This window comes from Lepus europaeus, chromosome 12 (genome assembly GCF_033115175.1).
Source record: "Lepus europaeus isolate LE1 chromosome 12, mLepTim1.pri, whole genome shotgun sequence".
Lineage (NCBI taxonomy): Eukaryota > Metazoa > Chordata > Mammalia > Lagomorpha > Leporidae > Lepus > Lepus europaeus.
The window spans coordinates 73,694,382-73,764,890 of NC_084838.1; the positions used below are offsets into that span (position 1 = coordinate 73,694,382).

At 56.0% G+C, this 70,509-nt stretch overlaps 1 protein-coding gene and 1 pseudogene across 1 annotated transcript; both read left to right on the forward strand.

The window, feature by feature from the left end:
• The first annotated feature begins 10,518 nt into the window (after nucleotides 1-10,518).
• Nucleotides 10,519-17,291, forward strand: LOC133771029 (lysophosphatidylcholine acyltransferase 1-like). Its single transcript, XM_062206771.1, is given in 8 exon segments — nucleotides 10,519-10,523; nucleotides 11,062-11,128; nucleotides 12,973-13,055; nucleotides 14,722-14,847; nucleotides 15,075-15,103; nucleotides 15,106-15,231; nucleotides 15,677-15,774; nucleotides 16,674-17,291. Coding segments are annotated over 8 exon segments (1,152 nt in total).
• A 17,082-nt stretch (nucleotides 17,292-34,373) lies between these two features.
• Nucleotides 34,374-45,501, forward strand: LOC133771314 (sodium-dependent dopamine transporter-like; annotated as a pseudogene).
• Nucleotides 45,502-70,509: the final 25,008 nt, after the last annotated feature.

Sequence of the window (70,509 nt, forward strand, 5' to 3'; positions counted from 1 at the left end):
CATGCCCAATGGCTCCCTGGAGACGGGCAGAATCCCAGGCGGTCCTAGCTGCAGACTCTGTCCCAAACACGCTGAGCGTCCTCTGAAGGGTCCGCGGCGGCCCGGGCCCCCTCCCAGCGCCAGCGCCCCACCTAGCAGCCCCAGGGTGGCCAGCAGCCGAGCTGCGAGAGGCCCGGAGAGGCCCCACAGGTCCTGGGAACAACGCCCCAGCACAGGCACCTCCCTCCTCAGGGGCTGCCTGGGGGGTCTCAGGACCTCAGCCTGTGCCCCTCCAGCCACACCCACGGGCTGGGGGGGAGGGGAGTGGGCAAGTGAGCAGGTTCGCCAGCTCCTGGGATCAGGGACCCTGTGTAGCTGCAGCGTTCACCAGTGGAATCCATTGCTGATATTTTTTAAAGGTTTATTTGTTTACTTGAAAGGCAGAGTTATGGAGAGGGAGAGGAAGGGAGGGAGAGAGCCGGCGCTTGCATTTGATGGTTCACTCCCCAAATGGCCACAACAGCCATGATGGTCCAGGCCCAGGCCAGGAACCTGGAGCTCCACCAGGGCCTCCCAGGCGGCTGCAGGGGCCCCAGTCCCTGGGCCATCAGCACTGCAGCACCAGCCCCACTTCGGATCTATCTCCCTGCTCCCAACAGCAATGCACGGAGGCTATGGACTACAGAAGTAAGGATGCACTCACCTCCTGACTCCTGGTTCCTTCCCCAGATCTGGGATTTTTTTTTTCCAAGATGTATTTTATTTGTTTGAAAGATAGAGTTACATTTAGAGCAAGTAGAGACAGAGGCAGAGAGAGAGAGACTTCATCCGCTGGTTCACTCCCCAGATGGCCACAATGGCTGGAGGTGCGCCGATCCAAAGCCAGGAGCCAGGAGCTTCTTCCAGGTCTCCCACATGGGTGCAGGGGCCCAAGGACTTGGGCCATCCTCCACTGCTTTCCCAGCTTACAGCAGAGAGCTGGATCGGAAGAGGAGGAGCAGCTGGGTCTAGAACCAGTGCCCATATGGGATGCCGGCACTGCAGGACAGGGCATTAACCCACCACACCACAGCGCCGGCCCAAGATCTGGGATTTTCTTAAACATATTTATTTATTTATTTGAAAGACAGAGTTACACAGAGAAAGAAACAGAGACACAGAGGGAGAGCACAGTCTTCCATCCGCTGGTTCACTCTGCAGATGGCCACAATGGCTGGAGCTGTGCCAATCTGAAGCCAGGAGCCAGGAGTTCCTCCGGGTCTCCCACATGGGTCCAGGGGTCCAAGGACTTGAGGCATCTTCTACTGCTTTTCGAGGCCATAGCAGAGAGCTGGATTGGAAGCAGAGCAGCCGAGACTTGAACTGGTGCCCATATGGGATGCCGGCACTGCAGGTGGCAGCTTAACCCGCTGTGCCCCAACACTGGCCCCTATTTTTCTTTTCTTTAAAACAATTGTTTATTTAAGGCAAGGGAGAGAGATTTTTCCACCCGCTGCTTCACTCTCCAAATCCATATAACAGCCAGGGCTGGGCCAGCCGAAAGCCAGGAACCCAAGGCTGCTGGGGTCTCCCATGTGCACAGCAGGGACCCAAGTACTTGAACCATCAGTTAGTCCCTCCCCCCGCCCCGCCCCGCCCCGGGGTGTGCACCAGCAGGAAGCACCAGCAGTGGAGCTGAGACTAGAGCCAGACTTTCTGGCACTGGTCACAGGTGTCCCCGGTGCCGGCTTAACCACGGCACCAAACTCCCACCCCCTGTGGGTGGTGTTTTGAGGAGCAGGAGTTGTGAATTTTGATCAAGTCTGATGTATCAATGTTTCTTTCTATAGCCCCTACTTTTAGTGTTGCATTGAAGAAATCATTCCTGGGGACGGCGCTGTGACGCAGCAGGTAAAGCCACTGCCTATGATGCCAGCATCCCATATGGGCGCAGGTTCAAGTCCTGGCTGCTCCACTTCCCATCCAGCTCTCTGCTAATGGCCTGGGACAACAGTGGAGGATGGCCCAAGTACTTGGGCCCCCACACCTGCATGGGAGACCTGGAAGAAGCTCCTGGCTCCTGGCTCCTGGCTTCAGCCTGGCCCAGCACCAGCTGTTGTGGCCATTTTGGGGAGTGAACCAGCACAAAGAAGACCTCTCTCTCCTCACTCTCTGTAACTCTGCCTTCAAACAAACAAATCTTTAAAAAAAAAAAGAAAAACAAAAACACTTTACCAACGTGAATATCACAATTTTTCTCTAAAATTTCCAGGAGTGTAGATTACACATTAGCGTGTGCTGTCCGTTTTAAAGCCACAAGGTGAGATGTGTGGCCAAGTTCGTTTTCCCACCTGCGGGCCCAGGTGTCCCAGCGCTGCCTACTGAGGGTCCCCTCCCCCATTCGCTCAGTACTTTCTGGAAAAGCCGGCTGGGCTGCAAGCACAGTGGACTTCTGGCCTCATTGATTCTGTTGCTGATACCCTGGATGGAACTGTGCCCCCTCCCCCATCACAGCCTGAGCCCTCATCCCAGGGGCCGCCGGGGCCAACTGGGGCTGCCTGGGGCCCTCAGGGGAGCCCCAATATGATAGGACTGTGGCCTTGTGGGACGGGGAGGCGGCTGGCGGAGAGCAGGAGGAGGCCCTCGGCAGCCCCCAGCCCTGTGAGCCCTGGCACCCGTCAGTCACACAGCTTTGTTCCCTCCCAGCTGTCCTGGCCATCTGGGCCCTCTGCCTTTTCATCAGAGTCTGCACCAAAGCGCCTGCAGGGTTTGTCTGGGGTGGGGCTGCCGCCGCCCTGCACTCAGAGTTCTGCCTTAGCTGCATCTCACGAAGTTGGATATATCAAGTTTTTATTTAAAGATCCTTTTTTTTTAAAAAAAAAAAAGTTTATTTGAAAGTCAGAGAGACAGAGACAGAGATGGCTCTCCCATCTGCAGGTCACTCCCCAGACGGCTGCAACAGTCAGAGCTGTGCCAGGCCGAGGCCAGGAGCCGGGAACCCCGTCCAGGTCTCCCGCAGGGGTGACGGGGGCCCAAGCAGGGAGCCGCCACCTGCTGCTTCCCAGGTGCATTAGCAGGGAGCTGCCCTGGAAGTGGAGTGGCCGGAGCCGGAGTTGGCACTCACCGCAGCACGTGCTCCTCATATTTTCATTTTCATTGCGTGCAAAACACTTTTCAATTTCCCTTTTGATATTTTCTTTGACCTACTGTTATTTAGATATGCAATTAGCTTCCAAATATTTGAGGATTTTCTGAACATATGAATGCTTCTTTATTTTTTCAGATACCTATCTTACATTGATATCAAATTTGTTTGCCTTTATTAGCGAGCCGAGTTTATAGTGAATTGTTTAAAATTCACTGCGTCTCGTGATCTGTGCAGAGGGTCCACCGCCCCGGCAAACCTCATGTGCTCGGCTATTATTGGCAGCGCCGCTGTGCAAACACCCAGCAGCCACACCTGCAGACGGCTTTGCCCGTTGGCTGGGTCCCTGGAGGCCCCTGCGTATTTGCCCTGCTGCTGGGGAAGAGTGCTAAGTCTCATGGTGCGATTGCGCGGCCTGCTCTGTTTGCCCTTGCAGTCCTACCTCTTTTTGCTGAATGTGTTTGGAAGCTCCATTTTCGACACATGAATATTTGGCCTGCTTTGTCCCCTCGGTGGTGAGCAGGCTCCCTCGGCAGGAGATGACCTCGTGCAACGGGCTCGCAGTCTGCTCAGACAAGGAGCAGTCACTGGGCCTCCTCTGCCCCGTGAGCCTCCCCACCTGCCCCAGCTGGGTCTGCACAGGCACCGGTATGGCTGGGCTCCGCCTTGTGGCCACCCTGATGTTCTCTGCTTCATGGCCGGGGTGCCGGGACCGTCCCCGGTCCTGCTGCGTGCCGCCCGCTTGTCCACTGCTTGCTCTGTCCCCGTGCCCTGACATCTCCCGGTTGAGGGGTCTCCATTTTATGCCACTGCCCCCTGCTTTGCTGGGTTGCAGGCTGTCTCACAGCTGCCTTAGCGTTTAACTTGCGTGCCCAGCTTTTCCGTCTTGCCTTGACGGGACATTGGACATCACGCAGCCTGGGAACTTGACCGTGTAGCTGTCTGTCCGGGCTTTTGCAGCCCCAGGAGGCGCCATTGCTTTCCTTCAGGTCCGCAGTCACCTCCAGAGACGCCGCCGTGACGTGAGCCATGCTTCTGCCGGGTCTGGGATCCAGGTGTGTGCAGGTGTCGCCAACCTCCGCGGGAGCGGGGCCAGCACTGCCTGCACTGCAGAATCATTCTGTCAGCTTCCGACTCTGAAAACGCCTGCATTTCGCCATCTGAAACACATTCCTGGGTGGGTGCTGTGGCGGAGTGGGTAAAGCCACAGCCTGTAGCTTCGCATCCCCTGTGGGTGCCGGTTTGAGTCCCGCCTGCTCCTCTTCCGGTCCGCCTCTCTGCTGTGGCCTGGGAAAGCAGTAGAAGATGGCCCAAGTCCTTGGGCCCCTGCACCCACGTGGGAGTCCTGGAAGAAGCTCCTGGCTCCGGCCCGGCCGAGCCCTGGTCATTGCGGCCATCTTTCGGGAGTGAACCAGCAGATGGAAGATCTCTCTCTCTCTCTGTAACTCTGAAAGTCAATCAATCAATCTTTAAAAAGCTGTTCTTGCTGGGCAGGGGCGTCTGGGCTGGCAGCCTGCACTGTTGCCGCAAGCAGCCGCTGCTTCCCGCCTGTGTTCCTATGCCGGTGGTGTCCAGTTCCTCTCCAGGGTGGTTCTCAGCACCGGGGTGGGGGCTGTCGCGGTGTCGCCTCCTCCCTGCTGCTTCTGCCCAGAGTCCCTCCACAGTGGCTCTGTAGAGCAGGCTGTGCGGCTCCTCCTTCAGACGCCGGCCCTGCCCTGCCCCGTGTGAGGAGCACAGTGGCCTGCACAGCGGGTCTGTGCCTTGGTCCACCTGCGCCTGCTGCAGCTCCTGCCTCAGGACCCTTCGTGTTCAGGGCTGCCCGCTGGCTCTGAGTGGTGCTGGTCAGCACAGCAGGCTTTCTGTGGACGGATGGAGATGCCGCTGTGCTGTGTACCCTTCTGCAGCCTAGGAGCCACCGGATCCAGACGTCGCGGATTTCCCGTGGAGTGGCAGACGCGAGCCAGGACTTGAACCACGGCCCAGGCGCCGGCCCCCAGCGGACATGGGATGCATGGCGACCGTGGTCAGAGTTTGCCACTTTGCTCGCCCTTTGCTTTCTTCTCGCTGTTTTCCTGTATGTTAATAATTCTGCCTCTTTGGTTTTGTTTTTTTTTCTGGGGGCTCCCGATGCCCAGGGGAGGCCTTGAAATCACACTGGGCCTTCATGCAGAGCCCATGGCCGCCCTCCCTTTTCTGGAAAGTTCCTCCAAGCAGAGTGCTCACGTAAGTTCTACCTTCGGCCTCTAACGAGGTCCCGCGATTCAAGCTCTCGCCCCTTTGTCTCCGTCCCCATCCGTCTCCCGGCATCCACTCTCATGAGCCTTGCCGTGTTTTTGTCGTGTTTACTCTGCTAGGAGTTTCCTGGGCTTTTTGGATGCCTGAGTTAGAGATTTAGAAAAATCCTGGGCACTACGCTGTTGCTTTTATGCCACCCTCCCTGCCGAGTCACAGGTAACAGATAATTGAGCATTGTCCCAAAGGTTGCCTAAGTGTGGTCTCTTCCTCCCCACATTTCACTGGGGTTACATGTACCGGGGGCCCCATGCTGCCTGGGGCACCCCGTGCACGCTGGCCACTCCTTGCCCCAGCCGGCTGCACTTCCGTTGTGAAACAATTCCCAGAGTTGCACGGGAGGGCGGGTGGGCCCAGGGGTCAGCCACGCAGAGCTGGCCAACACCAGTGACCTGGGCCGATGTGGTGGACACAGGGCTTAGCCCCCAGTATGGTGCTCGTTACGGGAGGGGGACACAAGCCCCCAAAGGCAGGTTGGTCCCACTGGGCCCCACTGCTAGGAGGCTCTCCCCGTGTTAATACACTTATTCCAGATGCGACCTGTCTTTTTGCCAAGACCATCTGTGACTGGTGAACAGCTTGCTCCCTACTGCCCAGCCCTGACCACAGGGCCAAGGGACCAACCTACAGCAAAGGAAGGATCAACAGGTGCACATGCCCGCTGCCCTGCCGACCCCTCCTCCTGTCCCCCAGGCTGCTGGGAATACAGGTGCACAGGCCACTGCCCTCCCCATCCCTCCCCTCATCACCCAGGTGCTGGGACTACATGTGCACAGGGCCCCTGCCCTCCCCACCCCTCCCCATCACCCAGGCCGCTGGGACTACAGGTGCACAAGGCCCCTGCCCTCCCCACCCCTCCCCATCACCCAGGCTGCTGGGACTACAGGTGCACAGCCCCTGCCCTCCCCACCCCTCCCCATCATCCAGGCTGCTGGGACTACAGGTGCACAGCCCCTGCCCTCCCCACCCCTGCCATCACCCAGGCTGCTGTGAGTTGAGGACAGCTTGCATGCTGCCTCGCAGGTGGATCCAGGAGAGGCTCCTCTGTCAGGGGCAGAGGTTCCTGTTGGGCTGCCTGGGTCACGGCTCCCCTCCACCTACCTGGCCCATCATGGCTCCGGGTCCCACTGGCTAGGGTAGCAGGAGGGGGCCGATAAGAAGACACAGCACCCCTGCCTGGCTTGTCCCCTCTTCCCTGAGCCACGTGACTGCATGGGCATCGTGGCAGGGACACCGACCTGCCCCAGGGCGGGGAGCACGCCTACGTGGCCACGCAGTGTGCATGGGGACCCTTTCCTCTGCCACGCCAGGCTCCTGCAGCTGGCTGTGGGGCTGGAGTCCAGGCCCCAACTGTCCAGCAGCCGGGATGACCCCCGCCCTGTCCTCTCGGGGCCCGGGCACGTCTCGACCACGAGTCTCCCTTGCTCTGGCCCTGCCTCCTCGAGTGGGCAGTGTCCATGGCGGCGAGGGTCGCGAGGCACGGGGCTGCTCCGAGGGGGGCGGCGCAGGAGTGGGGGTGACCGCTCTGAGTGGGGCGGAGGAAGGGTGGGGGTGGAGGGGAATGCTGGTGTCCGCAGCAAGATGAGCCACAGGGAAGCAGAGGCGTGGGCGGCACTGGCCTCTCCCAGTCCCTCCTCCCAGGGACTTCTGGTCGGGCCCAGCGTCCGGGAGGACGTCGGGGACTCCCTGAGGGTTTCTGGGGGCGGCTCCGGAGCGCTGTGCTCTCCCCAACCGGGCTGCGCTCTGTCCAGGCCCAACAGGGAGTGGTGGAGCCGCGGACTCAGGGGTGGGGGTCCCCAGCCACACCAGCCGCCCCGCAGCACGAGTCCCAGGACATGTTTAAAACAGAACTCAGAGCAACCAACGGCCACACACATCTGCCTTGTGCACGCGCCCGCCAACGGTTGCGGGATCAGAATGTTCCAGAACCTCTTGGCCAGCGGCAGGAGCCACTCGGCCTCTCCCATGCGGGCTCCCAGCCACCTGGCTTGTCCGGTGCCGCCCAGCGAACAGGGCGAAGAAAACATGCCCTCCAGTACCAAGTCCCCCGTTTCATTGACCCCCGGCCGCGGTGGGGCGGCCCTCAGGAGGAGCAAACGTCCGCCCTCAGGGACGCGGCGACGCCGGCCCCGTCATCGGCCACGCGCGAGGATGCTCTCGGCTCGCTGGCCTCCGTCACTGGCCGCCCCGGGCCCCCCGCGGGAACCCCGACTCCGCGTCCCGGGCCGAGGCGGGCCAAGCAGCAAAGCGGTTGCCTCTGTCCGCAGCCCGCCGCGCGGCCCCGCGGGCCTCCCCGCATTAGTCCGGCTGCCGCGCGGCAGCCTCCGCCTGCGGCCCGCGCCGTCCGCGCCGAAGTCCGCGCAGAAGCCGCTGGCCGGCGTCTGCTCGCGCCGCAGGACCTCCTCCGCGAAGCCAGGCGCGCCTGAGCGAACCTGCGGAAGCCGTCTGCGCACAAGGCGGCCGCGTGGGTGTGGGGCCCGGGCCTGGACCCTCGGGCGCCCCCCCGCTGGTCCTGCTCTGGGGAACCCTAAAACGCAGAGGGCACGCGGCCCACATGCTCGCACAGCAGTGGCGGGGCCGCGCGGAGTCCCCACTCACCAAACGTGATCCTCCCGTTGTCGTCCGCGTCGATGGCTTGGAACAGCTTGGTCACGCCGAGCTCCGCCACGCCCAGCGCGGTCTTGAGGACGCGGGACAGGGCGTCCTCGTCGATGCTGCCGTCCTCCTGGGCGCCGAACACCTGCAAGGCCAGGCGGCTCAGGCGGGCCCGCTCCGGCTCCCCGCACACGCTGCTGGGCCGGGGCGGGGGAGGGAAAGGGGGCGCATGCAGTCCCCGGCCCCAGGCGCCCGCCGGGTTCTCAGTGCGCAGAGAGAGCGCGGACCCGAGGGCGGCCGCGCAGGACGCAGCGGCGCGCGCCCCCTGGTGGCCGCGGGGAGGACCGCGGGCTAGCCAGCACCTGCTCAGCTTTTGGCGACTTTGCCAAACACAAGGGGGACAGGCAGGTGCGTCAGACGTGGCCCCCAGCCTGGCTGCTTCCCACACAGACTGCGAGATGCTGTCTGAGGCAGGGCCAGCGGCCGAGGGCGGCCCTGCTGCGGTGTCCCCGCCCTCCCCAGGCAGTCGCGCCTGGCCAGCGGGAGGACGGCCAGGCTCCATGCTGCTGTTTGTGCAAGCGGCAGCTGAGCCCTGGGGGCGCCTGCCAGATCCCAGGCCATGACTGGGGGCAGGGTCCCCGGGGCCCAGCTGGGCAGCCATCAGGCTCTGCAGGTGGGGGCAGGGCAGCGAGAGAGAGGCGGCTTCTGGACTTGGTGTCAGGGTCTCGAGACCGGCCCCCCCGAGAGGCACCCGTTCTGCAGCGCGGGCGGCCCTGGGGTCGCTGTGAAGAGAGCTGCGACCCCAGTGGGTGGGTGGCACACACGTGTGCGTCCTGCGATTCAGACGTGCTGCAGCTGGGGGCAGCTACGTGTCCCTGCCCAGGCCTCAGCCGCCGCTCCGTGCCTTTCCTGCGAGCGTGGTCGGACCTGGAGCACGCGGGGCGAGTCTTCCAGCCCACGGACCAGCAGCCGCCGGGCAGGTGACACTCGAGGGGCCGTGGAGCGGGGCCGCGGTCCCCACAGATCAATGCACGTGGAGCCGCACTTGCCTTGAACGCCAGCTGGATGGTGTCCAGGGTCCGGGGCGGCCTGCAGACCACCAACAGGGCGACCAGGAACTCGCGCAGGCCCACCTCGCCGGCCCCGCCCTGCGTGGGAGACGCCAGCTCAGCAGAGGCTCAGCCCTCCCGCCGAGGGAGCCCATGGTGCCCACCCAACCGCCTGGAACCACTGGCGCCAGGTACCTATGGGGCACCCACGGCCCTGCTGTCACTCACTGGGAAGGCGGGACTCGGGCGAAGGGGCTCAGCACGTGGCCTGCGTGCGGCCACGCCAGCACCTGGGCAGGAGCAGGCCTGAGGGATTTCCGGTGGAGGACGGCACCGGCCCAGATCCCAGGGGGCTGCCCACACATGCAGAACCGGGACGTGGGGACGGTGGAACCTGAGTGAAAAGCCCCAGAGCCCAGGCGTGCTTGGCTGCCAGGAATGATGGGGAAGTTGAGTTTCCTCATCACGGGCGGGGGTGGGGGTGGGGGGACAGGTTCCCCATCCATGGTTTCAAACGCCCCCACTGGAAAGCCAGGGGCCTCAGGGGCCTCAGGGGCCCACCTCGTCAAACAGTGCAAACAGGTCCTCCAGCATGGGTGACATGGCCACCTCCAGGCACTTGGCGAACTGCGCCAGGCTGACCTTGCCACGCAGCCGCGTCTCGGCACACTCCCAGTACCTGCCAGATCTTGCTCCAGCCTCTCTGGCTTCAGCCTAAACCAAGGAGACCACAGCATGCACAGGTCAGAGTCTCGGGATGGCTCCTGCAGGTGAGGGCGAGGGTGAGGGCGGAGCATATCTGTGGTGGGGAGTTGGGATGTGGACGTCAGGGGGACGGCTTCTGAATTCCTGACCTCAGCAGAGGTTACTCCGTTTGCAGGAGTTGGAGACAGAAGTCATCTGGAGACCCCAACCCCAGCCTCACCGGGCTCATGTGTATTCCTCCCTGCCAGCCTGTCCCCGCTCTGCACTGTCGGCCCCAGCCAGGCCACATGTGCCCCCAGCCTTGTCCCAGCCTCTGGGAAGCACCCCTCCTGCCCCCCCCCCCCCCCCGAGTCCTGCTCCTGACACCTTGGCAAGCAGGAGGCTGCCTGGCGACCACACCCACTTCCAGCTTCTTCGAGAGCAGCAGCAGGGCCACCCTCCCCAGCATGGTCTGCGCTGGGTGCCTGTCACTGGGGCTGCCTGGGACTCGGGTTCCACACGGGGACCACCAGGCAACAAAGGGAACTGCTGAGTGGACACAAGGCAGGAGGAGGAGGTGTCCCACAGGGGACACAGGGCCCCGTGGGGGCTGTCAGCACTCACAGGGGTCTCACAGGGGACCCAGGGCCCCACAGAGGCTGTCAGCCCTCACAGGGGTCCACAGGGGCCCTGGGGCCCTGCGGGGGCCGTCAGCCCTCACAGGTGTCCACAGGGGACCCAGGGCTCCGCGGGGGTCGTCAGACCTCATAAAGGACTGAACCTAGCTGCTGTGAAATGCAGTGAGTCCACCCACAGCAGCCACTGGGACGGCAGCACAGAGACACTGTGGTGTCCAACTTACACTCCAGGTCCTTGCCACGTCCATGTGATGGTGTCCTGCGGACAAGAGAGGAACAGAAGCGATAGTGACTGCAGTCGGCATGCTCGTCCTGCCCTCCCCTGGCGCTGCATAGGTGCTGGGTCTCTGTCTTCCCCCAGGTCGTTCCCCCCGTGTCCCCAGAGCCCCAGAGGACCCAGGCTGACTCCCCAAGGACTCTCATCTGTTGCCTCAGAGCCCTGAGTTCACAACTCCACGTCTGCCCAGAACCCACTGAGGGCCTGAGAATCCCTGGATGCAGCCATGACAGGGCAGGTGTCCTGAGCTGGGGGGAGCCGGTGTGGAAGGGGACAGGTGAGAAGGCAGCAGCCGCGCACTCGCACCCTGCAGTGAGGGCGGTGCTGGGTGGGAGTGGCTCAGCAGCAGGAAGCCAGGAAGCCTAGAGGAAGTCAGGATCCTGCTCGTAACCAATGTCAGGCTGTTCAATGTGTCGTCTGTAGGTTGAAAATCCTATGGCTCACCCTGCGCCAGTTTCACAGTCAAATGGAAATCGAGCTTTGTATGGATGCATATTGTGCAACATTTACGTCTCGTATTTCCCAGTGTCATGGTGTCACACAGCACACGTGCAGTCATGCAAGTGCCGTGTTGAGGATGGGGACTCTGTGGCTTATAAGTGCCGTGTTACATTGAGATGTTTGCAGACGGCTGGTTGTGAGACTTGTATCCATGCAGTGTTGTAGTCACACTGAGAGCTATGTGAACACGGTGATCTCACACATAGAGCCGTGTGGACGCGGTGTTGCAGTGCTGTGCCGAGCGCTGTAAGGACACAGTATGTGGTGTCATGCTGAGACCTGTACCTGTATAAGGCTCTTTGTCCTGTCTCGCTCCTTGTGTTTCCACTCCTCAGGGTTCCTCAGAAGAGGCTTCTGGATTCTATGACTTTGTGTCTTGTGTGATTTTTTTTTAAGGATTTACTTTATTTATTTGAAAGACAGAGTTATGAGAGAGGTAGAGAGAGAGAGAGAGAGAGAGAAAGATCTTCCATCCACTGGTTTACTCCCCAGATGGCCACAACGGCCAGAGCTGCACCGATCCGATGCCAGGAGCCAGCAGCTTCTTCCGGGTCTCCCACGTGGGTGCAGGGGCCCTAGGACTTGGGCCATCTTCTACTGCTTCCCCAGGCCACAGCAGAGAGCTTGATCAGAAGTGGAGCAGCCAGGACTTGAACCAGCACCCACATGGGATGCTGGCACTACAGACCAGGGCATTAACTCACTGTGCCACAGCACCGGCCCCTCTTGCATGATTTTTGAGCCATTCAGATAGGGTCTTGAAATGCACAGGAAGCAAAGAACATTATTCTTTTACTGTAGCTGGTGTACCTTAAGGGCATGAGAACGGGGCACAGACGGGGAGCCCTTGGTCAAGTGACGTGACCCACCCTCCTGCTGTTGGCCTGCCGCACGCAGGTCTCCAGGGCCTGACACCCACCCTCTTGGCTAAACTGAACAGCTCCAAGTCTGCAGCCGAGTGCACAAGGAATAGTTTTCTCTTAAAACTGGGGTGCTGTGCCTGTACCTGAAAATTAAAGATGAGTCTATAAGCAGCTATGTATTCAGTGGGAGAATTCTCCCAGTAGGCATTGAGTGATGCTAACATACAAGCAGGCTTCCAGCAGGGCACCCGATTCCATGGGAGATGAGCCACTCATGGTTGGTGCCAGAGCTGCCGCCCTGCTTCTCAGCATGGCCTGTGGGCTCCCCGTGGTGGGTGTGGGGGCTGTCGCCCGGCTGGGGAGCACAGAGCCGGGGCATGCGTGGGCTCCACGCAGGGCCTGCCTAGTCCTCAGTGGCTCTGCCAGCTCTGGTTCCTAACTGTAAGAACTGAAGAGAAACCCGAGGGCTTTGCAGAATTCCTCCGAGACTCACTTGAGACGCTGATGTCGACGTGAGGGCCCCTGCATGTTGAGTCATTTGGCAGATGTGGCCATGGGTGACAGAGTAGGATTATGCGGGAAGAACTGATGGGACCTTGGGATGTTCCCGTGTTCGTAAACATCAGCATTGCAGGAAAGGGAGCTAGTGATGGTCGTCTGCCTCTCATGTTTGCATGGTGCACATGTGTGTGCATCACACACATTCTGGGTTGAGTGTGCACTCGCATGTGTGGTACATGTGTGCATACAGCACCAGCATCATTGTGGGTGCGTGTGTGCATTGTGTTGTGTGGGTGTGAGTGTGTATGTGCGCGTTGTGAGTTTATGTGTGTGAGTGTATGACAGTGTTGAGCATGGTTGTCACAACAGAGCCCTGACAGAGCTATTTGCCAGCAGTCGCCAGTGGTGGCACTGGGGGGGCTGGTGTGTGTGACGCCCGTGGAAGGACGTGGCTTCTCCGTGTCCTCAGTTCCTCCCCATGTACAGCCCTTCCAAGGAGGAGAAGAGAGACCCCACCCTGTTCTCCAGCAACGTGCGGCACGTCATGGCCCAGTGAGTGAGCGTGTCCTCCCTGTGCGGGGCCGGCGTCCCCCGCTGCGGTGCTGCCAAGGCCACGGTGAATGAGCTGTGTGGGCGCCACCAACAGGCAGTGCTCAGTTCCTCCGAGGACCTTGGCTGATAGCTGTGGGTTTCACAGGCTCTGGTCCCGCCCATAGCCACCGACACCAGGGCTGCGAGGGTCTGGCACAGCACCGGCCTGGACAGGATTCAGGGCCTGGTGGTCCTCAGCCCACATGGTCAACAGGGCTCCTAACCCTTCTCACTGGCTCTGGTGCATGGGCCAGAATGGGGCCGGCTCTGGTAGCATTGCTGCAGCCCCCATCTGTGTGGCCAGCAGCGCTGGCGGCTCTTGCTCCCACCAGCCCCTCCCCAGCGAAGGCCTGGGCAGTGTACATGCCTCGCTGTCCCAGCCAGCGTGCCCATGCCATGCCGGCCCTTGTGGAACCGGCTTCGGGGGCTCCAGGTGACCCGGTGACTCAGGCTCGGCCGACGGCACCGCCTGTCCGCCTGGCCTCTTCCCTGGCACACGCTGGGGCGGGCGGTCTCCCCGAGTTCTGAGCAAAAGGAGGATGCGCTCCAGTGCAGCTGAAAGTCTGAGTTCTGCCCTCCTCGCAAGTTTTCATCATGCTCACTCTCCACGTCCAGGCCCCCAGGCGGGCGCCGGGCCCTGGGGAGGAGACGAGATTTCACAAAAGTCCACCAGAGGTCACCAGTGGAGGGTCTAAAGCCACCTGTTTACAGATTTCGAGGAACTCGATGTGGGGGTAGCAGAGTGCGCCAGTGGCACAGCTCCACTAAGTCAGACTGCCAAGTCCCTCCCCAGCTCCTGCCACACACGCCCCCAGGCGCTGTGTGTGAGCCACTGGCAGGATCCAGACCCCGGGGCCCTGGCCCTGTGCCTGGCTGGTGCAGCCAGGGAGGGTCTTCTCTTGTTAGTGGGACCCTCGCCCCTCCCTGCCAGACTGTGTGTTCCCTGTGCTGAGTGCAGCCGCCAAGTTCCCGTCAGCATCCTGGGAGGGGCGTGTCACAGCCCTGGGCACAGCCAGGGAGCCATGTGCAAGCTCAGGCCGCCCCGCCTCCCCCCAAAACATGGGCCTGGCTGGTTCCTGGGGCAGTCACCAAGCTGTCCCGTGCCTTCCTCCAGGCTGTGAGCTGTGTCCCGGTGACTCGGCCGCAGGGATTCCTGGGGAGTTCTGCTCACTAGATTTCCTGCACAAGCAAACTTTGCTTTCATGCAGGCCAGGCCCGGGTCGCGGGAAGCCCAAGAGCTTGGGGCTCAGTGTGAACCTGGCCTCGCGCTCCTCTGTGGCTCATGGTGCCCCCCGGGGGCGCTGCACACAGAGAGTGATGTTCCGGGGGCTGGTGAAAGGCCTGCTCCTCGGGACTCAGAGCCCTGGGTGGAGCAGATGGGGTTTGGTGCCGCATCTCAGGCAGGGGCCCCCACGTCCCCCCTCTTCCTCCAGGTTCCCATTGCTGGTCAGCAGCAGGTACGCCGGCTGCGTGCTGCAGGTGGGCAGCCAGGCGGGCGCCCCTGTGTCTTACAGGGCCCTGGGTGTTTCAGTGATGGACAGGTGGGGGCCTCTCTGCCCTGTCACCCCAGGGGCACGGTGAGGTCTGGCCGAGCAAGTGAGCAAGCACGGGCGCCCGTGTCTTCCAGGACCCTGGGAGTCTCGGTGACCGACTACACGTTTGAGGATTGTCAGCTGGCCCTGGTGGAGGGACAGCTCCGGCTGCCCGTGGACACCTGCCTCCTGGAGTTTGCCAGGCTCGTGCGGGGCCTGGGGTGAGCACCATGTTCTCGTGCAGGAGGAAGCCAGCAGCGGGGTGGGGAACAGTGGCCCTACTGCCCCTCGCTTGTTTGTTTTGTTCAAAATACCAACCTCAGTGCACCCTGTGCCCCAGAGCTGGGCACTGAGGGCCGTTCGGGGACAGAGCCCACCCTCGCCCTCGCCCTCGCCCTCACCTGCAGGAGCCATCCCACCTGTGCATGCTGTGGTCTCCTTGGTTTAGGCTGAAGCCAGAGAGGCTGGAGCAAGATCTGGCAGGTACTGGGAGTGTGCCGAGACGCGGCTGCGTAGCAAGGTCAGCCTGGCGCAGTTCGCCGAGTGCCTGGAGGTGGCCATGTCACTCACGCTGGAGGACCTGTTTGCACTGTTTGACGAGGTGGGCCCCTGAGACCCTGGCTTTCCAGTGGGGGCGTTTGAAACCATGGATGGGGAACCTGTCCCCCCCCCCACCACCCCAGTGATGAGGAAACTCGACTTCCCCATCATTCCTGGCGGCCAAGCACGCCTGGGCTCTGGGGCTTTTCACTCAGGTTCCACCGTCCCCACGTCCCGGCTCTGCATGTGTGGGCAGCCCCCTGGGATCTGGGCCGGTGCCGTCCTCCACCGGAAATCCCTCAGGCCTGCTCCTGCCCAGGTGCTGGCGTGGCCGCACGCAGGCCACGTGCTGAGCCCCTTCGCCCGAGTCCCGCCTTCCCAGTGAGTGACAGCAGGGCCGTGGGTGCCCCATAGGTACCTGGCGCCAGTGGTTCCAGGCGGCTGGGTGGGCACCATGGGCTCCCTCGGCGGGAGGGCTGAGCCTCTGCTGAGCTGGCGTCTCCCACGCAGGGCGGGCCGGCGAGGTGGGCCTGCGCGAGTTCCTGGTCGCCCTGTCGGTGGTCTGCAGGCCGCCCCGGACCCTGGACACCATCCAGCTGGCGTTCAAGGCAAGTGCGGCTCCACGTGCATTGATCTGTGGGGTCCGCGGCCCCGCTCCACGGCCCCTCGAGTGTCACCTGCCCGGCGGCTGCTGGTCCGTGGGCTGGAAGACTCGCCCCGTGTGCTCCAGGTCCGACCACGCTCGCAGGAAAGGCACGGAGCGGCGGCTGAGGCCTGGGCAGGGACACGTAGCTGCCCCCAGCTGCAGCACGTCTGAATCGCAGGACGCACACCTGTGTGCCACCCACCCACTGGGGTCGCAGCTCTCTTCACAGTGACTCCAGGGCCGCCCGCGCTGCAGAACGGGTGCCTGTCGGGGGGGCCGGTCTCGAGACCCTGACACCAAGTCCAGAAGCCGCCTCTCTCTCGCTGCCCTGCCCCCACCTGCAGAGCCTGATGCTTGCCCAGCTGGGCCCCGGGGACCCTGCCCCCAGTCATGGCCTGGGATCTGGCAGGCGCCCCCAGGGCTCAGCTGCCGCTTGCACAAACAGCAGCATGGAGCCTGGCCGTCCTCCCGCTGGCCAGGCGCGACTGCCTGGGGAGGGCGGGGACACCGCAGCAGGGCCGCCCTCGGCCGCTGGCCCTGCCTCAGACAGCACCTCGCAGTCTGTGTGGGAAGCAGCCAGGCTGGGGGCCACGTCTGACGCACCTGCCTGTCCCCCTTGTGTTTGGCAAAGTCGCCAAAAGCTGAGCAGGTGCTGGCTAGCCCGCGGTCCTCCCCGCGGCCACCAGGGGGCGCGCGCCGCTGCGTCCTGCGCGGCCGCCCTCGGGTCCGCGCTCTCTCTGCGCACTGAGAACCCGGCAGGCGCCCGAGGCCGGGGGCTGCATGCGCCCCCATTCCCCCGCTCGGCCCAGCCGAGTATGCGGGGAGCCGGAGCGGGCCCGCCTGAGCCGCCTGGCCTTGCAGGTGTTCGGCGCCCAGGAGGACGGCAGCATCGATGAGGACGCCCTGTCCCGCGTCCTCAAGACCGCGCTGGGCGTGGCGGAGCTCGGCGTGACCGAGCTGTTCCGAGCCATCGACGCGGACGACAACGGGAGGATCACGTTTGGTGAGTGGGGACCCCGCGCGGCCCTGCCGGAGCCCCGCCACTGCTGTGCGAGCATGCGGGCCGCGTGCCCTCTGTTTTTAGGGTTCCCCAGAGCAGGACCAGCGGGGGGGCGCCCGAGGGTCCAGGCCCGGGCCCCACACCCACGCGGCCGCCTTGTGCGCAGACGGCTTCCGCAGGTTCGCTCAGGCGCGCCTGGCTTCGCGGAGGAGGTCCTGCGGCGCGAGCAGACGCCGGCCAGCGGCTTCTGCGCGGACTTCGGCGCGGACGGCGCGGGCCGCAGGCGGAGGCTGCTGCGCGGCAGCCGGACTAATGCGGGGAGGCCCGCGGGGCCGCGGGGCGGGCTGCGGACAGCGGCAACCGCTTTGCTGCTTGGCCCGCCTCGGCCCGGGACGCGGAGTCGGGGTTCCCGTGGGGGGCCCGGGGCGGCCAGTGACGGAGGCCAGCGAGCCGAGAGGATCCTCGCGCGTGGCCGATGACGGGGCCGGCGTCGCCGCGTCCCTGAGGGGGGACGTTTGCTCCTCCTGAGGGCCGCCCCACCGCGGCCGGGGGTCAATGAAACGGGGGACTTGGTACTGGAGGGCATGTTTTCTTCGCCGTGTTCGCTGGGCGGCACCGGACAAGCCAGGTGGCTGGGAGCCCGCATGGGAGAGGCCGAGTGGCTCCTGCCGCTGGCCAAGAGGTTCTGGAACATTCTGATCCCGCAACCGTTGGCGGGCGCGTGCAGAAGGCAGACGTGTGTGGCCGTTGGTTGCTCTGAGTTCTGTTTTGAACATGTCCTGGGACTGGTGTTGCGGGGCGGCTGGTGTGGCTGGGGACCCCCACCCCTGAGTCCCCGGCTCCACCACTCCCTGTTGGGCCCGGACAGAGCGCGGGCCGCTTGGGGAGAGCACAGCGCCCCGGATCTGCCCCCAGAAACCCTCAGGGAGTCCCCGACGTCCTCCCGGACGCTGGACCCGACCAGAAGTCCCTGGGAGGAGGGACTGGGAGAGGCCAGCGCCGCCCACTCCTCTGCTTCCCTGTGGCCCATCTTGCTGCAGGCACCAGCATTCCCCTCCACCCCACCCCTGCCACGCCCCCCTCCGAGCAGTCACCCCCACGCCTCGCCAGACCCCTCAGAGCAGTCACCCCCACCCCAGCCCCGCCCCCCTCGGAGCAGCCCTGTGCCTCACGAACCTCGCCACCATGGTCACTGCGCACTGGAGGCGGCAGGGCCAGAGCAAGGGAGACTCGTGGTCTTCACGTGCCCGGGCCCTGCGAGGACATGGAGAGGGTCACCCCGGCTGCTGGATAGTTGGGGCCTGGACTCCAGTCCCACAGCCAGCTGCTCCGTCCTCAGGAGCAGGAGGAGCCTGGCGTGGCAGAGGAAAGGGTCCCCATGCACACTGCGTGGCCACGTAGGCGTGCTCCCCGCCCTGGGGCAGGTCGGTGTCCCTGCCACGATGCCCGTGCAGTCACGTGGCTCAGGGAAGAGGGGACAAGCCAGGCAGGGGTGCTGTGTCTTCTTGGAAAAAAAAAAATCCCAGATCTGGGGAAGGAACCAGGAGTCAGGAGGTGAGTGCATCCTTACTTCTGTTGTCCATAGCCTCCACGCATTGCTGCTGGGAGCAGGGAGATAGATCCGAAGTGGGGCTGGTGCTGCAGTGCCGATGGCCCAGGAGGTAGTGGGACACAGGGAGCCCGGCGTGCCGTTCAGCTGTCCCCAAGCCGGCAGATGCCAACGGAGTCCTTGGGTGAACCAGGGGCACCACGACACTGCCTGGCCTGCAGGCAGTGGGCAGCCGTCAGGGGCCTCGGCTCCAGTCCGAGACGGGTCTGTGTGCGGGTGCCGGCGTGGGGCTCCCAGGACAGAATCTGCTCATAGCTGCCCAGGCTGCTCCATGCCGGTCAGTGAGCGGCCAGTAGAGGCAAGCGAAGCTGCCAGGAGGCCGGGCTCGCTCTGTGTCTCTGTGTGGACGAGACCACGATGATTCTGGATGACGGTTTCCTGCCTGGGCTCTGCTGCCCAGGCTCTGTGTCGTCTGCGGGATGCTGATTTCCTGGGAGATTGTGAGTGAGGTGGGCGGGCCCTCGGCCTGGCAGCTGCGTCCCACACTGGGGTGCCTGCGTCCAATCCCAGCTCAGCTGCAGATGCCAGCTCCTTGTGGTGATGGCTGAGCATTTGGGCCCCTGCCACCCACGGGAAGACCTGATGGAGTTCCTGGCCCAGCATCTGGGGAGTGAGCCAGCAGGCGGGAGTGCTGTGTCTGTCCACAGCTCTTCCTTTCTCTGTCTCTGGTTTGAGTGCACACACATGTGCATACACACACACACCCATGCATGCACACACACCCATGCACACACACCCACGCACACACACATTCACACACATGCACAACTACGAATGCACAGTCCAGGCAGGCTCCAAGGACGCCCAGCAGGGGAGGAATTCTCTCCTGCCCTTCACGGGGACCAGAAGGGCTGCTCCACCGGGGCCGCCCTGGATGCTGCTGTGTGGATGGCAGAGGGGGCCGCCAAGCACACGACTTAGCAGGACTTCTTTCCTAGGCGGTTTCATGGCCAAAGACAAGCTGCGTGTTCCCTGTGCACCGTGGGTGCGCCACTGCCTGTCCCATTGCATGAAAAGCAGTTAGGGTGTTTTGTAGTAGACGTTTGGAGTGGTCAGGGATGCTCTCCTTCCTACAAAGGTGACTGAAACGCACACAGGACCAGCACAAAAAAACAGGTCCGCGTGCCGCTCTGAGCTTCCTGGGAAGCAGACAAGGAGAAACATTTCATTTTTCACTAATGTTTTCTTTAAATTTTCTTTAAATTTCGCGTAGTTGAGAGGCAGATCTTCCATCTGCTCGTTCACTCCCCAAATGCCTCCAACATCTAGAGCTGGGTCAGGCCAAAGCTGGAACCCAGAGTTCACTCCATCCAGGTCTCCCACGTGGGTAGCCCTCACCTGCTGCCTCCCAGGGAGCGGGAAGCTGAGGTCGTGCATAGATGGGACCTGCACCTAGGCACGCTCGTAGGGGACACCGGGATCCCAAGTGGCATCTTCTCCCCTGCTCCCAGTGCCACGCCCATGACTGGTATCACAGGAAACAGAGGGGAGTTGGCTTCCTTCACCCCATGTTACAGCAGGTGTCGGATAGCTCTATGGGGCGCGCCCGTGCTGTGATGAGCAGAGACCATGTGTGGACAGGAAGCTGCACTGTGGGGCTGGGTCTCTGCTGGTGGTCCCAGGAGCTCCCATGGACAGTGCGTGTCGGGTTCCAGAGCAGGTGTTGGCGGCCGGGGCCAGCTGTGGCAGGCGAGTTCCACCCTGAGCAGGGGTGTGGCAGGTGCCACACCTTCGCCGACCTTGGCTGGGCTGGTACTTGGGTGACTGCGTCCTGCATGGCCCCTACCTGGATGGGCTCACCCCTGGTTCAGACGTCAGGCCTGAGAGTGGCCCTGGGCAGGCTGATGAATGGTGGCTTCCCGTGAGTGAGACCCCACTCACGTCACCGGGGTTTGCGGCCATGCCAGGGGACGCTGGCAGGGCTCCTGAGGGGCCAGGCCAGCAGCTTCTAAGGCCCTGGCTTCGAGCTCAGAGCCCAGGAGCCCACAACTGAGACGCTCGCAGCCACCCTGCCGGGGAGCCCTCTCCTCACCAGGCACAGGGGCAGCATCACAGGGAGGGGCCTCAGCCCCACCTCAGAGCCACGGCGGCTCCTCTGGGGAGGAGGCAAAGCCTGACTCAGCTGTGGACACAGCGCTGGGTTCAGGGGAACCAGGGCATAGCCCGCCCCTCCTCCCGGAGCCAGGTCCATGCCAGCGTCCCATCAGAACTCCCCTGAGCCCCCAAGAGGCTGAGCACGTGCACACAAAGCTTTCCCACGGGCGCCCGTGTTCAGCCTGAGGCTTCCCTGGAAACCCAGGGACCCCAGAAACAGAGTCACCATGCTTGGTTGTTCCTGGCTGGCTGCTGGCAGGTCCCCCACTGCGCCGTGTCTGCCCTGGCGTCTTCTCCAAGGCAGTGAACTGCACTCCTGGTCCACGTCTGACACAGACACCGTGCAGCACCCCCTCGCTCTCACGGTGGAAAATGGCTTCTCCAAAGCTCGAAGAGCAAGAAGACACATGACCCTTCCCACCCCCACTCTCCCACCTGCCCCTGCTCGCCCCCACCCTCCCCACCTGACCCTGCTGGCCCCTACCCTCCCCCACCCTACTCCACCTGACCCTGCCACCCCTGCCCACCCCACCCTCCCCCACATGACCCTGCCTACCCCCCACCCTCCTCACCTGACCCTGTCCACCCCCACCCATGCCCACCCTTCCCCACCTGACCCTGTACACCCCCTCCCATGCCCACCTGACCCTACCCGCCCCCACCATCCCCAACCTGACCCTGCCCATTACCACCCTCCCCACCTGACCCTGTCCACCCCTCCCCTCCCCTACCTGACCCTGCTCAACCTCACATACTTCCACCTGACCCCACCTGACCCTGGTCACCCCCACCTATACCCACCTGAACTTGCCTGCCCCTGCCCTCCCCCACCTAACTTTACCCGCCCCCACCCTTCTTCATCAGATCCTGCCCATCCCCACTCTCCCCAACTGACCTTCCCCACCCCCACCCTCCTCCACCCTCTCCTCCCCTCTCCCACCAGACCCTGCTCACCCCAGCCTCCCCCACCTGACACTGCCCACCTCCACCTTCCCTCACCCACCTCTACCTGACGCTGCACAGCCCCAGCTGTTCCTCACCTGACCCTGCTCAATCTCACCCACCCCCACCTGACCTCACCTGACCCTGCTCACCCCCATCCATTCCTACCCACCCCCAACTGACCCTTCCCACCCCCACCAGACCCACTCGACCCCACCCGCACCCACCTGACCCTGCCCACCCCCACCCTCTCCCACCTGACCTCACCTGACCCTGCCAGCCCCCACCCACCCCTACCCACCCCCACCTGACCCTACCCACCCCCACCTGACCCCACTCAACACCACCCACCCCCACCTGACCCTGCTCACCCCAGCCTCTCCAACTCTTCCCCACATGACCCTACCTACCCCTCCCTTGACTCCACCTGACATTGCTTGACCCACCCACCCCCACCTGACCCTGCCCACTTCCAGCCTCTCCCACCCTCCCCCATCTGACCCTGCTTGCCCCACCCAAGCCCAGCACTCCCTATAGAATATGTGCCTCACAGCCTTGTCATAACCAAACTCCTGCCCAAACTCTCACCTCCCCTGTGGTAGTCTTGTGTGGCCCTGGGATGTCCTAGACACTTGGGTGTGGTTGGGGTGGCCCTGAGTGCCATGAGTGGCCCCTGATGGTGCTGTTGCCTATGTGGCCTTGGGGAATGTGGCAGCAGATGGTGCTGTTGCCTGTGGTCCTGGGTCATGGGTCCAGATGATGCTGTTGCTGTGGCCTTGGGGGCGTGTCTTCAGATGGTGCTGTTACTGTGGCCTTGGGGCCTGGCTCCAGATGGTGCTGTTGCTGTGGCCTTGGGGGCCTGGCTCCAGATGGTGCTGAGGCTGTGGTCTTGGGGGCGTGGCTCCAGATGTTGCTGTTGCTGTGGCCTTGGGGGCATGGGCAGCTACAGAGGGCCACGAAAGCCCCAGCATCTCTGGGTGGCACAGGTGGCATGGGCAGTCTGGGGTGTCCCTGGGCAGTCACAGTGGCTTTATCCGAGTCTTGTGGTTTTGCCTGGGCCTACTCATCCCTGACCGCCTGGGTGAGGTCATCCTGGGGGGCCCACAACACCCCCAAGTGTCCCTGAGTCAGTTGACCTGACCTAGCGGAGCCTCCATGGCTGTGTTGGCAGTGGTGACCTTGGCGTAGCTGGGTGACCCCGGTGCACAGGCGGTCCCTCAGAGGTGCCCCGCAGCCTCTGGGAAGGTGCAGGGGGCCCTTCACCACCCCTCTCTGAGCCACCCATCTTGCCCTAGGTGTGGGCTTCACGGTGATCCTGATCTCGCTGTACATGGGCTTCTTCTACAACATCATCATCGCCTGGGCGCTGCACTACCTCTTCTCCTCCTTCGAGGCCGAGCTGCTCTGGACCCACTGCAGCAACTGGAACAGCCCCAGCTGCTCCGACGCCCGCCATGACAGCGCTGGCCAGGACACCAGCATCAACCACACCTTTGGGACTATGCCTGTGGCCCAGTACTTTCAGTAAGTTGGCCTGGGGGCTGGGTGGGGCCTGTGGTCAACAACCTCCCCTTACCCCGCTGCCCCAGGCCCAGTCTCTTCCTTGTTTCTCTCCTCTCATTCCTGCTTGAGAGCTAAGCTGAAGCATCCTGCTGTCTAAATTATCAGTGACTGCTCATGACACGGGTCCTTAGCTTGTCCTTGTCAGGGGTGGCTTGTGAGTGCCGCCAGAGCTCCAGGCTGAGTGCTGATGGCGCGTGGCCTCTTCTGTGCTGTTGTGGAGATTGTCTCCCCACAGCACAAGCCCCGAGCTGTTGCCGCTGTTACCACAGCAGAAACGGGGTCCTCAACAGTGGTGGTGCTGGGCTGGCCGGGGTCACTGTCTCAGGCACTCCCCGAGTCTCTGCCGCCTGCTGTCACGTCTCTTCCAACCCAAGACTTTCCTTGTGGTGTAGAGCTGCCTGTTTCCTCCCTATTGTGTCTTTGGGGACATTTTTACTGTGGTAAGCCTCAGGGGACGTGGGGTTGGCCGTCTGAGCCATTTATAAGTGCGTGAGTCAGGGCATCAGTGCGGCCACGTTGGGGAGCAGCCCTTACCACCCCCACCAGAGTGCTCGAATGGTGCTGCCCAAGCCAACCTTAGTCCTGCAGCAGTGCGCGTCCACACCCTGGCTCTCATCCCTGCCCCGGAGCCCGTCCCCCGCCCACAGTACCTGTGCTCTTGACTGCTCACAGCTCCTGCTCATTGCCCCCTGTCACCATGTCACCTGTGTCTGGTTCCTCTTGGGCGCCCCCCTCTGTGGATTGCGCACCCTGAGCTCATCCCCTCACCATTTGCTGTGCGCTTGCTCTGCACCTGTGGGACATACGGCCAGGGCTCCGGCTCCCAGGCAGCCCTTAGGTCTCCACTGGGGGCTTTCTGGTACACAGCAGCCCCTCTGACGCCACACTGCCTGTCCTGCATCCCCCTGGCCATGGCCTGGCATCCAGCAGGCTGCGTGTTCTCACCCAGGGGACAGGGTCCTCACAGTCCTGCCCCTGCTCACCACGACTCGGGCCTGGGGACAGCTGGGCTCAGGACTTGTCCCTAGCCCTGCCCTTTGTTCTGCCTTGGAAGGGAACACCAGGCAGAGAGCTCAGTGACCCCTCCTCACAAACCTCAGTCATGGTCACCTGGTGTGCTTGCGGGCAGGACAGGCATCAGTCACACAGAGCAGTCTGGGCTGAGGGGTCCTGGGAGGGTCGGGCTCAGCAGGTGTTGGCCCAGGGAGACCTTTCTGTCATTGGTGGAAAGAAGCCCCAGGTGGCTGGGACTGACCAGGAGAACAGAGCATGGGCCAGGTGCGAGGCGAGGAGAAGGAGAGACCCAGGTGGCGGGACAGGTTGGGTACGCAGGGGACGCCCTGCCTGCCACCCCACACCTTGCCTCTGTGAGAGCAGCTTGTGCTCAAGAGGACGAGGGTGGTGGTGCCGGCTTCACCTGGCCAGGCTGTGGCTGGCGCCTGGGTCCCTGACCGACCCCTTGCCAGGCAGCCGGTGGTCGGCAGGGCCTCTGATGCTGGAGTCTGGAGAGACCCAGACCCCCTCCGGGCCCCTCGCTGCCTGGGGCTGTTGTGGAAGGAGGTGGCGGTTGTCTCCAGGGTCCTCGGCTGACCCACGATCAGCAAACTTGGGTGCAAGCGGCCCCTTTCTTGTTCCGTTTTTTAAGGTTTACTTATTTTGAAAGAGTTAGAGAGCAAGAGAGCATGCTTCCATCTGCCTGTTCAATCCCCAGTGGCTGCAACGGCTGAGGCTCACCAGGCCAAAGCCAGGAGCTTCTCCCAGGTCTCCCACGTGGGTGCAGGGATCGAAGCTGCCATCTTCTGCTGCTTTCCCAGGCCATAGCAGGGAGCTGGATCAAAAGAGGAGCAGACGGGACTAGAACCAGTGCCCATATGGGATGCCGGTGCTGCAGGCAGTGGCTTTACCCGCTATGCCACAGCACCACCCCATCACTTACTCTCCAGGGCAGAGCATGGCCTTCACGGTCAGCCTGGGCTCCAGGTCCAGCCTGCGATGTGACAGCCATCTGTCAGTCACCCCACTTCCTCCAGGCCACCAGAGCTCGGGTGTTGCTGTCAGCTCCATGCCCTTCTTACTTTGCGTCCTGTTCTGCCCTGGAGGGTGGACCTCTCAGACCGAGAGCAGGGGCTGCCCGTGGCTCCCCATGGGAGCCAGGACAGAGCCTGGGCCCACAGTGTAGCCCTCCGTGTGGCTGAGCTGGGCCTCGGTGTTCAGGAGCGCAGGCACCTGTGTGCCTGCATTGTTACTCAGAGCCAGCACCATGTGCCTGCCAGGGCTCCTGGCACTGCCCCTGTGTCCTGACGTGTTGCTCAGAGATAGCCCCACGCACATCTGCCAGGGTTCCCATGCTCTGCCCATGGGTGGCAGGTGCCCAGAGCTGGGCAGCTTCCACCAGACTTCTCCATGCAAGACCCAGGGCACCCGTCCCTGCTGCGTGCAAGGGCAGGGTCCAGGGCCTGACTTTCTGTGGGGCCCAGCAGGCCACAGCTGGCTTCTCTGCCCATCCCCTGGCAGCCCTAAGTCTCCACCAGAGGCTTTCTGGAGCAGCCAGGCGGGAGCTCCCTCTCCAGAGTCCCCCTGCCCTCTCGGCAGGTACGGGGTGCTGTACCTGCACCAGAGCCTTGGCATCGACGACCTGGGCCCTCCCTGCTGGGAGCTCACAGCCTGCCTGGTGCTGGTCATCGAGCTGCTCTACTTCAGCCTGTGGAAGGGCGTGAAGACCTTGGGGAAGGTGAGCTCAGGCTGCCCGGTGGACACCTGCTCTGTCAGGGCTGGGGTGAGCATGCGGGTCATGGTGGGGTTGGGCAGTGGACCCATGGCCATGGCTGGGGTGGAGGGGCCGTGGGGGCAGGGCGTCCAGTGGGCAGCACCTACAGTTGTGGATGCGGCAGGAAGACCTGCACATGGTGGTTTTTCGATGATGAGAGTGTTGTCGTTGTTGAATGCACGCCAAGACCACTCTGACCGGGATGGGTCCCCATGTGTGAGGCCGGGTGGTTTGCACGTACCTGCTGGGCAGTGCCTCGTCCTCCCACACCCCATGGTTTGCACATGATCAAGGGCACCTATGCAATCCAAGTAGATTCCCTATGACTCACGCCAGAGAACAGCTTCCCACCAACTTCGCACGAAATGCAGAAAAGGATCTCATTCCTCCATTTTAATTCCTGGGAGGGTGCCTGGGAAGGCAGGCACGTCACGGGGTCACTCCTGTGAAACCTTGGGCTGTTGGGGTGCTGGCGCCCTGGTCAGAGCCCCCCCAGTCCCTGCCACCAGTCCCCTGCTGCCCGGTGATGCTGCCCCACCCACAGGTCGTGTGGATCACAGCCACCATGCCCTACGTGGTGCTCACGGCCCTGCTCCTGCGTGCCCTCACCCTGCCCGGTGCCCTGGACGGCATCAGAGTGTACCTGAGCATGGACTTCCGTTGGCTGTGTGAGGCGTCCATGAATACACATCCGTGTCCCGGGGCGGAGGCTGTAGGGGCAGCAGCCTGGCAGGAACTTGTTCTCTTCGAATACAGCAGGTGCAGCAGCCTCTGCCCCTGCCCCTCCCCTGCTCAGTGGGGAGCTCCAGTAGACACAGAGTGAAGACCCTCTGTAGGCAGGCAGCGAGCAGTCTGAGCACCCCCTCGGCTGCCCTGGGCTCACCCCAGGAGCGGGGTGACACGTGGCACGCCTGGCTGGCACACTCCCTGCCTGCCTGTGGCAGGTGTGTCCCTTCCCCTTCAGCCTCGCCCTGCACTCCTGCTTGGCTCCCAGCCCTTCTAAACGCCTTTGTTTTTTTGCTGAATTACAGCCACCAGCCCCCCCACCACCCCACCCTGGATCAGAAGGAGCACTGAGCCGAATGCTGTTGCTGTGGCTCCTGGTTGCCTCACTCCACCCCAGTGGGCGCTTTTCAGAGTCCAGGGCACGTGGTCATAGACCGACCTGTGACAGCCGCCCCACGTGACAGCGTCAGGAGGTAAGCACTCAGGGCCACGGATAGATGCAAGAAGCTCCCAGAAGCTGCCCCTCAGCGTGCATGGTATCTTGTGCCTTGGACCGCAGGCTGCAGACGGTCAGAACCAAATGTGGTCTTAGCCCCCGGTCCGTGTTTCACGGCGGCCCAGAGAACGGAGAGGCCAAGTGACCATCCCCTCCTTTCTGGTCCTTCTAAGCCTGCAGCAGCTCCGGGGTTTAGGCAGGGGCAGCCTTGCCCTGGGCACAAGCCGGGAGGAACAGGGACAGCAGCAGGGAGGAACAGGGAGGCCACGGGGTGGGCACAGCAGGAGTGGGGAGTCCGTGGCTCTTGACGCCAGGCACACGAAGGGACACTTTCCCTGCTCTGCTGAACAGGGGTGCAGGCCGGACTGACAGCCACAAGGGCCCACGGGCAGTGGAAAAGCAAAGGGTATGGGGAGGTGGAGGGCAAGCTGCTGGGTGGGTTTGCTCACCTGGAGGGCGCAGCTGCCATCCCCATGCAGCTGCTCGGGACCTGGGCTTCCTGCGTCTTGCCTGGATCTCTACCCAGGGAGAAGCAAGTTCCCTTGGCCTCCCTCCACTTCGCATCACCCACAGCCCCTTGGTTCCCAGCAGTGCACACCGGAGGTGGCCAAGGACAGTGGGTTTCGCTCCTCGCCCTGACACAGTGGAGGCCTGGGCCCTACCCGGGGGCCTGCACACCACCAGGTACTCGCGTCTCTGCAGATGGCATGCCTGCGGACAGCGGGTACTTGGTGGCCCTGAGACCTCGGGCGCCTGACCAGAGGCATGGAGGAACAGCGGGGTCCAGAGACCCAGGTCAGGTCGATGGGATTGGGAGTGTGGCTAGGACACCACAGCTGTCCCCCAGCACGGCCCACCTGCAGTGGTAGGGTGCAGGGGTATTGTCCTATGTGTGAGGCGGCTGCAGGGAAGTGAAGGGAGAGGGAATGGGTCCCTGCCGCCACAGCCGCAGGGACAGTGAGGAGGGTGACCTGCCTGGGCTCTGCCCAGTGGGGTCCTGTGCGTTTCCCCATGCACTCCCCACGCGGTCTCCAAGTCCCGGGCTTTGCTGGGACATGTGCCCCATGACTCCCGGAAGGCCAGAGCCTGTGTGCTGGGTGGAGGTGGTGGACCAGACTGTTCCCGCCTGGAAAGCACCCAGCTCAGCCGTGAAGATCCAGACACAGGGGCCACAGCCGCCTCCCAGGGCTCCTGGGAGAGGGTTGTGGGGCGTGGCCGGGGGCAGGGGGAGGAGGGGCACGCCTGATGGCAGGAGGGGCAGACCCCGCGACCTCATAAGAGCCCAAGCTGGGACTGCCCAGTGTGGTTGGGCCAGAGCCAGTGGAGGCTTCGCGGAGCTCAGCGCCTCCAGCATCGCTGTTGGGCGGGTAGGTAAAGCCGGGTGCCCCCTCTGAGGTTTCCATGCCTCGCCGCCCCCTCGCAGACCCCAGGCTGAGGCTGAGGTGCCGAGGCAGGAGGCTACAGCCCTCAGAGGAACAGTCTCTAAAAGTCATCCGGAGTTGGGGTGCGCAGGGCCGACGGAAGCTGAGGTCGGCACCCGAGCGAGAGTGCAGCACTGGCCCTCGTCTACCGCCGCTATCAGGGGCTCCGGGGGCCGTCCCAGGCCCCTTGAGAACTGGCTTCTCCAGCTGTCCTTGTACCTGGCTCTGAGTCCCAGGAACGCTGTTTCTTCCCCACAGAGGAAGAAAGTGCCCAGGCCTCTGATCCTGGCGCAGCACCGAGGGCCCGGCTGATAAGGCTCTGCTTTCTGTGTGTGTTTTTTCCCAAGTGGGCTGCTGACACAGAGGGAAGAAGCACGGAATCCTGGGATTGCAGGTCGGCCATGAGTAAGAGCAAGTGCTCCGTGGCACCCGTGTCAGCCACAGTGGCCCCAGCTAAGGAGCCCAATGCCACGGGCCCTCGGGGAGACCCCCAACTCTGGCACAGAGAGCCCTGGTGCCCGCCCAGCACTGACCCATTCCAGGTGTTCTCCCTCTGTCCTCACGGGAGCCTGGGAGCGCCATGTGGCATCTCTGTTGGGGGCCCAGCCCCGGGGGTGTCAGGGCCCAAGCAAGCCACCTGGCAGGGAGCACAGTGGATTGGATCCCAGACCTCAGCACCCTACACCTGAACCAACTTTGCCACCTGGAGGCAATGGCTCAGGACCTTGGCAGGACCCACCCTGACAACCAGCACTCAATGAGATGACCCAGGGGCCCGCCTCATCTCCCCTGAGCCCTGGACAGTCATTGTGGTGTCTGGAATAGAGTGCGTGTCCAGTGGTCTCCCCAGATGTGGTCAGTGTCAGCGCTGGGAGGGGCAAAGCTGCCCAGAGAAGGGCGTCCTGGTTCCGGGGGGGGGGGGCGCGGGGGTGCTGGCTCTGCTCGCTGGCCTGCTGGGCAGGGCTGAGGCTCAGGCAGAGACCCGGAGGCCACATTGTGCTGGGGGAGGTCAGTGCTCAAGGACTCACCTGCACACGCTGCCAGTCGCTCATCCCAGCACAGAGAGCTGTGGTCGTTAAAGGCACTGGGGTCTCTGGCCGCCTGTGCCAGACCAGATGCGTCACCTTCTCCTTTGTATACAGCTCTGGCTTGGCCACATGACCTAGCTCGCTGTTGGAGACACGGAAGCATTAGCTGTGTCCTCTCCGGCTCTGCCCGGGGGCCCGACTCATTCTGGAAGTCGCTGCTGCGAGAGCTTTGACCAGGGCTGTGGTCGGGGTGGCCAGTGGGGTTCAGAGCCTGTGGTGAGGAGCGGGTGGGGAGGGGGGTAGGAGAGGAATGGCCCCACGGTAGCCCCGCCATGGCGACGCCTCTTGCACGTGGCCCTGTGGCCTACTTTGGAGTCCTGAGTCTCGCCTGACTCGGCCCCATGCCCTGCCCCAGGATGTGGACTCAGACTGAATTCACCTCTCCAAGCAGGGACTGGGCTGGGGGACGGCAGGAGGGTGGGGGACACGGGGAGCCCGGTGTGCCGTCCAGCTGTCCCCAAGCGGCAGGTGCCAACGGAGTCCATGGGTGAACCAGGGGCACAACGTCACTACCCGGTATGCAGGCGGTGGGCAGCCATCAGGGGCCTCGGCTCCAGTCCAAGACGGGTCTGTGTGCGGGGGCCGGCGTGGGACCCCTAGGGCAGAATCTGGTCATAGCATCCAAGGCTGCTCCGCGCTGGTCAGTGAGTAGCCAGCAGAGCCAAGCGAAGCCGCCAGGAGGCCGGGTTCGCTCTGTGTCTCTGTATGGGCAGGACCACTATTCCTGGATGACAGTTTCCTGCCTGGGCTCTGCTGCCCTGGCTCTGTGTCATCTGCAGGATGGTGATTTCCTGGGAGATTGTGAGTGAGGTGGGTGGGCCCTCGGCCTGGCAGCTGCGTCCCACACTGGGGTGCCTGCGTCCAATCCCAGCTCCTCCGTTGCAGATGCCAGCTGCTTGTGGTGATGGCTGAGCATTTGGGCCCCTGCCACCCACGGGAAGACCTGATGGAGTTCCTGGCCCAGCATCTGGGGAGTGAGCCAGCAGGCGGGAGTGCTCTGTCTGTCCACAGCTCTTCCTTTCTCTGTCTCTGGTTTGAGTGCACACACACACACCCAAGCATGCACACACCCATGCACACACGCACACACACACACACAAGCACGCGCATGCACACATACGCAAGCACAGTCCAGGCAGGCACCAAGGACGCCCAGCAGGGGAGGAATTCTCTCCTGCCCTTCACGGGGACCAAAAGGGCTTCTCCACTGGGGCCACCCTGGGTGCTGCTGTGTGGAAGGCAGAGGGGCCGCCGAGCACACGGCTTAGCAGGACTTCCTTCCTAGGCAGTATAATGGCCAAGACGAGCTGCGTGTTCCCTGTGCACCGTGGGTGCGCCACTGCCTGTCCCATTGCATGAAAAGCAGTTAGGGTGTTTTGTGGTAGATGTTTGGAGTGGTCAGGGATGCTCTGCTTCCTACGAAGGTGACTGAAATGCACACAGGACCAGCACAAAAAAACAGGTCCGCGTGCCGCTCTGATCTTCTTGGGAAGCAGACGAGGAGAAACATTTCGTTTTCACTGATGTTTTCTTTAAATTTCGCGTAGTTGAGAGGCAGATCTTCCATCTGCTCGTTCACTCCCCAAATGCCTCCAACATCTGGAGCTGGACCAGGCCAAAGCTAGAGCCCAGAACTCACTCCATGCAGGTCTCCCACGTGGTTGGCCTACCTTGCTGCCTCCCAGGGTGTGTAAAGCTTAAGTTGGGCGGAGATGGGACCTGCACCCAGGCACTCTTGTAGGGGACGCCGGGGTCCCAAGTGGCATCTTCTCCCCTGTACCCAGTGCCACGCCCGTGAATGGTATCACAGAATCAGAGGGGAGTTGGCTTCCTGCACCCCGTGTTACAGCAGGTGTCGGGGAGCTCTGTGGGTCACACCCGTGCTGTGATGAGCAGAGACCATATGATCGGCAGGAAACTGGACTGCGTGGCTTGGTCTCTGGCGGTGTCCCAGGAGCTCGCATGGACAGTGGGTGTCAGGACCCAGAGCAGGTGTGGGAGGTCAGGGCCAGCTGTGGCAGGCGAGTTCCACCCTGAGTAGGGGTATGGCAGGTGTCACACCTTCTCCGACCTTGGCAGGGCTGGAACTAAGGTGACTGCGTCCTGCATGGCCCCTACCTGGATGGGCTCACCCCTGGTTCAGACATCATCTGGAGAGTGGCCCTGGGCAGGCTGATGAGCGGTGGCTTCCCGTGTGTGAGACCCCACGCACGTCACCGGGGTTTGCAGCCATGCCAATGGATGCTGGCAGGGCTCCTGAGGGGCCAGGCCAGCAGCTGCTAAGGCCCTGGCTTCCAGCTCAGAGCCAGGACCAAACAACTGATACTCTCACAGCCACCTTGCGGGGAGCCCTCTCCTCACCAGGCACAGGGGCAGCATCACAGGGAGGGGCCTCAGCCCCACCTCAGAGCCACGGTGGCTCTGCTGGGGAGCAGGCAAAGCCTGGCCCAGCTGCAGAAACAGGGGGACCAGGGCACACCTGCCCCTCCTCCCGGAGCCAGGTCCACGCCGGCGTCCCATCAGAACTCCCCTGAGCCCCCAAGAGGCTGAGCATGCGCACGCAAAGCTTTGCCACGGGCGGCCGTGGTCAGCCTGAGGCTTCCCTCAACAGCTGGGTACTCCAGAGACAGAGTCACCATGCTTGGTTGTTCCCGGCTGACTGCTGGCAGGTCCCCCACTACACCGTGGCTGTCCCTATACTCTGGTCCCTGTCTGACACAAACACCGTGCAGCACCCCCTCGCTCTCACGGTGTAAAATGGCTTCTCCAAAGCTCGAAGAGCAAGAAGACACATGACCCTTCCCACCCCCACTCTCCCACCTGCCCCTGCTCGCCCCTACCCTCCCCCACCCTACTCCTCCTGACCCTGCCCGCCCCCGCCCACCCACTCTACCCCAAATGACCCTGACTACCCCCAACCTCCCACATCCTCCCTACCTGACCCTGCCCACTTCCACCCTTCCCCACCTGACCCTGCTGGCCCCTACTCTCCCCCACATGACCCTGCCATCAGTCTCTCCCACATCCTCCCCCACCTGACCCTGCCCATTCCCACCCTCCACACCTGACCCTGTCCACCCCTCCCCTCCCCTTCCTTACCCTACTCAACCTCACCCACTCCCACCTGACCCCACCTGACCCTGCTCACCCACACCCACACCCACCTTCCCCTGCCTGCCCCTGCCCTCCTCCGCCTAACCCTTCCTGCCCCCACCCTTCTTCACCTGATCCTGCCCATCCCCACTCTCCTCACCTGACCCTGCCCACCTCCACCTTCCCCTCCCCTCCCCCACCCTCTCCCACCTGACCCTGCTAACCCCATCCTCCCTCACCTGACACTGCCCACCTCCACACTCCCTTGCTACAGAGTGCCACGATGGCCCCAGCATCTCTGGGTGGCACAGGTGGCTTGGGCAGTCTGGGGTGCCCCTGGGCAGTTACAGTGGCTTTTTGTGGGTCTTGTGGTTTTGCCTGGCCCCAGTCTTCCCTGACCGCCTGGGTTAGGTCATCCTGGGGGGCCCACAACACCCCCAAGTGCCCTTGAGTCAGCTGACCTGACCTGGCAGAGCCTCTGTGGCTGCGTTGGCAGTGGTGACCTTGGCGTAGCTGGGTGACCCCGGTGCACACGCTGTCCCTCAGAGGTGCCCTGCAGCCTCTGGGAAGGTGTAGGGGCCCTTCCCCACCCCTCCCTGAGCCGCCCATCTTGCCCTAGGTGTGGGCTTCACGGTGATCCTGATCTTGCTGTACGTGGGCTTCTTCTACAACGTCATCATCGCCAGGACGCTGCACCACCTCTTCTCCTTCGCGGCCGAGCTGCCCTAGACCCACTGCAACAAGACCTGGAACAGCCCCAGCTGCTCTGACGTCCGACATCCGCCACAGCAGCGCTGGCCACGACACCAGCCTCAACTACACTTTTGGAACCATGCCTGCCGCCGAGTACTTTAAGTTGGCCTGGGGGCCGCGCCAGGCCTGTGGTCAGGCTCTGCCCAGCGGGGTCCGGCGCCATTCCCCGCACGCTCCCCACAGGGTCTCCAAGTCCTGGGCTTTGCTCAGACGCTTGCGCCCTGGACTCCCCGAAGGCCAGAGCCTGCGTGCTGGGCGGAGATGGTGGAGACCCCAGACTGTTCCCGCCTGGAAACTGCCCAGCTCGGCTGCGAGGATCCCTTTGCAGGGGCCACCGCAGCCTCCCAGTGCTCCTGGTGCCTGGAGAGGGTTGTGGGGCGTGGCCCGGGGTGGGGGAGGAGGGGCACCCCTGATGGCAGGAGGGGAGGACCACGCGACCTCATAAGAGATCAAGCAGAGACTGCACAGCATGGTTGGGCCAGAGCCAGTGGAGGCTTCGCGGAGTTCAGCGCCTCCAGCATCACTGTAGGGCGGGTAGGTAAAGCCGGGCGCCTCCTCTGAGGTCTCCGTGGCTCGCTGCCCCCTTGCAGACCCCTGGCTGAGGCTGAGGCGCCCTAGGTGCAGGCTACAGCCCTCAGAGGCGCAGTCTCCGAAAGTCATCAGGAGTCAGGGTGTGCGGGGCCAACCAAAGCCGAGGTCAGCGCCCCAGACAGAGTGCAGCGCTGGCCCTGGTCCGCCCCCGCTGTCAGCAAGCCCAGCCAGAGTGCTGGGCTCTGAGGGCTGTCCCAGCCCCCATGAAAACTGGCATCTCCAGCTGTCCTTGTACCTGGCTCTGAGACCCAGGAACGCTGTTTCTTCCCCACAGAGGAAGAAAGTGCCCAGGCCTCTGATCCCGGCGCAGCACAGAGGGCCCGGCTGCTAAGGCTCTGCTTTCTGTGAGTGTTTCTTTCCCAGGTGGGCTGCCGACCCAGAGGGAAGAAGCACGGAATCCTGGGATTGCAGGTCGGCCATGAGTAAGAGCAAGTGCTCCGTGGCACCTGTGTCAGCCATGGTGGTCCCAGATAAGGAGCCCAAAGCCACGGGCCCTCAGGGCGTGGAGCTCAGGCTCCTCAAGGAGCGGAATGGGGTGCAGCTCACCAACTCCACCCTCATTGGCCCGCCGCACGTGGAGGCTCAGGAGCGTGAGACCTGGAGCAAGAAGGTTGACTTTCTCCTCTCAGTCATTGGCTTCGCCATGGACTTGGCCAACGTCTGGCGGTTACCCTACCTGTGCTACAAAAACGGCAGAGGTGAGTACCCCAGAACCCCAGGTGCGCGGCGGTGGTGCTGGGCGGGAGAGCAGCTGTCCCCGCGTGGGCGTCCTGGTTCTGGGCCTGCATTATAGCCAGGTTGTGAGGCCAGGAAGCCGGGACACGTGGGTGCAGGCAGAGGCGCCTCAGCTCTGCTGTTTCCAGAGCTGCTCCCACTTAGGAAGGAAAATTCTCAGAGAACGGTGGCCCCCGGGGCCCTAGTTTGCACGGGGCACAAGCTGCCCGGGACAGCGCCATAGCCCAGCCCCCACCCCTGCCGGAGCTCAGCCAGTCCTGCAGCTGTGGCTGCATCAGAGCCGAAAGCTGAGGTGACGGGCAGCATCCCCTGAAGAGCTCACGTCCCTCTGTTAGCCAGGTGACTCCAAGCTCATTTCCACCTCACCTCGGTCCTCACATCCCCCGCCCAGTTCCCGCAGTCACCCATGGGAACTCTGCAGAGAGTGGAGACTGGGGCCTACGTGCCCAAAGACAGAGCTGAGGGGTCTCCATGCCTCGGCTCCCCACTCCAGAACAGAGGTGTGTCCAGTTAGGGGAATTCAGAGGCTGAACACAGAGACCCCCAGCTGTGCCGGGGGAGGGGCAGGAATAAGAGGAGCAGGCCCCCGCCCCAGCCCCCTGCAGTGGCCACTGCTAGTGAACAGCTCCTGCCATGGGGCAGCTCTGCAGGCTGACTCCTGGGAAGTGGGGGCCAGGCTGTCCCCATCACAGGCCCCCAGGGGATAAGGAGGGAGGGCAGTCCCTGGGACCAGGCTAGGGGCGCGGCGTCCATGCATCCTCACTTGGGCCTCAGGAGGAACACGGGGCCCCAACGTGGGGGCTGTGCACCCAGCCTGGGCTTCCTGCTGGAGGGTGGCAGCTGGGCCCGAGGCCCTGTGGAGGAGAGGCGGCCCCTGAGTGCCGGGCGCTGCCTTGCCCGCAGGTGCCTTCCTGGTGCCCTACCTGCTGTTCATGGTGATCGCCGGGATGCCGCTGTTCTACATGGAGCTGGCCCTGGGGCAGTTCAACAGGGAAGGGGCTGCTGGCATCTGGAAGATCTGCCTCCTTCTGAAAGGTAACCTGGCAGGGATGTGGCCCCCAATCCTCAGGCGCTGGCTGCAACCTCCCCACTCTGCTGTGTGTGCGTGCGCCATGCTGCTGCCCGGGGTCCTCCCTAGTGGCCTGCAGTGACCAGGACTGGGGCACATTGTCCCACCCCCAGGTGAGGCCATCCCGAGGCTCCCCTGTGGTGCTGGGTGAGATAGCGTACCCATCTCTCTATCAGTCTGGGATCCGTCCATCACCCACCCATCCGTCACCTGTCCATCATCCATCCGTCTGTGTGCCTTGTCTTTGTACGCATCCATCACCTGCCTGTCGCTCATGTCTCCGTCATCATCCATGCATATGTTATCTATCATCTGTTATCCACCGTGTTTACACTGTCTGTCCACCCAAATCAGCTGTCAGTCACTCGTCCATCTTACTTATTATTCATTGAGCCCTCGAGGCCACTAAGGCCAGGCAGTGGCACTGGAGAGCCCAGGTGCCCGCCCAGCACCTCATGGGAGCCTGGGAGTGCCATGTGGCATCTCTGTTGGGGGCCCAGCCCCGGGGGTGTCAGGGCCCAAGCAAGCCACCTGGCAGGGAGCACAGTGGATTGGATCCCAGACCTCGGCACCCTGCCCCTGAGCCAACACCGCCCCCTGGAGGCAATGGCTCAGGGACCTTGGCAGGACCCACCCTGACAACCAGCACTCAATGAGATGACCCAGGGGCCCGCCTCATCTCCCCTGAGCCCTGGACAGTCATTGTGATGTCTGGAATAGAGTGCGTGTCCAGTGGTCTCCCCAGATGTGGTCAGTGTCAGCGTTGGGAGGGGCAAAGCTGCCCAGAGAAGGGCGTCTTGGTGCCGGGGGGGCTGAATGCTGGCTCTGCTCGCTGGCCTGCTGGGCAGGGCTGAGGCTCAGGCAGAGACCCGGAGGCCACATTGTGCTGGGGGAGGTCAGTGCTCGAGGACTCACCTGCACACGCTGCCAGTCGCTCATCCCAGCACAGAGAGCCGTGGTCGTTAAAGGCACTGGGGTCTCTGGCCGCCTGTGCCAGACCAGATACGTCACCTTCTCCTTTGTATACAGCTCTGGCTCGGCCACAGGACCTAGCTCTCTGTTGGAGACATGGATGCATTAGCCATGTCCTCTCCGGCTCTGCCCGGGGTGCCTGACTCATGCTGGAAGTCGCTGCTGCGAGAGCTTTGACCAGGGCTGTGTTGGGGTGGCCAGTGGGGTTCAGAGCCTGCAGTGAGGAGCGAGTGGGGAGGGGGGTAGGAGAGGAATGGCCCCACGGTAGCCCCGCCATGGCGACGCCTCTTGCACGTGGCCCCGTGGCCTACTTTGGAGTCCTGAGTCTCGCCTGACTCGGCCCCATGCCCTGCCCCAGGATGTGGACTCAGACCGAATTCACCTCTCCAAGCAGGGACTGGGCTGGGGGACAGCAGTTGGGAGGGGGACACGGGGAGCCCGGTGTGCCGTCCAGCTGTCCCCAAGCGGCAGGTGCCAACGGAGTCCTTGGGTGAACCAGGGGCACGACGTCACTGCGCGGCATGCAGGCGGTGGGCAGCCTTCAGGGGCTTCGGCTCCAGTCCAAGACGGGTCTGTGTGCGGGGGCCGGTGTGGGACCCCTAGGGTGGAATGTGCTCGTAGCCGCCCAGGCTTCTCCATGCTGGTCAGTGAGTAGCCAGTAGAGGCAAGCGAAGCCGCCAGGAGGCCGGGTTCGCTCTGTGTCTCTGTGTGGACGGGACCACTATTCCTGGATGACAGTTTCCTGCCTGGGCTCTGCCACCCTGGCTCTGTGTCCTCTGCGGGATGCTGATTTCCTGGGAGATTGTGAGTGAGGTGGGCGGGCCCTCGGCCTGGCAGCTGCGTCCCACACTGGGGTGCCTGCGTCCAATCCCAGCTCCTCCGTTGCAGATGCCAGCTGCTTGTGGTGATGGCTGAGCATTTGGGCCCCTGCCACCCACGAGAAGACCTGATGGAGTTCATGGCCCAGCATCTGGGGAGTGAGCCAGCAGGTGTGAGCGCTCTGTCTGTCCACAGCTCTTCCTTTCTCTGTCTCTGGTTTGAGTGCACACACACATGCCCACACACACACACACCCAAGCATGCACACACACCCATACACACACATACATACACACACATACGCATGCACAGTCCAGGCAGGCACCAAGGACGCCCAGCAGGGGAGGAATTCTCTCCTGCCCTTCACGGGGACCAAAATGGCTGCTCTACCGGAGCCGCCCTGGAAGCTGCTGTGTGGATGGCAGAGGGGGCCGCGGAGCACACCACTTAGCAGGACTTCCTTCCTAGGCAGTATAATGGCCAAGACGAGCTGCGTGTTCCCTGTGCACCGTGGGTGCGCCACTGCCTGTCCCATTGCATGAAAAGCAGTTAGGGTGTTTTGTGGTAGATGTTTGGAGTGGTCAGGGACGCTCTGCTTCCTACGAAGGTGACTGAAACGCACACAAGACCAGCAAAAAAAAAAAAAAAAAAAACAGGTCCGCGTGCCGCTCTGATCTTCTTGGGAAGCAGACGAGGAGAAACATTTCGTTTTCACTAATGTTTTCTTTAAATTTCGCGTAGTTGAGAGGCAGATCTTCCATCTGCTCGTTCACTCCCCAAATGCCTCCAACATCCGGAGCTGGGCCAGGCCAAAGCTAGAGCCCAGAACTCACTCCATGCAGGTCTCCCACGTGGTTGGCCTACCTTGCTGCCTCCCAGGGTGTGTAAAGCTTAAGTCGGGCAGAGATGGGACCTGCACCCAGGCACTCTTGTAGGGGACGCCGGGGTCCCAAGTGGCATCTTCTCCCCTGTACCCAGTGCCACGCCCATGAACGGTATCACAGAATCAGAGGGGAGTTGGCTTCCTTCACCCCATGTTACAGCAGGTGTCGGATAGCTCTATGGGGCGCGCCCGTGCTGTGATGAGCAGAGACCATGTGTGGACAGGAAGCTGCACTGTGGGGCTGGGTCTCTGCTGGTGTCCCAGGAGCTCCCATGGACAGTGCGTGTCGGGTTCCAGAGCAGGTGTTGGCAGCCGGGGCCAGCTGTGGCAGGCGAGTTCCACCCTGAGCAGGGGTGTGGCAGGTGCCACACCTTCTCCGACCTTGGCTGGGCTGGAACTTGGGTGACTGCATCCTGCATGGCCCCTACCTGGATGGGCTCACCCCTGGTTCAGACGTCAGGCTGGAGAGTGGCCCTGGGCAGGCTGATGAGCGGTGGCTTCCCGTGATTGAGACCCCACACACATCACTGGGGTTTGTGGCCATGCCAAAGGATGCTGGCAGGGCTCCTGAGGGGCCAGGCCAGCAGCTTCTAAAGCCCTGGCTTCCAGCTCAGAGCCCAGGAGCCCACAACTGATACTCTTGCGGCCACCCTGCCAGGGAGCCCTCTCCTCACCAGGCACAGGGGCAGCATCACAGGGAGGGGCCTCAGCCCCACCTCAGAGCCACGGTGGCTCTGCTGGGGAGGAGGCAAAGCCTGACTCAGCTGTGGACACAGCACTGGGTCCAGGGGGACCAGGGCATAGGCCGCCCCTCCTCCCGGAGCTGGGTCCACGCCGGCGTCCCATCAGAACTCCCCTGAGCCCCCAAGAGGCTGAGCACAAGCGCACAAAGCTTTCCCACGGGCCCCCATGGTTAGCCTGAGGCTTCCCTGGAAACCCAGGGACTCCAGAAACAGAGTCACCATGCTTGGTCATTCCCTGCTGACTGGTGGCAGGTCCCCCACCGTGCGGTGGCTGCCCCAGCATCTTCTCCAAGGCAGTGAACTGCACTCCTGGTCCACGTCTGACACAGACACCGTGCAGCACCCCTTCGTCTCACGGTGGAAAATGGCTTCTCCAAAGCTCGAAGAGCAAGAAGACACATGACCCTTCCCACCCCCACTCTCCCACCTGCCCCTGCTCGCCCCTACCCTCCCCACCTGACCCTGCTGGCCCCTACCCTCCCCCACCCTACTCCACCTGACCCTGGCCGCCCAAGTCCACCCCACCCTCCCCCACATGACCCTGCTTACCCCCCACCCTCCTCACCTGACCCTGTCCACCCCCACCCATGCCCACCCTTCCCCACCTGACTGCCCCCACCCTCCTTCACCTGACCCTGCCAATCCCCACCCTCCCCACTGGCCCTGCCTACCCCCCACACTCCCCCATACTCCTCACCTGACCCTGTACACCCCCTCCCATGCCCACCTGACCCTACCCGCCCCCACCATCCCCAACCTGACCCTGCCCATTCCCACCCTCCCCACCTGACCCTGTCTACCACTACCCTCCCCTACCTGACTCTGCTCACCCCCACCCACACCCACCTGACCATGCCTGTCCCCACCCTCCCCCCGACCCTGCTCGCCCCCACCAATGCCCACTTGACCCTACCCGCCCCCACCGTCCCCCACCTGACCCTACCCATTCCCACCCTCCCCACCTATCCCTGTCCACCCTTTCCTCCTCTACTTGAGCATGCTCAACCTCACCCACTCCCACCTGACCCTACCTGACCCTGCTCACCCACACCCACGCTTACCTGACCCTGCCTGCTCCAGCCCTCCCCCACCTAACCCTGCCCTCTCCACCCTTCTTCTCCTGATCCATCCCCACTCTCCCCACCCAACCCTGCTCACCCCACCCTCCCCCTCCTGACACTGCCCACCTCCACTCTCTCTCGACCATCTCCACTTTCCCTCACCCACCTCTACCTGACCCTGCCCACCCCCACCTGACCCCACCTGACCCTGTTCAGCCTTACCCACCCCCACCTGACCTACCTGACCATGCTCACCCCCACCCATTCCTACCCACCCCAACTGACCCACCCACCCCCCTGACCCTGCCCACTTCCAGCCTCTCCCACCCTCCCCCATCTGACCCTGCTTGCCCCACCCAAGCCCAGCCCTCCATATAGGATAGGTGCCTCACAGCCTTGTCATAACCAAACTCTTGCCCAAACTCTCACCTCCCCTGTGGTAGTCTTGTGTGGCCCTGGGATGTCCTAGACACTTGGGTGTGGTTGGGGTGGCCCTGAGTGCCATGAGTGGCCCCAGATGGTGCTGTTGCCTGTGAAACTGGGGCGTGGCAATAGATGGTACTGTTGCTGTGGTTTGGGGGTGTTGCTCCAGATGGTGGTGTTACTGTGATCTTTGGGGTGTGGGCAGCTACAGAGGGCCACGATGACCCAGCATCTCTGGGTGGCACAGGTGGCATGGGCAGTCTGGGGTGCCACTGGGCAGTTACAGTGGCTTTTTGTGGGTCTTGTGGTTTTGCCTGGCCCCAGTCTTCCCTGACCGCCTGGGTTAGGTCATCCTGGGGGGCCCACAACACCCCCAAGTGCCCTTGAGTCAGCTGACCTGACCTGGCAGAGCCTCTGTGGCTGCGTTGGCAGTGGTGACCTTGGCATAGCTGGGTGACCCCGGTGCACAGGCGGTCCCCCAGAGGTGCCCCGCAGCCTCTGGGAAGGTGCAGGGGCCCTTCCCCTCCCCTCCCCTGAGCTGCCACTCTTGCCCTAGGTGTGGGCTTCATGGTGATCCTGATCTCGCTGTACATGGGCTTCTTCTACAACATCATCATCGCCTGGGCGCTGCACTACCTCTTCTCCTTCGTGGCCGAGCTGCCCTAGACCCACTGCAGCAACACCTGGAACAGCCCCAGCTGCTCTGACGTCCGATATCCGCCACAGCAGCGCTGGCCACGACACCAGCCTCAACCACACCTTTGGGACTATGCCTGTGGCCCAGTACTTTCAGTAAGTTGGCCTGGGGGCTGGGTGGGGCCTGTGGTCAACAACCTCCCCTTCCCCTGCTGCCCCAGGCCCTGTCTCTTCCTTGTTTCTCTCCTCTCATTCCTGCTTGGGAGCTAAGCTGAAGCATCCTGCTGTCTAAATTATCAGTGACTGCTCATGACACGGGTCCTTAGCTTGTCCTTGTCAGGGGTGGCTTGTGAGTGCCGCCAGAGCTCCAGGCTGAGCGCTGATGGCGCGTGGCCTCTTCTGTGCTGTTATGGAGTTTGTCTCCCCACAGCACAAGCCCCGAGCTGTTGCCGCTGTTACCACAGCAGAAACGGGGTCCTCAACAGTGGTGGTGCTGGGCTGGCCGGGTCACTGTCTCAGGCACTCCCCGAGTCTCTGCCGCCTGCTGTCACGTCTCTTCCAACCCAAGACTTTCTTTGTGGTGTAGAGCTGCCTCTGTTGCCTCCCTATTGTGCCTTTGGTTATATTTTTACTGTGGTAAGCCTCGGGGGACGTGGGGTTGGCCGTCTGAGCCATTTACAAGTGCGTGAGTCAGGGCGTCAGTGCGGCCACGTTGGGGAGCAACCCTCACCACCCCCACCAGAGTGCTCGAATGGTGCTGCCCAAGCCAACCTTGGTCCTGCAGCAGTGCGCGTCCACACCCTGGCTCTCATCCCTGCCCCGGAGCCCGTCCCCCGCCCACAGTACCTGTGCTCTTGACTGCTCACAGCTCCTGCTCATTGCCCCCTGTCACCATGTCACCTGTGTCTGGTTCCTCTTGGGCGCCCCCCTCTGTGGATTGCGCACCCTGAGCTCATCCCCTGGCCATTTGCTGTGCGCTTGCTCTGCACCTGTGGGACATACGGCCAGGGCTCCGGCTCCCAGGCAGCCCTTAGGTCTCCACTGGGGGCTTTCTGGTACACAGCAGCCCCTCTGACGCCACACTGCCTGTCCTGCATCCCCCTGGCCATGGCCTGGCATCCAGCAGGCTGCGTGTTCTCACCCAGGGGACAGGGTCCTCACAGTCCTGCCCCTGCTCACCACGACTCGGGCCTGGGGACAGCTGGGCTCAGGACCTGTCCCTAGCCCTGCCCTTTGTTCTGCCTTGGAAGGGACCGCCAGGCAGAGAGCTCAGTGACCCCTCCTCACAAACCTCAGTCATGGTCACCTGGTGTGCTTGCGGGCAGGACAGGCATCAGTCACACAGAGCAGTCTGGGCTGAGGGGTCCTGGGAGGGTCGGCTCAGCAGGTGTTGGCCCAGGGAGACCTTTCTGTCATTGGTGGAAAGAAGCCCCAGGTGGCTGGGACTGACCAGGAGAACAGAGCATGGGCCAGGAACAAGGCGAGGAGAAAGAGAGACACAGGCGGTGGGACAGGTGAGGAACGCAGGGGACGCCTTTCCTGCCACCCCACACCTTGCCTCTGTGAGAGCAGCTTGTGCTCCAGAGGACGAGGGTGGTAGTGACGGCTTCACCTGGCCAGGCTGTGGCTGGCGCCTGGGACCCTGACCGACCCCTTGCCAGGCAGCCGGTGGTCGGCAGGGCCTCTGATGCTGGAGTCTGGAGAGACCCAGACCCCCTCCGGGCCCCTCGCTGCCTGGGGCTGTTGTGGAAGGAGGTGGCGGTTGTCTCCAGGGTCCTCGGCTGACCCACGATCAGCAAACTTGGGTGCAAGCGGCCCCTTTCTTGTTCTGTTTTTTAAGGTTTATTTATTTTGAAAGAGTTAACAAAATAGCAAGCTTCCATCTGGTGGTTCACTCCCCGGTGGCTGCAACGGCTGAGGCTCGCCAGGCCAAAGCCAGGAGCTTCTCCCAGGTCTCCCACGTGGGTGCAGGGATCGAAGCTCCTGGGCCATCTGCTGCTTTCCCAGGCCATAGCAGGGAGCTGGATCAAAAGAGGAGCAGACGGGACTAGAACCAGTGCCCATATGGGATGCCGGTGCTGCAGGCAGTGGCTTTACCCGCTATGCCACAGCACCACCCCATCACTTACTCTCCAGGGCAGAGCATGGCCTTCACGGTCAGCCTGGGCTCCAGGTCCAGCCTGCGATGTGACAGCCATCTGTCAGTCACTCCACTTCCTCCAGGCCACCAGAGCTCGGGTGTTGCTGTCAGCTCCATGCCCTTCTTACTTTGCGTCCTGTTCTGCCCTGGAGGGTGGACCTCTCAGACCAAGAGCAGGGGCTACCCGGGGCTCCCCATGGGAGCCAGGACAGAGCCTAGGCCCACAGTGTAGCCCTCCGTGTGGCTGAGCTGGGCCTCGGTGTTCAAGAGCGCAGGCACCTGTGTGCCTGCATTGTTGCTCAGAGCCAGCACCACGTGCCTGCCAGGGCTCCTGGCACTGCCCCTGTGTCCTGACGTGTTGCTCAGAGATAGCCTCACGCACATCTGCCAGGGTTCCCTGGCTCTGCCCATGGGTGGCAGGTGCCCAGAGCTGGGCAGCTTCCACCTAACCTCTCCATGCAAGACCCAGGGCACCCGTTCCTGTTGTGTGCAAGGGCAGGGTCCGGGGCCTGGCTTTCTGTGGGGCCCAGCATGCCACAGCTGGCTTCTCTGCCCATCCCCCGGCAGCCCTAAGTCTCTACCGGGGGCTTTCTGGAGCAGCTGGGCGGGAACTCCCTCTCCAGAGTCCCCTCGCCCTCTTGGCAGGTGTGGGGTGCTGTACCTGCACCAGAGCCTTGGCATCGACGACCTGGGCCCTCCCTGCTGGGAGCTCACGGCCTGCCTGGTGCTGGTCATCGAGCTGCTCTACTTCAGCCTGTGGAAGGGCGTGAAGACCTCGGGGAAGGTGAGCACCGGCTGCTCTGTGGACACCTGCTCTGTGGGTTGGTGGGGTGAGCATGCGGGTCATGGTGGGGTCGGGCAGTGGACCCATGGCCATGGCTGGGGTGGAGGGGGCCGTGGGGCAGGGCTCCAATGGGCAGCACTTACAGTTAAAAAGTGTGCGGCAGGAAGACCTGCAGATGGTGGTTTTTCGATGATGAGAGTGTTGTCCTCGTTAAATGCATGCCAAGGCCACTCTGACCGGGACGGGTCCCCCACGTGTGTGGCCGGGTAGTGCGCACCTGCGGTGCAGTGCCTCTTCCTCCCAGACCTCATCCTTTTCACAAGGTCAAGGGCACCTCTGCGGTCCACGTATATTCGTATATTCCCTGTGTCTCACGCCAGAGAGCAGCTTCCTGCCGGCTTAACACGAAATGCAGAAAAGGATCTCCTTCCTCCCACTTTAATTCCCAGGAGGGTGCCTGTGAGGGCAGCCATGTCACGGGGTCACTCCTGTGCAACCCTGGGCTGCTGGGGTGCTGGCGCCCCCGTCAGAGCCCCCCCCAGTCCCAGCCACCAGTGCCTGTGCTGCCCGGTGATGCTGCCCCACACACAGGTCGTGAGGATTACAGCCACCATGCCCTACGTGGTCCTCACGGCCCTGCTCCTGTGTGACCTGCATCCTGGACACACAGGGTCAGCCGGGCGGCAGGTGCAGCTCCACTGGCTCCCTAGCTAGCCCCTCACACAGGACAGCACGGGGTGCTGCCTGGGTTCCAGCAGGCTGGGCCAACTTGGAAGTGTTGGGTCGGGTTGTTGGCCACACCCCTCACGTGTCCAGGGCGGCCAGCCCAGCACCAGTGTCCAGCACAACACAGGAAGCCAGGTTTGTGAGAGTGGGTGTGGCTGAGGCAGGCACCAGGGGGCCTTACTATGCAGTGCCCTTCTGGGACAGGGACCGGGGCCCCTTTATTTAGCGACACAGCCTGCTCTCACCAGGCACCCTCGGGCCAGCGACTTGGACACAGCCTCAGTGGCCGGCTCCCTGTTAGTGCCGTCTGCTGGTTGACTTGATGGCACAGAGCGCGGGCAGGGGCCTGGTGGTCCCTGGGAGGGCACCGCCCCGCCCCCCACCATGTCCAGCTGTGTGTGTGCACTTCTCTGGGAACTTCTAATGGCCTCCTGCCCCTCCCCCAGGTCTGGATAGATGCGGCCACCCAAGTGTGCTTCTCCCTGGGCTTGGGTTTTTGGGGTGCTGATCGCCTTCTCCAGCTACAATAAGTTCACCAACAACTGCTACAGGTAGGCCCTGAGCTCCGGCGCCACAGAGGGTGGGAGAACCAGGTGTGGACTCGAGGGCAGGGAAGCCGGGTGCCTGCAGAGCCGTTCAGCAATGAGCACCTTCAGTACCGCGCTATCTACTCGCTAGGCAGTGAGCACCTTCTGTACCGCACTGTCTACTCGCTAGGGAGGCATAGAGGCCTTCTGCCTGCTGCTTCCCGCCCCAGGTGCCCGCACCAACCCGGGCTGAGCCGGGCTGAAGCCAGGAGCAGGAACCCCACCCGGCCTCCCACGTGGGTGGCAGGGGCCCAAGCACGTGAGCCAGGACTGCTGCTGCCAGGGAATGCTCTGGCAGGAAGCTGGAGGTGAAGCCAGAGCCAGGCCTTGACCGCAGGTGCCCTGATGTGGGACTAGTGGCTTCCACCCACCCAGGGCTCCTCAAACAGGACTCAAGTGGGGCAGCTGGCAGCAGTCACAGTGCTCGTGTTAAGGAAGGCGCAGACTCACGGGCTGTGTGTGTCACCTTCCGAGGGAACCTTCTAGACTGGACATGCAGCCACATGCGCCCCTCCCAGGACCCCTGGAGTGAAACATGGAGCTCCTCCCCCAGGCCAGTCCCTCCCCCCCCCCCCATGCCTCTCCCTGGGTCAGGGTCTCTGCACTCCGGAGACCCACCTCGGGGAACTTGCTGAACGCTCCCCCTGCCCTGAGCTAGACCTGGCCAGCCGCCCAGGGCCCCAGACCATCTAGAAACAGGAGCAGTGTTTAGCCTGAGGACCTCTGATGTTGCAGTGGTTTGGGTTTACTTTGACACCAGGGGGTAAAAATGTGGTGAAAACGGAGGCAGTAGTGCAGCAAGTGGCCAGAGAGACCTTGGCAGCCCCCGCCGGCCCCGCCCAGAGCCCTCCACAGGCCAGCACAGGGGCCCTCCACCTGGCTCTGCCCCTGACTCCTCAGTGCCCACTCTGGGGCCCCCTGGCCCACCTCCCCACACCCCAAAGTGGTCACAGGGAAGGCAGCACCTGGGGCCCTCCAGAACCTGCTTGGTGATGAGGCCCACGGGAGCCCTGCCTGGCAGCACCCCAGCACACAGGAGATGGTCGTCTGTGCCTCCCACCTGCTCCCACACAGCAGCCAGAGCCTTAGCTCAGCCAGGAGCAGAGGGAGCCCCTCCCCAGACACAGTGAATTGGAATAATGGCTAGAAATTACAGCTGCGGCTTGGCCGGCTCTGACACAGCTCGTCTCATTCCCGCAAGGAATCAACTCCCACCGCCATCAACTCCCTCACCAGGTTCTCCTCTGGCTTCGTGGTCTTCTCCTCCCTGGGGTACATGGCGCAGAAGCACAGCGTGCCCATCCAGGATGTGGCCTAGAATGGTGAGTGCCCTCGTGCCAGGTCATGCATGGTGTCACACATGATGCCACACGTGTCGCCCACAGCAAGAGGGAAGGGTACATGGACATGCATGCTGCCAGCCATGGCCAGAGCCAGTGTCTGTTCCAGGAAGGGAGGACCAAGCCATCCCCCAAGCATGGCTGCAGGCCCATGGCTCTGCACCCAATGTGGCCTTCTGGGAAGGTACCAGCAGCCCGACTCTCCCCAGCAGAGATGTGACATGCTGAGAGGGGAGAGGGGATCTGAGTGACAGTCCCAGAAGTCCCTGAGGTCTCCGACCCTGATCTCCCATGGTTCACCTGGGCTTCTGGCCGCTCAGCACACCTGCACACCTGGGAGCTTCATGGGGGTGGGGTGGGAAACAGCCATGTGGAGGGGGCTGCTGTCACAACAACCAGCCCAGCCCCGTGAGCTCCCACTCGCTCCCTGGGGACCTGATTCAGTCTCGGGAGACTCTAACCCTTCCCTGGGCAGAGCCCTGGCACCTCTCACGACCATCACCCTGGCCACTGAGTATGGATCTTGGCAGGGACAGGCTACAGCATATGGGCAGCCATCAGCCTCGGTGGGCAGTGTTGGGCACGGGTGGGGGTGCCGAGGGACGAGCCTGGGTGCTGCGGCTGCCTGCCTGGCTCCAGTCTTGGGTCAGCCCAGAGCTGCAGGTCCCCTGGGATTTATGGGCATCCTGTCGTCTGTAGAGCCCCTCGCCTGCCTTCAGCCATAGGGTAGCCCCGAGTCAGGGCAGGCTCCATCCTGAGTCCAGTCCTGGCTTCCTCCAGATCTCTCCTCCTGGGGCAGTGACTGCTGCCCTCTCACTCAGACTCTCCATAAGGGTTCAGCATCGCCTGTGTCCCCAGCTCCTGCCAGTTGGCTTCCATGGCACCAGCAGTTCTTGGAGAGTGGCTCCTCCCTGGGACCTAGGGGCCCCTCATAGCAAGAAGCAAGGGGGCTGTGGGCGAGCTGACGCCCAACGCTGTGCTTTCCGGGTGGCAGAAGCTCAGAGCAAACACTTGGGCACGTGAGTGGCTCCTGTTGCATTTACGCCCTCTCCTCTCTCTGCCCTCTGCTGTGATAGACAGCAATGTTGGTGACACCTCCACTGCCCCTGGGTGAAGTCCCCTGTGCATTTTGTGGCAGCAAAGCAAACGCCTCCCATCACTGCTCAGCCCCGGGAGCTCGCGGATGAAGGACCCTTATGGGGGGAGAGGGACAGGAAACTAGGCCTGGGCAGATATCAGGGGCTTCTTAAGAGGTTAGATGTTCCCCAGGGTCCAGCGGGCACGTTCTCTGGGAAGGAAAAGTCTATCCCCTTTAGAGAACCTCTAGGCATGCCCAGAGCAGAGCTGCCACTCCCCTTCGGAGAGTCTCAGTACTCTCCTCAGCATTCTCTTCAGCTGGTTCCCTCAGCACTCTCCTCAGCATTCTCCTCAGCTGGTTCCCTCAGCACTCTCCTCAGCATTCTCTTCAGCTGGTTCCCTCAGCACTCTCCTCAGCATTCTCCTCAGCTGGTTCCCTTAGCACTCTCCTCAGCACTTTCCGGTATGCTAATTGTCCCTCCGAACCGGCCAATCCCATATGCTAATTTGTTGACTATATAACCTGTGTGAAACTGCCGCTCAGGGCTCCTCACCGCCTTAGGTGGGGGCCCGTTTGCGCAAACGTACAATAAATACCTCATGCTTTTTGCATCAACTGGTCTGGAGTCTGGATTTTTGGGCGTCCTCTCGAGCAAGTGGGCATCTCTACAACTGAGAGGTCCAACACGGGGAGCCATCAGCTGGGGCGGATGCTGCCTCTGTGTCGCCCAAGCTGTGACCACTCTCCCCCACCGTGCTGACACAGGGCCCCATGAGACTTCTGGGAGATGGGCCTTCTCTGGTCTTTCACCCTTTCAAACTGCTGGTACTGGTTGCTCCAGGGTGGAGCCGCAGGCTTCTGCTGAAGACAGGGAGCAGGACCAGGGCCAGCTTTGTTTCATTGTTAAGATTGTATTAGATATTCAGAGTCTTTTGTGTTTCCAGTGAATTTTAGGATTGTTTTTTCTAGCTCTGTGAAGTGTGTCCTTGGAATTTTGATTGGGATCACATTGAGTCTGTAAATTGCTTTGGGTGGTATGGACATGATGATGCTATTAATACTCCAACCCATGAACATGGAAGATTTTTCTATTTTTTTGTCTGTCTTCTGTTGCTTTCATTAATGTGTTTGATTTTGCTTTGTGGAGACCATTCAGATACTTGATTAAATTTATTCCAAGGTATTTACAGTTTTTGTAGATATTGTGAATGGGAATAATCCTGTAAGTTCTTTCTCAGCCACACCGTTGTTAGTGTATAAGAGTGCTATTGTATTTAGTGTGTTGATTTTATATCCTGAAACTTTGCTAAATTCTCTGTGAGTTCTAAAAGTCTCTTAGAGTCTGTTGGTTCCCCTACAGAAAGGATAACGTCATCTGCAAGTAGGGATAATTTGACTTTTTCCTTTCCACTTAGTAGCCCTTCGTTTCCTTTTACTTGCCTAATGGTTGTGGCACAAACTTCCAGAAATTTATTGAATAACAATGGTGAGAGTGGGCATCATTATCTGGTTCTGGATCTTAGTGGAAATGCTTCCAGGTTTTCTCCATTCAGTATGAGGTTGGCTATAGTTATTTATTTATTTGTTTATTTTTTATTTTACAGGTAGTGTTATAGACAGTGAGAGAGAGAGACAGAAAGAAAGGTCTGCCTTCTGTTGGTTCACTCCCCAAAAGGCCGCCAAGGCTTGTACTATGCCGAACTGAAGCCAGGAGCCAGGTGCCTCCTCCTGGTCTCCCTTGCAGGTGCAGGAGCACAAACACTCGGGTCACCCTCCACCACCTTTCCGGGCCAAAGCGGAGAGCTGGACTGGAAGAGGAGCAACCGGGACTAGAACCTGGCGCCCATATGGGATACCGGTACCACAGTCGGAGAATTAACCAAGTGAGCTGTGGTGCCTGCCCCTATGGTTTTTATTAATATTGACTTGATCCTATTAAGATATGTCCCTTTTATACCCAATTATTTGTAAAGATTGTATTTATTTGTGAGGTAGAATTTCAGTGGTCAGAGGCTGACCAATCTGAAGCCAGGAGCCAGGAGCTTCTTCTGGTCTCCACATGGGTGCAGGGTTCCAAGCACTTGGGCCATCTTCTACTGCTTTCCCAGGCCATAAGCAGAGAGATGGTTCAGAAGTGGAACAGCCGGGACATGACCTAGCACCCATATGGGATGCCAGTGCCACAGGCAGAGGCTTAGCCTACTATGCCATAGGGCTGGCCCCTACACTCAAATTTTTGATGGCTTTTTATCGTGAAAAGGCATTGCATTCTATCAAATAGTTTCTCTACACTTACTGAGATGATCATATGGTTTTTATCCTTTACTATGTGGACATGATATATTGTATTTGTTGATTTGCATATGTTATCCCTGCATACCTGGGATAAATCCCACTTGGTCAGAGTGGATGATCTTTTTGATGTGTTGTTGGATTAGATTTGCCAGTATTTTGTTGAGGATTTTTGCACCTATTTTCCTCAGGATATTGATTTATATTTCTCTTTTCTGTTGTATCTTTCTCTGGTTTTGGAATGAAGGTGTTACTGGTTTCAGAGAAGGAGTTTGGTAGGATTCCCTACCTTTCAGTTGTTTTGAATAATTTAAGAAGAATTGGGATTAGTTCTTACCTCAGAGTTTGGTAGAATTCAGCATTGAAGCCATCCAGTCCTGAACATTTTTTGTAAGAAAACTTTATTACTGACTCAGCCTTACTCTGGCTTATTGGTCTAGTCACGTCCTCTACATCTTTGTGCCTCAGGTTTAGTAAAATATATGTGTCCAGAAATGGATCCATTTCTTCTACATTTTCCAGTATGTTAGTATATAGCTGCTTGTAGTAATTCCCAATGATTTGTGCTATTTCTGTGGCTTTAGTTGTAACATTTCCTTTTTCATTTCTGATTTTATGAATTTCCATATTCTTCCTTTGTTTCACTTTGGTGCATCAGAAGGGAGCTGGATTAGAACTGGAGCATCTGGGACTCTAACCAGCACCTGCATGGGGTGCCTGTGCTCCAAGAAGTCACTTTACCAGCACTGGCCCCTAAACTTTCTTTTTTTGCTGTGTCCTATCAGTTTCGTTAGGTTGTATTTTTAGTTTCATTCATTTCAAGACATTTTTAAATTTCCATTTTGGTTTCATGTGTGACCTACTATTAATTCAGGAGCAGGTTGTTCTGTCTCCATGTGTTTATTTTCAAGAGTCGCTTCCATTGTTAATCTCTAGTTTTATTCCATTGGGGTCAGAAAGGATACAAGATACGACTTCAATTTAAAGAAATTTTTGACTTGTTTTATGGTCTGGTGTATGGCTTTTCCTCAAAAATGTTCCACGTACTGATGAAAAGAATGTGTATTTTGCGGCTATGGGATAGAATGTTCTGTGTATATCTATTGGATTCCCTTGGTCTTAGTTCAGATTACCTCTGTTGTTTCTTTGTTAGCTGTTTTCCTGGTTGGTCTATGTATTAATTAAAGTGGGATGTTTAAATCCCTCATAATTGTTGCATTAGAGTTTATGTCTCCCTTTAGGTTCATTAACATCTATTTTATCACCTAGCATTTTATGACCTGTCATTTGGTGCATATTTTATGACCTAGCATTGGGTGCATATTCATTTACTACAGTCACATCTTGTTGAATTCATCTCTTAATCATTACATAATGACTTTGCCTCTTTTAGCAGTGTTTGTCTTAAAGTCTGTTTTAATATCACATGTGTATAGATATTCCTGCTTGTTTTGATTTCTTTCATTTGGCTGGAATATCTGTGTTCCACCCTTTCACTTTCAGTCTGTGTATACTGATGAAGTGTGTTTCTTGTACGCAATATCGATGGGTCTTATCTTTTTTTTTTTTTTAATTTTTGACAGGCAGAGTGGACAGTGAGAGAGAGACAGAGAGAAAGGTCTTCCTTTTTGCTGTTCGTTCACCCTCCAATGGCCGCCGCGGTAGCGCGCTGCGGCCGGCGCACCACGCTGTTCGGATGGCTGGAGCCAGGTGCTTCTCCTGGTCTCCCATGGGGTGCAGGGCCCAAGCACTTGGGCCATCCTCCACTGCACTCCCTGGCCACAGCAGAGAGCTGGCCTGGAAGAGGGGCAACCGGGACAGGATCGTTGCCCTGACCGGGACTAGAACCGGGTGTGCTGGCGCCGCAAGGCGGAGGATTAGCCTAGTGAGCTGAGGTGCTGGCTAATGGGTCTTATCTTTTAACCCATTCATTCAGACTGTGTGTTTGAATTGCAGTATTTAGTCTAAATACATATAAGGATATCAATAAGTAATGACTTGGGCCACCCATTTTTTCACAAATATCCCTATTTGTTTGTTTTGAATCTCCTTTGTTCTCTTACCAGGAGTTTTTATGCCTCCACATTCTTTCATCCTGCTGAGTGTCATTTGCTCTTTCTCTGTGAAGCGCATCCTAAGTATCATTTGTGAGGCTTGCTGGCTGATGACAATTCTTTGAATTGTTTGCTTGTCTTGGAAGGTCTTACTTCACCTTTATTCATGAATGAGAGCTTCCCTGGGTGAAGTATTCTGGGTTGCCAGCTTTTTCCTTTTAGGACTTGGATTATATCTCTCCGTTGTCTCCTGGACTGTAGGGCTTATACTGAGAAATATGTTGATCTGGTGGAGTAATATGGCATTTTTCTCTTGCAAATTTTGAGTGTTCTCTTTATAGTTTACTTTAGAAAATTTAACTCTATTGGGTTATGGTGAGGGTCTTGTCTGCTCATGTCTATTTGTGGTTCTATGTGCTTCCTATATTTGGATGTCAGTATCTTTCTCCAAATCGGGGAAATTTTCTGTTACTATTTCAGTGATGATCAGGTAGGTGATTTGAGGCCTCTTGGTCATCATATGCTTTGGTTAGCTGGTCTGATGCTGTAGCTTTTTGGATAAATGGCCTGCCCTGTCACTTCTTGGGATGCTATAGCAAGCAGGTCTCTGTTCTCACATCCTCTTGCTTTGATTGCCCCAAGTACCTTCATCACTGAGAGTTTGAGCTTGACCCAAATAAAGATACCCAGAAGGCTGACTGGTTCTGTATTCTTGCCGTAACATCTTTCATTTTGTCCGCTCTTATTTTGAGATCACTAGCCAACTCTTTAAAACCCATAGGTTTCCTGGTTTGGTTTTTGTCTCCTTAATAAGGCACTAATTCAGCCCCGACATCTAAGTGGCATAGAGACTGCCTCCCAAATGATGAGGACCAAACCAAACTTCCATTGCTGGTTAATATGTATGGTAACAAAAGAAAAAGCAGTAGCTAGAACGCAGTTAAGTTTACCCAAATATTTTCTATTACAACTTACATAAACAAAGCAAAGTAAAGCAGGGACTCCAGCTGCTTTCTAGTCTTGGAGGATTGCTTGCAGATGGGTATCTGAGCCTGACTTTGTTTAGCTGGGGTAGTCTCAGAGACATTCATACTCCGTGATTCAGTAAAAGCCAGAGATGTCAAGGAAGGGAAACTTGCTCATTGTCCGTTATGTACCAGACATGCTAAGCATTTTGTACATACTGGCTCACTTAATTCTGTAGTCACCCTATAAGACAGTTATTTCCATTTGCAGACCCCTGAACATACTTAGCAAAGTTATGTAGCTATTGTTATATAGTAAATTAACAGGAATTTTATGTAGCCTCAAATCTCATTACATTCTTCTACCATCCAATAGCAGATGACAATATGTAGACCTCAGTGCTTTTATTTGGTCCCACTAAATTTGAGGTGAACTGATAACACATTGTGGTTACCAGACTGAAATGGAAGGGCAGATTCAGTAATTGAATACATTTTGTTGGTAGGCAGATGTTTTTAATTTACATCAAGGAGATCCTTTAAGATATTAGAGCAAAATATTATAAGGTTTTGGGCCAATAATAGATTTATAAACATATCTACTACTTGATATTGTTAGTGGCAAAGCTGTATGAATTGTAAGCCGACTTTGATGTTAAGGGTACTGTTTGCTTCTTTTTGGGTGAAGTACAGTGCCATCTTATTGTTTTTTAGACACTATGCTTTCCATGCTTCTGGGTCTCAGCCTTTTATCCAGGGGCAGACAAGGGAACGGCATTTGGGTTCAGTGCCCTTTGCAAGATTGTGTAAGGCTACATAACAAACCTCACTCCAAAACTTAGGTCTCAAAGCCACAACTGTTTTTATTTGGGCACAGTTCTACCATCTTGCCAAGGCATGGTGGGAACAGTTCATCTCTGCTGCAGTAAGCACTGGCTGGGTAGGCTCAGAGCTGGGGGCTGGAAGCATCTGAAGCTATCCCACCTTTGTGTGAGGAACCTGGGCTCCAGGCATCTCTGTTTCTTTGAAGTCTCTCCAACTTAATGTCTTCAGAGTAGCCAGACTTCTCTACCAGCTCAGCACATGACCCAAGAGAAAGTAAGGTAGGCAGGAACAGTATCACCGTTCATGACCCTCTCTAGGAAATCAGACAGCATCATGCTGCTGCATTCTGTTCGTTGAAGCAATCTGAAAGACTGCTCAGGTCCAGTGGGAGTGGAGATAAATTCCTTCTCGATAAGAAAGTGGAAAGTTTCTGGAAGGGCATTGCTGTGGCCATTTTTAGAAAATGCAGACTGCCTCACAGATAAATCAAGCTGCAGATTATGTGCTGGTGCCCAATCTCTGTATCCCTGGGCCTATCGCTCCCACCTAAGGGAGCATATTGGCAGGGAGATGGAATATAATTTATTCTACTGTAACTTAACCATAATGATTTATACTTTTAAAAAATGAATCATTGCACATTTTTGGCATTCTGTCAGCTACTAGAAACACATTGCTAGTGATACACCAGCGGATTAGGCTAATGAGGTAGATGAGACTTTATTTAGATTTTTCACTTTTTAAAGCTGATGCTTGCTTATGTTACTAACTTGTCATCAGTTTTCTGCTTTTGTACCATGTATTTGGGGGTAAATAGCTGAGTATTTATGTTAACAGCTTTGCACAGAAACTTTTGCATTTAAAACTAAATGTGAAGATGATTGCACTTCAGGTAAAATGTTTCCTGAAGGGATTGTTGCAGTATCCTGTAGTACCTGCTGCCTCCTCCTTTGGAAATGAAATGATTATTCAAGACACAATTTCTCCAAGTTTACAAAATTAGTTTCTTTGAAAGTCCTCCTGTAACATGTGGGAATCCTATGGCATAGCGTGGCATGGCATGGCATGGCATGGCATGGCACACAACTGATTTGGCATTAATTAAGCATTAATTAAACTATGTTGTTCTAGACCATTTCTTTTTTTTTAGAGACTTATTTAAATCCCTTCTTAAACTATAAAATATTAAAGATATAAGTTGGGGCAGGCATTTGACCTAGCAGGTAAGATACTGCTAGGGATGCTTGTATTCTATATTAGGGTGCTTGGTGCTGATCCAGCTTCCTGCTAATGTACACCCTGGCAGGCAACAGTGACGGCTCAAGTCCATCGATCCCTGGCATCCACAGAGGAGACCTGGATGGAGTTCCCAGCTCCTGGCTTTAGGCTGGCTGAGCTCTGGCTGTTGTGACATTCGGACAGTTAGTGGGTGGAAGATCTCTCACTGCCTATCTCTTTGCCTCTCAATAAAATGAAAATAAATAGATAGATAGATAGTTAGTTAGTTCATGATCACGATCCCTTCTTAAACTCCATCACAGATCAAACCATCCTGACTTGTGTCAGTCACCCCTTTCTTTATAGTATAATCATTTGTGTGGTAAAATCCTTTGTTCTTTTAGATTTTCATGCAGTACTTTGGAATTACATTAAAAGCATTTCTTATAAAGAGCTTGCACATTGTTGGATTTAATCTTTGGTACTTTATATTTTGCAATTTTTAATGATTTTTCAAGTTGCTTTTCTAAGTGTTGCTGAATATAAACATGTAGTTGATTTCTATGTTAAATTTAGGACTGTCAGATTTGCTAAAATGACTCAGTGGGTGCGTGGTGCAGCGTCCTGTGCTGGAACCTGCGGCTCCTGCGGGCTGTGGGCAGCGGCAGAGCAGGCACCGCCAAGGCCCCGGGCCCCAGACCCGGTGGCGGCGGCGGCCCAGAAGGCAGGGCGAGTGCTGGCTGAGGCTTGAGCAACTCCTGCAGCCTCACCCTTTGGAGGGCCACAGACAGCAGTTTTTATGTATTTTCATGTATTTGAAAGGCAGAGTGAGAAGGAGATCAAGAATGGATGTGCAAGAGAGATTGTGAGAGAGAGAGAGAGAGAGTAAGAGATGTGTTCCATTTACTGCTTCACTCCTCAGATGCATGATGTAGGTGTTCAGAAAAGGGTGGCATCGCCATGGGTGGGAACAGTAAGGAGAGGCATTCTGTGGCAGCTTTTAGATTTAATATTGACCCGAAAGTATGGGTAGAATTTAAGTAGGAAACAGGAAAGGCAGCCCCAGAAGGGCAAAATGTTGCATCTCCTCTTCTTTATCTTGCTTGTAGCCAGCAGCAGGTGTTCTCTGTCTAGTTTTTGTCTGGTCAAAGTCAGACTGTAATTAAGTCACTCTTTTGCTGCCAAGGATCTGTTTATTGTTCAGTCTTAACCTCTTTTCCACAACATGTATGTATACATAAATCTGTTGTCCTGAATTTGTTGATTTAACAAAGCCTATTTTGATTCATAAAATAAATTTTCTCTTCTAATAAACTTCCTGTTGATCAGTGCTAGCTGGCCCCTTCCTACCTTTAACGTGTCTTTCTAAATTTCTTATTATTTAATTAATTAATTCTTAAAAGGCACTTATTAATACATTAGATTCCTAAGGTCACAGCACATGTATCATAATTACTGCAACACGGTTCTCATCAATTCTTACGTTAATGTGATATTAATACAAAGAACATCATCTCTGATACTAAGCAGCCTGTTAACTGCAAAATCTGGGACATTTAAACGTGGATTCTCCTCTGGAAAAAGCCCAGCCATTTGATATAATTTTTGGACAAGTTCTGTGGATACAGAAATAAAGGAAACACACAATAAACTCTGAAGAATGTTTACTAAGAAGAGAGTGTGAATTAAATCTCATTGTAGTATTTCATTACAAGGACTTATTCTTTAACAAAGCAACGCTCCTGTCCTGGGAGGCTAAGTAATCCTTGTTTTTATATTTGTTGCTAAAACCATTTATGTAATTTATCTAAATTATGTCTTACTGGTTTTTGGAACAAGCAGATCGTAAGGGTACATATGTGCAGTCAGGAACATAGCAAAATGTATTTGCTAAGAGAATCTTTATTCGTTCAAGGAGAAGTTACCGAAGAACTAAAAACTATTTGCTTTGAAAATTTTTAGTAGTTTTATATTTAACTAGTAATAATTATAGCTAAGATTTTACTTTCATTCTTGGGAGACTGAATTTTGATAATATACTCATAATATTTTGATATTATGTCATCCTTCATTATCTGTGGGGGATTGGCTCCAAGACCTCCTATGGGGAAATCTGCAGATACCTAAATCTCTTATGAAAAATGTAGTGTTTACATATAATCTATGCACATCCTGCCATGTACTTAACGTGTTGTCGTTTTTAGAAAGCAAGAGATAGAGACAGGGCTTTCATTCAGTGTTGCACTCTCCAGATGCCCACAGTTGCAACTGAACAGGCTGGAGCCAGGAGCCTGGAACTCAATTCAGAACTTCCATGTGGGTAGCAGAGATCCACATACTTGAACCATCCCCTGCTGCCTCTCACAGTGCGTTCCATTAGCAGGAAGCTGGATTGGAAGTGGGGGTGAACTTGATCCCAGGCCCTGAGGGATGCAGATATCCCGCCCAGCATCTTAACCTCTGAGCCAAACATCTACCCCATGCCATATACTTTTAAATTATCTTTAGATAACTTAAAATCCTTAATACAATGTAAGTGGTAAGTAAATATTTGTTATACTATATTGTTTAAGGTCTAGCGACAAGAAGGAAGTGTACATGTTTAGTAGAGACACCCTTTTGTTTTCCTTTTTTTTATAAAACAGATTCTATTTATTTATTTGAAAGTCAGAATTAGAGAGTGGGAAAGATGGGGAGATCGATCCCCCCAAATTGCCACAATGACCAGGGCTGGAACAGGCTGAATCCAGGAGCCAGGAGCTTCCTCTGGGTCTCCCACATAGGTGCAGAAGGCAAAGCACTTGGACTGTCTTCCATTGCCTTCCCAAGCACAGTAGCAGGGAGCTCTCCCATGTACATACAGTGCAAAGCTCTTATGTCTTCATTATATCGCCAAGGCTCACCTCCAAACACTGTTAATTGGGGGTTAGGTTTCAGTATGATTTAGGGAACACATTCAGTCTGTAGTAACAGGTAAGAAACTGCAGCTCAGAAGGGCCCCTAAAAATAGCAGTTTGAAGTGAGTGACAGGTGGGACAGGCATCCAACTTGAAAGTGTTCCTCAAGAGTTTGGAGGAGGACCATGGACAATCATCAAATCTCAAAATGTCAGTTTCACTCATAAACATTACTTTTACTTGCTACTTGTTGAATTCTTTATCTTCTGGAGAATTAAGTTTGTGATTATAAAGAAAACTGAAATTATATCATTGTAAAAATTAAAAGAAAAATAAAAAAGGTGGTGGGAAAGTATGGTGGGAAGTATTAGTATGTTCTGAACCAGTGGATGGAAGACCTCACTGTCTCTCATTCAGTGTTTCAAATGAATAACTGGATCTGTTTAAAAAAAAAACTGTATATATGTACTACAAATAAGTTATTACCAAAAAAAAGTTATTACAAAAATTAGGAGAGAAGGAGGAGTGTTTGAGGGAAGGGAGGGAGAAAGGGGGGCAAGTATGGTTACTTCTTAGAATTATACCTATGAAATACATGAAATCTGTTATCTGTATTAATAAGTAAATGAGGATTATAGGTTAGAACTTCTAAAAAATTGAACAAATCCTTTAGTTGTTAGGAGACTAACTAAAGCAAAATACCAATATGAATTGGCAATCCTTTTTAAAAACAAATTTGAATAATCTCTGTATATTTTGTATATGTTCTCCACATCCCTTTCTCAATGTCCTGTTATTCTAAGATCACAAAGTACTTTTCCTTATGAAATACTTTTTTGATAACTTACTTTAAGGAATACAACATCATACATTTAATATATACAGATTTGGGAACATGATGCTTCTTCCTCTCAACCTCCTTCCCACCGATACTCCTGTCCTCCTTCTGCCTCCCCCTTCCCTTCCCATTCTTATTGTTTACAGATCAACTTTCTGTTAATTTTTATACTCATAAAGCTAGCCCTACCCCAAATAGAGTTTGTCAATAAATATGAAGGGAAAAAAAAGCAAAGAATAAAAGCAAGCAAACAAGGAAACCATTGTTCCTCTAACAGGCAAGGCTAGAGCTGTTCAAAATCATCTCATCTCAAAGTGTCATTTTCTCTCCTATAGATTACATTCTGAGTACTCTTATTAGTTATCACAGATCAGAGAGACCGTATGGCATTTGTCCTTTTGTGACTGGCTCTTTTCGGTAAGTATAATGGTTTCTGGTTGCATCCATTTTGTTGCAAATGACAAGATTTTTTTTAGCAGCTGTGTAGTATTCCATAGTGTATATGTGTGATAATTTCTTTCTCCAGTCTTCAGTTGATGGACATCTGGGTTGATTCCATATCTTAGCTATTGTAAATTGAGCTGAAATGACCATGGGGGTACAGGTCATCCTTTCATATGCTGATTTCATTTCCTTTGGATAAATTCCCAGGAGTGAGATGGCTGGGTCATAAGGTAGGTCTGTATTCAGGTGTCTGAGGTATCTGTATACTGTCTTCCACAGTGGCTGGAGCAGTTTACATTCCCACCAACAGTGGCTTAAGGTACCCGTCTCCCCACATCCTTGCCAGCATTTGTTTTTTGTTAATTTCTGTATGTGAACCATTGTAATGGGGCTGAAGTGATCCCTCATTATGGTTTTGATTTGCATTTCCCTGGCAGCTAGTGATCCTGAGCATGTGTTCATGTATCTGTTGGCCATTTGAATTCCCTCTCTTGAAGAATGCCTGTTCAGTTCCTTTGCCCCTTCCTTACCTGGATTGTTTGTTTTGTTGTTGTTGAATTTCTGGAGCTCTTAATAGATTCTGGAAGTTAAAATCCTTTGTCAGTTGTCAGTTGTAATGTGTGCAAACGATTCCTCCCATTCTGTTGGTTGCCTCTTCACTTTGCTGAGTGTTTCTTTTGTAGTATAGAAACTTCTCAGTCTGATGTAGTCCCACTTGTTAATTTTGGCTTTGATGGCCTGTGCTTCTAGGGTCTTTTCCAGAAGCCTTTTCCTATGCCAATGTCTTGTTGGGTTTCCCCAGTGTTCTCTGGTAATTTGATGGTTTCATGTCGTAGATAGGTCTCTGATCCATTCTGAGTGGATGTTTGTGTAAGGTGTGAGGCAGGGGGTCTTGTTTCATACTTCTGCAGGTGTAGATCCAGTTTCCCCAGCACCATTTGTAGAAGAGACTGTCCTTGTTCTAGGATTGATTTTTGCTCTTTATCAAATTGGTAAGTTGATTGTAGATGTGTGGATTTGTTTCTGGGGTTTCTATTCAGCTCTATTCATCTACACATCTGTTTCTGTGCCAGTACCGGACTGTTTAGATTATAACTACCCTCTAGTGAGGCTTGAGGCCTGTTGTTGTGATGCCTCCAGCTTTGTTTTTGTTGTTTAAGATTGCTTTAGCTATTTGGGGTCTCTTGTGTTTCCATATGAATTTTAGCATCCTTTTTTCTAGATCTGAGAAGAATTTAGTTGGTATGTTGATTGGTATCGCATTGAATGTATAAATTGCTTTTGGTTGTATGTGCATTAGGAGGAAGTTGGATCAGAAGTAGGTAGTAATTGGGACTCCGACCAGGCACACTGATAGAGGATGTGGGCATCCTGCTGTGCCATGATGCTGGGCAACTGCCTGTTTTTAAATAGAGTTCTTTACTGAGGCTTAGAGAGATTGACTAACTTTTCCCGAGTTATATAATTAGAACACTGTTTCAAGTTCCATGTTCCTGTCTCCCAGAGTTGGGGGTTTCTTGTTTTATTTCGCAGAGAGCTGAATTAACCATGTTCCTTGTTATAAGACACATTATCTGCTTTGGTTGTACAGATACTCTCGATATTTATTTCAGTGTTTATTTCCTTTTATTCTCAAACCTTACTTGGATTCCCTGTCTCCACAGTCAATTTTAGCACCTTTTTTTGTTTGGATGTATTACAACTTCTGTGTTGTTTTGTGTCCATGTATCCTTGCAAATGTTATTGCTGTTTTCCTCTCCCTAAGGCTTGCAGTTTTAGGATATATCTGTGTTGCTGTGTACATGCAACCTACTGCATCTCTGCCATGCTTCTCCTTAGCACATCCATCACATGTTACCTGGTAATACTCAGGGGGTTTCCTTCCAACTCTCTTCCACACAGTGCTACCATTCACAACATCTTTAAAACATTATTTATTTCCATGTTCTTTGAAAAGCAGAGAGACAGAGGTAAACAGAGGTCTTCCATCCACTGGTTCTCTCCTCAAATGCCAGTAGTAGCCAGGGCTGGTCCTGGCAGAAGCCAAGTCTTCTGTGTGAGTGGCAATGACCCACGTACTTGAGCCATAATGTGCTGCCTCCTAAGGGTACGTATTAGCAAGAAGTTGGATCAGAAGTGCAGGAAGTGAGGCAGGAATCAGGCACTTCACTATGGGGTGCAGGTGTCCCAAGTAGTCACCTAACTGCTGTTCCAAATGCCTGCCCCCATAGCCTTTTTTGATTGCGTCTGAGCATGTCTCTGGGATATATCCACGGAAGTGCAATTGCTGGGTCCTACTAATTTGACTAAGTAGTCGGATTGCTCTCCAGGTGGTTCTACCCAACTCTTCGTACACCAGTGATTCTTAGTTGGTTCCTGTTTCTCCAGATCTCCACCAGTGCTTGGCATTTCTTTTCTTTTTTTTAACTTTTATTCAATGAATATAAATTTCCAAAGTACAGCTTATGGATTACAATGGCTTCCCCCCCATAACTTCCCTCCCACCCGCAACCTTCCCCTTTCCCGCTCCCTCTCCTCTTCCATTCACATCAAGATTCATTTTGAATTCTCTTTATGTACAGAAGATCAGTTTAGTATATATTAAGTAAAGATCTCAACAGTTTGCCCCCACATAGAATTTCTAATTTTTATTTTTTCAGGCTTCTGTGTGTAAAGTTGAATTTCATTTTTTGCTTTCCTTTGATTACCTGTGATTTGAACTTCTCTTGCTATTTTGCTGTGATTTCTAGAATGTTGAAGCAATCTTGCGAAATCCTAACCCTCAAGGAGTCAACCTCAATGCTATTTCTCTGTTGTTCTTTTCTTTATCATTCCTCATATCCAACTTATTCCCATGGTTTTTCCTTCCCCTCTCTAATGCTTTATTCCTTGTGAGGTGGTGGGAAAGATAAGAAATTACCTAGTCCACCCTGTTTTGCTGCTGTGGGAAACAAGATTTTGCACCTGCTATGAGTCATAGATGAAGTAACATGGTTCGAAGGGTGAGGACAAAGGCACAAAGCCACATGGTAGTGATGTTTCTTTAACAAATACATTCAAGGGAAAGTAAGTGAACAAGGCTGAGTAAGGAAACACAAGACAGATTGCTAGGAAAGAGGTCAGGTGCATCTTAGCAAGATTGAAAAGGAAGAGAGAGGGTCTGCCATGTGGGTGCAGGGCTCAGGCACTTGGGCCATCCTCCACTGCCTTCCCAGGCCACAGCAGAGAGCTGGACTGGAAGAGGGGCAACCGGGACGGAATCTGGCGCCCCAACCGGGACTAGAACCCTGGGTGCTGGCGCCGCAGGCGGAGGCTTAGCCTAGTGAGCCGCGGCACCAGCTCATTTTATTAAATTGATAGAAAGGAGAGTTGTTTGTATTCAGGCTACAGTTACCACCCACTGCTTTATTTCTTTGATGTTTCTCCTCTTTTCTTCTGTGTCTAGAGATATGAATAAGTACAATCCTTGACAAGGAGAACAGCAGTGGCTGTGCAGAGGCCAGTTTTCTAGTAGTCTGTTTTATTTAATCAGTGAAGTCCCCAGATTCATGAATAGAGATGCAAGGAGGACCTTGAATGAATACCCAAAACATTTCAGGAAAAAACTTTTTATATTTTCAAGGTTTTGTTTAAAGCAATTTGGGAAAAAATAGATAATGGAAAATGCTTAGAATTAAGTGCAATATTTAAAGTATAAAACATCCACAAACTGTTATGGAGCCTTTAACCTTCCAAAATGAATTTTAAAAAGTATAATTGGAGGGCATTTATAAGAGATTGTTTACAGTGTTAATTTAGTACATTGTCCACATCCCAAGGGTCAGCTGAATAATAGTAATAATGATGTAGCGGGGGCAGCTAAAACACCCTGAGCATTGAGTAGTTGCCAGGCACTATTCCATGTGGCCTTAATGGAATCATTTAATTCTTTAATACAACCTTGTCAGGGAATTACCCGTGTTTGATGGGGAGAAACTGAGATTCAAAGGAGTGGCTTTAGGAAAGTAAGCAAGTTGAAAACCTGGGATGCAAAGCGAGACTGCTGCTTGTGAAAATGAGGGGAGGTCCTGGAAGGACAGGAATTACTCATACCTTCCTTACTGATCAGACAGGGCAGGGCAGCCTTCCAGACAGTCTTGTGGTCAATTGAAGATAATAAAATCATTATATGGTTTTCTCTCTTACAGATTTGTGTGATAATCTTAGTAGATGGGGGAGAGAAGATGTATTGAAGGGACATATATCAGGTAGTATAGCAGGTGTATTTCACTCAGCATCATCACTAGTTGTTGTCCCTGCTATTGTCATTGTGTAGTTCTTAGTTGCACTCTTGACTCTGCAGTCACTGTGATTTTCTCGAGAGGAATCCATGGCCATATGTTCATATGTGAGTTTCTGTTGTTGCCTTTCTTGTTTCTGTCAACTGGTGTCTTTGAGGGTGAGGGATTATTCTTAAGTCAATATACTTTATTTGTAGAGATTCTGGGTAAAGGATATGAACAGGTAGCTGATGAAACGCAGAAGCCATCAAGCCTGGGGTAGATATCTCAAGGCACTGGACAGAAATGCAAGGGAAATGAGTAATGATATATTATTGGATAGTATTTTAGAGAGCTCAGTTATACTAAGTGTTTCTGGGGCTGTGGGGATCCTTGTAGGTTGCTGGTAGGAACATGGTCTGCTCTTTTTGGAGAGTCATTTGACATTACTTTTTTATAATTAGGGCCATTCACATCTCCTTGACCCAGCAGTTATTCTCTTATCAGAGTATGAACATCTTGCAAGTGTGTGTGTGTGTGTGTGTTGCATAATAATTGTGATGCATAATAATAGGGCATAGAATATTCACACAGAGTCATTGTGGTGGAAGATGTTTGGAGGTAGCATGGGTGTCCTTCACTAAGAAAGTGGGTAGTTTAAATTGGTGAATTAGCACAAAGCGGTATTTACTGTCAGCAGTTAGAAAAGATTGATACGATGCATGTTCTCTAGACTCTGAAGTGCTTTGGAAATCTACTAAAATGTTCTAACTCTTGAAGTCTGATGATTTTACAAAGGCTGGGGAGAATTTTCATATATGCTTTTCTTAATATATGTTGTCAGGGCATCTTAGGCTTCTCTGAGCAATCTTTCAGAGTGTTTAGCAGAACACCAGAAAGGAGGGGAGAGAAAGCAAAACAGCAGAAAAAGGGGCAGGCACGCCCTCCCTCCCATTCTCCCTCTCCAGTCGGCATACTGTCTTCACTCAGCAGTTCTTTCCTGCTGCGTGTACAAAGACGAAGCCTCTCCTGCTAATGTGGATGAACAGCGGTGTATAAATACCCATTTAAAAATAAGTCCAGATGCATTGGCTGCAGCCATCTGACAGAATCCTCATTCTCTCTTCATCAGTGCTGTTCATTTGTACCCTGTTAATTCATGGTCCTTAATAATTTCTCCAGGGTGAATCTGAGGCTTGCTTTATTTTTTTCTGTTAAAAAGGGACCCACAGAGAAAATGAATAGTATTAAGTTTGCTAGGAAATATATTAACCTGCTTGAGAGAAAGGCTGTTTTCAAATGCCTTTCTAGGATATGTTGGCACACTATGTACTGATTATGAGTGATTCTAGTCGTTAAGCTAGTCCAGGAAACATTTTTTACTTGGTGATATTTTGTTAGCATTTAATTTGCATGACTCTAATAATAAAAATCCATTTTCTTAAAGATGTCCAAGATGCACTATTGTAACACGTATCTCCCTGCAATTAGTATGGATTTGTTGTAAGATACTACTGTAGTTAATTAAATGTCTAAATCTCTTGGAGAGCATCTGGTATAGTTATATCCTTTTGAACAAGATTTTCAATTTTCTTTCAGATTCACAAGATTAAAATGCCCTGATATTTAAATTTCATAACTAAGATTTGGAGGCAGAAGAGTTTACTAGAAGAAACAAAATCGGTGGGTAATGAGTTATATCCCAATGACTAACTTCCAGTCCAAAGTAGAGGCTAGAAACTTGGTTAGAAGTCTGCAGTTGCATAAATTAAACAACTCTGAATGCTGCTCAAGATTGTCGCATGAGTTAAGGTGTGAGTACACATAGACCTTTTGGTTTTCCTTTGTCCTTCCTATAGATTGTCTTCTCAAATCAAGCCATCTGTTAGGATAGGAAATCTGCAAGAGGATTGTATCAAAAGCACCTGTATTCATCTTGTACTGGGGGGAGTCACTATGGACCAGCAAGGCACAGAGAAGACAGGAAGACCTTGCACAAACCACTTAATGATGGACACAGTCTTTTGCTTTTCACTGTACTTAAGGTTCTATCCCAGCCATCTTCCTGAGGTTAATGATTTGTTTCTGACTGGGCCCCCAGTTATTCCAGGGCAGGCACTGAGGGCATAGCTGATCTCCACTTTGTGTTTAATTTTTCACTTTATGTTGGAATCTGTCATGTTTAGAGTCTCTCCACAGTTCAAATTAGGTAAATAAGGTAAATTTGTACTAAAGGAATTGCTGATATTTTTTGTATTTGCTCTATGCCAAGCACTCTTCTAAAACAATTTCATATGTTCTCTCCTTTAATCCTCAGAACATCCATGAAGTGAGTATTGCTATTCCCATTTAAAGATGATGAAATTAAGTCATAAGGGGATGCTTGTACAACAGTTTTAAAAAGGCAAATACTTGTTGATAGGTGGGCCTTTTTGGCATCCCGTATTTTTCATTGTATCCATGTTATCTCACTTGATACAGCATCCCCTGTGTTTGCTTAGAGCAGGGAGGCTGTTGTGGGTGAGTGGCTGCTGTCCCTCCCTTTGCAAGTTAGAGGCTGTATGGCGCTTATACCCAAGCCGTTAATCCTCAGTGCTGGTCCTGGATTCCTTCCTCCACAAATGGGCGCTCCCTTATGCTCGATGGACCTGTGCTGAGGATTTGAGCATCTCAGATGAGTGGGAGACCTGGATTTTTAGGGACTACAAGCATTTACGGGGGGAGTGTTAAAATAGAACATGTTTTCTAACTACTCCACTTACTCTGGGATCTGGAGTATTCCAAATAACACAAACTCCCAATTTACTTTCAGCTCTTTTATTTCATTAACACCCAGAATCTGCTCCTAACAGCTCCAGAGCAAAAGAGCCAAGTCTCCGACCCAAGAACCACTACTGATTGGGAAATAAATCACACAGTTTGCTACAGCTAAAAGGGAAAAACTCCCACAAACTTATGTGTCATTTTGATTCATTTCTTCGTCGTTTGAGTGCATTTTCAGGTCTCAGAAGCTCATCTGTCTGTGAAGCTGCTCCTGGAAGCATCTTGCATTACGTGTGATGAAAATAGAGAGAGCGTTTCTTTTGACAGGAAACTTCACTTGTTGCTACTGAAAAGTATCACAACAGTCATTGTGTCTGACTCTCAGATTTCCAGGAGTTAGGAAAACAATAGACAGTTAAGAGGGAAATGTCAGGAACATTCTTGGGTTTTATAATGTGTGCCAGTGGAAATTTTGTCTCTTTGAGATATATATATATATATATATATATATATATATATATATTGATAGGCAGAGTGGACAGTGAGAGAGAGAGAGAGAGAAGGTCTTCCTTTACTATTGGTTCACTCCCCAATGGCCACTGCAGATGGCACGCTGTAGCCAGCACTGATCTGAAGCCAGGAGCCAGGTACTTCTCCTGGTCTCCCATGTGGGTTCAGGCCCCAAGCACTCAGGCCATCCTCCACTGCACTCCCGGGCCACAGCAAAGAGCTGGACTGGAAGAGGGGCAACCGGGACAGAATCCGGTGCCCCGTCCGGGACTAGAAACCAGTGTGCTGGCACCGCAGGCAGAGGATTAGCCTAGAGAGCTGTGACACGGGCCTCTTGGATATTTTTTAAAGATTTATTTATTTATTTGAAAGTTACAGAGAGAGGTAGAGACACAGAGAGAAGTCTTCCATCTGCTGGTACACTCCCCAGATGGCCGCAACAGCCAGGGCTGCGCCGATCCACAGCCAGGAGCCAGAAGCTTCCTCCGGGTCTCCCATGTAGGTGCAGGGGCCCAAGAACTTGGGCCATCCTCCACTGCTATGCCAGGCCATAGCAGAGAGCTGGATCGGAAGAGGAGCAGCCGGGACTAGAACCGGCGCCGCATGGGATACTGGCACTTCAGGCCAGGGCTTTAACTCACTGGGCCACAGTGTTGGCCCCATGTCTCTTGGATTTGTAAGAGAAAAGTAGAATGGATATGTAGGATATTGGAAATATTGTGGAAATAAACCTTAATGCTCTATTTTTGTTTTTTTAAAGATTTATTTTATTTATTTGAAAGACAGAGTTACAGAGAGAGGTAGAGACAGAGAGTGATTTTCCATCTGCTGGTTCACTCCCAAAATGGCCGCAATGGCCGGAGCTGTGCCGATCCAAATCCAGGAGCCAGGAGCTTCTTCCAGGTGTCCCAAGTGGGTGCAGGGACCCAAGCACTTGGTCCATCTTCGACTGCTTTCCCAGGCCATAGCAGAGAGCTGGATCAGAAGAGGAGCAGCTGGGACTAGAACCGGCACCCACAGAGGATGCTGGCACTTTAGGCCAGGGCTTTAACCCGCTGCACCACAGCCCCGGTTCCAATGCTCTCTCTATTTTTAAAAATGGGACATTCTTTCTAACTTTTGGAAGTTGAAAAAAGTTGATTTTGTACCATGGTTCTCATTTGCTTGTGATTGAGGTGACAATAATTAAGGAAAAATTCTCTTCAGCTATCCCTCTTTGCATATTAAATGATGCTCCCTCCCAAAGATACTTTTGAGTTTTCCTTTTTTGACTAAGCATCATTTAGAACTCTTGAATCTAGTTTATTGGTTCTTTGTTTTTGTGCATCAAGCTACAGAATCTTAAGATTACTAATTTAACAGCAGGAGTTATTTCTTTGCTCCTTCTGCTTCTTAAAACAAATGACTCAGGCATTAGGAAGAAATGTTGATTTTAGCTTATTTATTGTGTATTACAATGTATATTTCTAGTTTCCACAATTTTATGTGAATTTACATAGCCCTAACATGATTCCTTAATTTCTAATAAATTTTTGATATATATACATTGTCCAAACAATTAAAAGTACTTCGTGAACAATTGATGTGAGCTGCTGCTTCAACTTCTGCAGTTTCTCACTATCCACCAGAGCTGTGGACAATTTTAGAGACCACTGTATTAGTTACATAGGGATACCTGAGTGGTGAAAATAACCTGCTGTCTAAAAAGGTAAAAAGACAGGGGCTGGCACTGTGGTGCAGCGGGTTAACGCCCTGACCTGCAGTGTCAGCATCCCATATGGGCACTGGTTCGAGACCCGGCTGCTCCTCTTCAGATCCAGCTCTCTGCTATGGCCTGGGAAAGCAGTCGAAGATGGCCCTAGTGCTTGGGCCCCTGTACCTACGTGGGAGACCCTGAAGAAGCTCCTGGCTCCTGGATTCAGATTGGCGCAGCTCTGGCCATCTGGGGAGTGAACAATTAAGATGAATTTACAAGGCCTAAAGCCCACCAGATTATTATCAAGCCCCTTCTATCAGGTTCTATTTGCCTCTCAATCAGAAAACTTAATTGTAGCTTAGACAGCACCTTTCTTAGCTCCTCTAATAATGACTCTGTCCTTTGTTCTAGGCCCTGTCTAGTGCACTTGGGCCTCATTCCTTTGTAATCATAACCTCTACTCTACCACCAATGGCTCTACTCCCAACCTGTGTGTACTAATGGTCCTCTTCCCCACTTAATGCTGTATAATTGTTCAAACCTGGTAAATGCCACTCTTAGGATCATTGGTTACTATCCTCACTCTGTCTTTTATGACCTTGTCTAAATATGATCAGAGTCAGCAAACTTGGAAGGCTTCCATAGCCTTGGCAACTCATGACGAGAGACTAGGGTGGTTACTGGCACCATAAACTAGAGTGTCAATTTGTTGGGTCAACAACAGGAGTCACTGTGCACTTGCTCCTCATGTGGGATCTCTGTCCTTAATGTGCTATACATTTTGATTTAATGCTATAACTAGTACTCAAACAGTATGTTTCACTTTGTGTTTCTATGTGGGTGCAAACTGTTGAAATCTTTATACTAAATTGATCTTCTGTATATAAAGAGAATTGAAAATGAATCTTGATGCAAATGGAAGGGGAGATGGAGCAGGAGAGGGGAGGGTTGCGGGTGGGAGGGAAGTTATGGGATGGGGAAGCCACTGTAATCCATAAGCTGTATACTGGAAATTTATATTCAATAAATAAAAGTTAAAAAAATAAATAAATAAAATCACTTTGCTCCTGAAAAAAAAAAAAGATGAAAGATTCTCTCTCTCTCTCTCTCTCTCTCTCCCTCTCCCTCTCCCTCTCCCTCTCCCTCTCCCTCTCCCTCTCCCTCTCCCTCTCTTCTATCTCTGTGTAACTCTGACTTTCAAGTAAAACAAATAAAATTGAATAAAGAAAAAAAAGAATCAAGAAAAGGCAAAAAGACAGTTATAAATTACTAACCTGTTTTCAGAGCATGAGTAAGACATTCCTTGTTTATCTATTTGAGAGACAGAGAGATGTTAGCTGTCTTACTCTGCCTTGCAAAATAAATAAACAAATAAACCAAGTTACTACCTGCTGCTTCTCATGGTGCACGATGGCAGTAAGCTGGAATCAGAAGCAAACCTGAGACTCAATCCCAGGCACTTCAATACAGGATTCAAGCATCTCAAGTGACATCTTAACTACTGGGTCAAATGCCTGCCCTGTAGAAATGTTTATTTTCTAAATCTTTGAATTTGAAAAGGGCTCAAATTTTGACTGGTTTTAGCTTACTGATCGAAAAGAACCTGTGGTTTTTTCATCTGTAGGTTTTTGTTTTTGTTTTTTTTCATCACTTCCTCATCATAAAGTTTCAATTCTCCATTAATTTCTTCCTGGGCAGAACATAATAGTTCATGGTTCCAGCTGTAGCACAAGTTTGTATGACCTTGTAGACACTGTCAGAGTTAATAATTTGAGCCTAAGATGATTTCTGCTGCTA